Genomic DNA, 72,089 nt, shown 5'->3' with positions numbered 1-72,089 from the left:
TGGCCGCCAAGGTGTGGTGGTTGTTTTTGCAGTCGAGGCATTTGGGTGGAGTGGTGGAGGTGCATGACTTGAAATCGTGGCCTTCTGTGCCACAGGTAGCACAGAGCTTCTTGTCTTTGGTGGGGCAGTTTTTCGTAGAATGCTCGTAAGAGTAGCAGTTGTAACATTGAGGGATGTATTTGAATTTTTCTGCTTCAGTGAATGCTGGATGAATGTGGAAGAAGATGGCCAGGCCCTCCTCGAGAGCTTTGGTTGCCATGCTGACGTCAGTGAAGGTGATCTTCAACATGGAGGAAGCATTGGGAATTTTGGTGATGTGTTCTATCTTGGCCCAGGTGTTTTGGTCTTCAAAAGACGATTTGGTTTCTGAGATGTCTTGGATTGTGATGAGTTTGTCAAGCTTCTTGAGAAACACAGTTCTCTTGGCTTTCAGGGCTGGGGATGTCAAGACTTGAAATTCTCGTTGGTCGAGAGTGGAGATAGCTGTTCTGGTGGTTAGCTTTTCGGCCTCCAAGTCGTCTGTGCAGATGACCACGAAGGCTTTCTTGAGAGAAAGGATTGTGTTGCACTTGACTCGAAAGGGTACCAATGATGGCAGCTGCGAGTGCTAGCTTGGTCAAGTCATTGACAGACCCACTTGCAGGTTTGATTTTCACACAGTTGGAGAGACACACTGTGGAGGATAAGTAGTGCTCCCCTCCCCAACAGGGATAGTAGGGATGTCTGGTATGGACGAAGGCATGTGGCCATGGGGGATTTACAAGGGTAGGCGTTATGGGAGGGGGTTGTGGGCAGGGGGTGTTGCTGGGTGTACAGCGACGGCACGGCCACAGGAAGAGGGGAAGGGGTGAATGAACAGTCAGTATAATAATAATAATAATAATAATAATAATAATGGTAATATCTTTATTTACTACAAGGTATTGGAATGCTATTCTCAGGTTTGTCAGACGCCCATATGCTGCAGTAGTTATCTGGTTGATGTGTGATTCTGGAGATGTGCTCGGTGTTATACTCACCCCTAGATCTTTCTCCTTGAGCAAGGTTTGCAGTCTTTGGCCACCCAGCTTATACTCTGTCTGTGGTCCTCTTTTCCCTTCTCCGATCTTCATGACTTTGCATTTGACGGGGTTAAATTCGAGAAGCCAGTTGCTGGACCAGGTGTCCAACCTGTCCAGGTCTCTTTAAATTCCTACCTGATCCTCATCTGATTTAATTCTCCTCATTAACTTCACATCATCCATGAACAGGGACACTTCTTAGTCTACTGCTTCCATCATGTCATTCACATATTTCAGAAATAGCACTGGTCCTAGGACCGATCCCTGTGGGACCCCGCTCGTCACAGGTGCCCACTGTGATACCTCATCATGTACCATGACTCATTGTTGCCTACCTGTCAGGTATTCTCTGATCCATTGCAGTGCCCTTCCTGTTATACATGCCTGATCCTCTAGCTTCCGCACTAATCTCCTGTGAGGAACTGTGTCGAAGGCCTTCTTGCAGTCCAAGAAGATGCAATCAACCCACCCCTCTCTCTCGTGTCTTACATCTGTTACTGTATCATAAAATTCCAGTATGTCTGACACAGGACTTGCCTTCCATAAATCTGTGCTGGTTGGAGTTTATACTCTTGTTTCATTCCAGGTGCTCTACCACTTTCCTCCTGATAATCTTCTCCATTACTTTGCATACTATACACGTTAGTGACACTAGACTATAGTTTAGTGCCTCTTGTCTGTCTCCTTTTTTAAATATGGGTACTACATTTGTGGTCTTCCATACCTCAGGCAGTTGCCCAGTTTCAAGGAATATTTTGAAGGTTGTGGTTAGTGGCACACAGCATTTCTGCTCCCTCTCTAAGGAACCATGGGGAGATGTTGTCTGGTCCCATTGCCTTTGAGGTATCAAGGTCCCTTAGCAGCTTCTTCACCTCCTCCTCAGTTGTGTGTATGTCATCCAACATTTGTTGACATATTCCTTGTTGGTGTCCCCCCTCTGTTCTGTCCACCCAGAGGCTTTCCTGTCTCCACTGTAAATACTTCCTTAAATCTCATGTTGAGCTCCTCACCTACCTCTTGATCGTTTCTGGTGGGTTCCCTACCTTCTTTCCTCAGCCTGATCACCTGGTCTTTGACTGTTGTCTTCCTCCTAATGTGGCTATACAGCAGTTTTGGGCCAGACTTGACTTTCAATGCCATGTCATTTTCGTACTGATGCTGGGCCTCCCTCCATATTTGTGTATACTTGTTTCTGGCTTTTTGACTAATCTCACTATTTTCCTGGGTCCTTTGCCTCCTGTACCTTTTCCATTTTTTGGTGCACTTAGTTTTTGCCTCCCTACACCTTCGGGTAAACCAAGGGCTCGCTTTGGTCTTCCCATTATTTCTATTGCCCTTGGGAACAAACCTTTCCTCTGCCTCCTTGGATTTTGTTGTTATGTATTCCATCATTTCATTTACTGATTTTCCTGCCAATTCCCTGTCCCACTCAACCTCCTGCAGGAAGTTCCTCATACCTGTGTAGTCCCCCCTTTTATAGTTTGGCTTTTACCATTAAACTCCTGTTACCCTCTCCACTTGTAACTCTACTGTGTATTCAAAACACAGAACCATATGAACACTAGCTCCAAGGGGCCTCTCATATGTTCATCCTCCCTCTCTCTCTCTCTCTGGTAGTGTCCTTAACATGTTGATGCATGAGGTTTTCCAGTACCACATCCATCATCTTGGCTCTCCTTGTTTCAGGACCCCCGTGTGGCTCCAGGTTTTCCCAGTCGATCTCCCTGTGGTAGAAATCTCCTATAACCAGTAACTTTCCTCTGCTCGAGTGAGTTCTTCTTGCCACCTCAGTCAGTGTGTCCACCATTGCTCTGTTGCTCTCTTCATATTCCTCTCTTGACCTCCTGCAGTTCTCTGGTGGATTATACATCACTGCAATGACTACCTTATGTTTCCCAGACTGAAGTGTACCTGCCTTCCATTTCCTCAAATCTCCATTGGTTTTTTACGAGCAGTGCAGCCCCTACTCCCCCTCTGCTCCTTCTATCTTTCCTCAGGATCTGATATCCTGGTGGGAAGATTGCATCTGTTATTGTCTCAGTGAGTTTCATTTCTGTGACTACTATGATGTCTTGGGACTTCTCATTGATTCTTTCATGCCACTCCTCATATTTATTCATTATTCCATCCGTATTCGTGTACCAAACCTTCAACTTCTTTTCTAAAACTGTGATCCTGGGAGAAGGTTAGGGTTGGGAGATTGGGAGCCCTGGTGCGGGCCTATGGGGGGTTGCAGTGGCGGTGGGAGAGTTCCCATAGGCCCTATGGGAACAAACCCCACCCCTACAGCAACCCCCTATGGCATAGGGGATTGCTGTAGGGGTGGGGTTTGTGGTGTGGGGGCTGGGGACAGAGGGATCAGTGTGTGAGTGCCGGTTTAGATTGTTCAATTGCCTTGTGGTTGTCGCAGTTGGAGTCCTTCTGTGGGTGTTTCTGGAAGGGGTATTTGCCCTTTCACCTGTGTCTGGGTTCTTCTGCTCATCTTTGTCATTTTCTCTTGTTCCTCTTTTCGTTTTTGCACTTTCTCTTTCAGTATCACCCTTTCCTCTTGTGTTCTGTCTCGATCGAGGTACACACTCTGGTAATCTTGTCTCTCAATCGTGCTTTCTCCTGCAAAATCATGGTTCAAGTTGATTCTGCCTTGAAAATTACTTCGAGAGGCCATTTCCATCCCCTTGCAAACCAACCAGTTCTCCAAAAATTTGCCACCTAGGTCATGTCGCCCTCACCTATTGCTTTCATGATACCTTCAATCACTTTTTCCTCCTCCTGTTTCCTTTCATCATACGTTTTCCCTTCAACTTCCTGTAGCCCGTAGACAAAAACTGATCTCGCCCTTTCGTCCTCCACTTTGTCTCCCATTGCTTCCTCTGAGGTGTTTTAGTTCCTTCCATTGGAGCATTCCTTTCTTCAGTCCCTTCACTGGCTGAGGCCCCTATGTTCAGTGGACTGTCTTTCCTGCTCAGCTATTCCTGGCCCCTACAGGTGTCTGTTAGAGTCTCTGCATATATGTTATGCAGGGTTCTGCATGACATCGTAATGTACACATAGTGGAGAAGTGTGCCGTAATAGTATGAATATTATAATTGTAAAGAATAATTTTATAATTGATAATGTGCATTTGGGGGTACTGTAAAGTACTCTAACTATAATTATAAAGAAATTCTGTTAATGATTTATTTTCCAAGGATGTTTGGGTATGCGGAGTAAGCGTGGTTTGGGGGAGTCACGTAACGTTAGCATGGTGTAGAGGCTGGCGTCGGAGATGCTGTGTATTTAAGATAAGTTTGTAGTTGTGCACTCATTTTGTTTATCCAACTCAAGCCATAGGCTCTCATATGGCTTACCTGTTCCCCCAGGCTCTGACATGGTCAGGGTGGTGTAGGAGGAGTGAGGAAATAAGAAATGAGGTTGGGAGTGGAGTAGAGTGGGCCTGGCGCTGACGAGGCATAGTGGTTATGGTGGCTGGATCTCAAGCCAGCTGTTGCTTGTGTACCCTCATTTGGGCATGTAGGATTAAGGTGTTTCTGTTATGTTATGTTATGGTGACTAAATAGATATATTTTCCTAATTGGGATTTTTGCCTAACCCTCTGTTACTCAACCCCTTTAAGTACACATACTAGTTTAGCGCTTTCTGTTTTGACTGCGATAGCCCTGGGTGGCCTGATTGGGCTTGAGATGTGAGTAACTTTTACCTTTTACCTTTTACCAGGCTCAAGCCCCCAGCTATCCCACATTTCTGCGTAACATGGGGGCCTGTATATGGGAGAATTATCAAATTTTATGTGGTAATTCAAGTTTGCAACCTGGAAAGTCAATAATCATTCTTTACTGGGTTGGTCAGAGGAAGCATTCACTATAACACTCACACTAAAATAATAATTTACTTTTGTGTGTAATATTGCTAGTTTTTAGGGTGTTATTATTAATTAATACCCTGTGAATAATTTACTTTTGTGTGCAACATTGCTAGTTTTTAGGGTGTTATTATTAATTAATACCCTGTGAATAATTTACCTTTCTGTATAATATTGCTGGTTTTAGGGTGTTATTATTAATTAATACTCTATAAATCATTTACCTTTCTGTGCCATATTGTTGACTTTTAGGGTGTTACTAATACTTGATATTTTGTGCATAATTTACCCTTGCAGGTACAATCTTGCTGATTTTTAGGGGGTTATGCTCACCTAAATTTCTGGAAATAATTTACCTTTGCAGGTGCAGTAGCTCTTATTTTTTTTTCTGCCAGGGTTTTCTTTTTGTGTTCAATCCTGTTTAATTTGAGGGAGTCACATGACAACTCCTTGTGAATATACTACTTCAGTATATGTACCTTGCTGTGTGCTTTATTATTTTATATCAGTAAGTTCTGTGGCTGGTAGTAAGATTTGGTGCTATTATTTCTCAAAATGGCTGACACTGGTGAAAATTCTGAGGATGACATGCATTTGGAAGGTGACATTGAATCAAATCCTCATGATAGGGACCTGGATAAGGAAGTAGTAATTTTACAAATTAATTAGCCCTAGTTGCAGAAGAAAAGGAACGGTTAAGGATTGAGCGCACAAAGATCCAGGAACAGAGAGCCTTAGAGGAGCTTAGGGCTCAAGAAAGAGCTAAAGAGAGGCAGCTTGCTTCTCACCCAGACACAGACACAAGGGTAGATGTTTTTCATTTGGATAAAGCCATAAAATTTGTGCCCAAATTCCTAGAGAAAGACCCAGACCAGTTTTTTCTGTTATTTGAAAGTACGGCCAAATCCCAAGTTTGACCGGAAAAGGAATGGGCGACATTAGCAAGAACCCAATTAGTTGGTAAAGGGTTACAGGCTATTAGTTCTTTAGAAGGATCTGCCTTTTCTGATTATCATAAGCTTTAAGAGGTAGTTTTACTGGCTTATCAAATGTTGCCGGAAATGTACCGGCAGAAATTCAGAGGACTAAAGTTTCAGTCAGGGCAGTCTTTGGTGGAATATGGTAAGGAGAAGATGTCACTTCTAAATAGGTGGTGTCGCTCAAACGGGGTGGTAGGCAATTATGAAGGTGTAATTACCTTAATTTTGTTAGAGGATCTAATGGGAAATGTTCCTTCTGACCTTAAGGCATATCTTGAGGAGAAGGATCTTGATGATTTTAATAATGCTTTAGAGCTGGGTGACAGATTTTTAGCTAACCAAAAATTTGGTAGTAGTTACCACACCCCACATACTAATAATGGTAAGTTTTCTCCACCCACCAATAGGAATAAGAAATTCCAGAAGTTTAAGCCACCCATTTATAAGCCTAATAACCAAAAAAGTTTTAATAACCCTAATTTACCAGTACCCACTCGTGGAGGTTTAAAGTCAGCTGTCACAGGTCCAGGGCTACAAGGAACAGGTGGGACGAGCCCAGTTCCCCAGAACCAAGGGATCCAACCTAGGTCAAAAGGGCAGGGGGCCTTTAAACCATATTACTGTACTTATTGTCATAAACAGGGCCATCTGCAGCCGTATTGCAAGAAGATGCATAGAGATCAGGCGCTTGCTGGAGTTTCTCAGGTAGATACACCAGGTACTCACACGGTAGCTAATATTGAAGCACCACCTCCGGGTATATCAGGTAACTCAGCAGGTTTGGACCCTCGGATGAAGGTCTTTACAAGCAAGTCCACCATGGCCTTAATGAAGGTAGGGTAACAGGTGTTATGTCTTTGAGGTACACTGGTAGCATATACACTTTGCTTCGTAGGGGCATACTGCCAATGTCGGATGACACATACACTGGGTTGGACGTTTTGCTCAAAGGAATTACAGGATGCCCTGTCAAGACTCCAGTGCACAGGTTATGGGTGGAGTCTGCATACCAGTGTGGTTACTTAGCTGTAGGTATCACAGAGGATATACCTTGTGCAGGGGTTGACCTACTCTTAGGCAATAATGTCATGGGTTGACTTGAAAGTGAGGAACCTCTGGTTTGGAGGGACCCAGCCTCACAGAGTTGGGAGGAAAAAGCTAGGGCTACCTTGCCCGAGTTATTTCCGGTGTGTGCAGTAACCAGGAAAATGTCAAAAGATAAGAGGGCAGTCTCTCTCTGTGACTCGTTAGATCCTGGGGATGATTTGGGTTTGGGAAATCTATTCCTCGAGCCTAGCCTGCAGTTGGCTCGGGGTTGTGATGAACCATCCCAGGCAAGACCCTGTTTGAGTGGGGGTCTTGGAGCTGGTATAGGGGGGGTGACTCCTACTCGAGAGCAGCTGATCGAGGCCCAGGGGTGTGACGACACCCTAAAAGCCATTCGGTCATCTGCTGTTACCGAGGAAGAGGCCTCTCAACTAACTAAATGTTTCTTTTTTGCAGACGGTATTTTGATGCAAAAGACCCTATCGGATGCGACATCTAATGATGGAGCACGGCAGGCACTCTACCAAGTGGTGATGCCAGAACCATTTAGGTATCAGGTTTTGTGTTTGGCCCACGATGTTCCCATGGGAGGACATTTAGGTGTTAAAAAGACTATGGACAAGATTTCTAAACATTTTTACTGGCCCCAGGTATGGGAATCAGTGGGTAAGTATGTAGAATCATGCCCAGTTTGCCAAAGGGTAGGAAAACCTAATCAGGGAATTAAACCTGCCCCTCTTAACCCTATTACAGTAGCCGGAGAACCTTTTAGCAGGCTGGTGGTGGATTGTGTGGGGCCGCTACCCAGGACCAAGATGGGAAACCAGTACTTACTTACTATTATTTGTTCCTCTACCAGGTTTCCGGAGGCCATTCCACTACGTAAGATTACAACACGCGTGGTCTTGAGAGCATTGGTGAAATTTTTTACACAGGTCGGGATCCCTAAGGAAATTCAAACAGATCAGGGGTCAAATTTTACATCTAAACATTTTCGCACGGTTTTGGGGGAGTTTAATATTAAAATGACGACCTCCACTGCCTATCACCCAGAGAGTCAAGGGGTTGTGGAGTGGTTTCACCAGTCTCTCAAAACTATGCTGCGGGCTTATTGTGCCCAGTACCAGAAGGACTGGGATGAGGGTATCCCCCTCCTTTTATTTGCTGTGCGAGACAGCACTCAGGACTCATTACGCTATAGTCCCTTCGAACTGATCTATGGTCACCAGGTACGGGGACCACTGACGATTTTGAAGGATTACTGGCTTGGTGAAGATTGTGAGGCTGCCCCCTCGGAGGATTTTCTCGCTTTCAGAGACCGTTTGGCTCACATGAAGCATCTGGCGGCTGCGAACCTGCACATCAGCCAAACCAAGATGAAGAAACAATTTGACCGCAAGGCCGTGCCTTGTACCTTTGAAGTGGGAGAGAAGTTACTAGCATTGGAGCCGGTGCCTGGTAATGCCTTAAAAGCAAAGTTCAGTGGGCCGTACAAGGTAGTGGAAAAGGTCACAGATCAAAATTACAGAATTCACACACCTGGGCGACGGAAGTCTGAATGGGTGGTACATATAAACAGGCTGAAAAGGTACCACCAAAGAGGTGTGGCATGTGTAAATTTAGTAGGTGACCCAGGGGTGGACACTGATGCACAGGGGGCCACAGATGTACACATTAGTAACAGGACATTGTTAAAAGATCCTTCACAATGTATGTTAGGTCTTAGTAAAGAAAGGGTTGCTGAGATGGTTCAGCTTCTCTGGAATTTTGAGGATTTGTTTGGGGATATCCCTCGTGTAAGCAAGCTAAAGCCCCATGATATAAATGTAAGGGAAGCTGAACCAATTCGGCAGGTCCCTTACAGAATGAACCCACAAAAGAGAAAAAGTATGGAGAAGGAGGTGAAATTTTTACTTGACAATGATTTAATAATATCAAGCGAGAGTGAGTGGGCATCCCCCTGTCTGATGGTTCCTGTTACGGCCCCCTGCCAAACTAGCGGTTAAATAGTTAACCTGCCGGCCGGCAGTACCACTGGGTACGTCATCAAACCCATTGTGGGGACTGCTGAGCCGGCCTTAGAGCATTATGTACCTGAACACCTCACGGTACGCATCTAAGCAGTAGGTACCTGAACACCTAATGGTACACATCTACTGGCTTTAGAAGCAGTATGTACCTGAACACCTCACGGTATGCATCTAAGCAGTAGGTACCTGAACACCTAATGGTACACATCTACTGGCTTTAGAAGCAGTAAGTACCTGAACACCTCACGGTACGCATCTACACAGTACTTACCAGAACACCTAATCGTACACATCTACTGGCAGTAGAGAGTATTCTACTGGCTTCTACTGATTTTAGAAGAACCGCTCACCGCAGCTCACTGAGTCTGTTGACCTCAGTTACTTGATGGTCGCATTCAGTGAGCTTGCAGCATGGTGTTCGGCAAGCAGGATTAACCGAACCTACTTGCGGTGTGTCAATTGGTCTTGAAGGCGATAGATAGTACTCACCAGACCATCTTACGGTGTACTTCTACCGGCCTTGGAGAGTATTTACAGGACTACCGGTGATGTCTGCGGACTCACCGCCTACGCTGGTCAACTGTGGGCCGGAGTCAACTGATACTGTTTTAGTGGGACATTACTTGAAGAAAAGGTTGGAGTGTTACACTGAACTGGGCTAGGACCATAGTGTGACACTTAGGGAAGTATGATGGAGTGGAACACTGAGATATGCTACAGGACCATAGTGGAACACTGAGAAGAAAAGGGTGTCGTGTGACACTGAAGATGGCCTGGTTGTAGTGTACATTGAATAGTGTCATGTGACTGGTCTCTGATAAGAAAGACGCTGTGGGTGATAGTGTGCGACGCAGAGACAAGGGTGTCAAGAGTGACACAGTAGAGATATTGTGTATGACGCAGAGAAAAGGGTGTTGTGTGACACAGAGAGTAGGAGTGTCATGTGACACAGAGAAAAGGGTGTCTAATGTACACAGATGAGCAGGAGTGTCATTACACGGAAGAAAGGGTGTCAAGTGACACAGTTGAGAGGGAGCATCACAACACACCATGGATAAGTGTCGTGTGAGACACGGAGCGTCATTAATTAAGGTGTCGTGAGACACAGAGTTGACTAATTTATTATTGTAAATGTTACTTAATTTATTATTTTAGCAAAGATATATATATTATTATTTTAAAATGCTAATTATAATTTATTATTGTAACCTGTATGTATTATCAGATGTTTATGAGTTCAAATACCTCTAGACCAAAGATAGTTGATTTTTATATTATATTAAAGATTAATTTATTTTAATGTTGTATTTATGTATCCCAAACTCTTTATTACAAAATGAGAAAAACTACCATATTAAAATAACTTTTTTTTGTAATAGTTCCCAAAGCAGATGGCACCATGAGGATGTGCACTGACTACCGTAAGGTTAATTTAATAAGTAAGGCTGATTGTTTTCCTCTTCCTAGAATGGATGATGTCATTGATGCAGTGGGGGGAGCTAAATATGTAAGTAAGTTAGACCTGTTGAAGGGTTATTACCAGATACATACATAGCAGCATATGTGTAGAGAACCCCCATCAGTGACTTATTTCCAGATACCTTTAACCCCACGTGCCACATCTCTGCTTTTGTAACGCCAGATGGGCTTTTTCAGTACAAAGTTCTCCCCTTTGGGCTTCGTAATGCACCCTCCTGTTTTCAACGCAGAATGCAGGAGGTTAAACGTGGCCTAAAGGGCGTGAGGTGTTATATTGATGACCTGGTTATTTTTAGCGACTGTTGGTCAGAGCATGTAAGGCAGCTTAGAGAGCTTTTCTCTAGGCTCGCTGGCGCTCAGCTCACAGTTAATTTGGCAAAGAGTGTTTTCGGGCAAGCCCAGGTAACTTTTCTAGGACATGTTATTGGCCAGGGGAAGGTGGCCCCAGTGAATTCCAAGGTGGAGGCTATAGACAATTATCCTGTACCAAAAACCCGGAAGGAGGTTATGCATTTTGTGGGCATGGTAACATTTTATAGAAAGTTCTGTCCAAATTTGTCAAAGGTGATCTCTCCACTCACTGACCTGACTAGCCCCAAGTGTACATTTGTGTGGGATATGAAGTGTCAGAGGGCATTTGAACATGTAAAAGCTTTGCTTACAAGTGCTCCTGTGCTGGCTAGTCCTAATTTCACATTGCCATTTTCTCTACAAGTAGATGCCAGTGATACTGGTGTTGGGGCTGTACTACTGCAAGAAGTAGAGGGACAATTGTTGCCAGTCAGCTACTTTTCGGCAAAACTGAAGAAACACCAGCAGCACTATGCCACCATAGAAAAGGAGGCTCTTGCTTTAGTGTTGGCAGTGCAACATTTTGAGGTGTATATATCATCAGTTCACCCTATAACTGTGTATAGTGACCATAATCCTTTACGTTTCCTTCACTTAATGAGGAACCACAATCAGAGACTTACGAGGTGGGCCTTGTTTCTCCAACCTCTTAATCTTGTGATTCATTATGTGAAGGGAGCAGAGAATGTGGTTGCTGATGCCTTGTCTCGTGTTTAAAGTGCACAATGTAGTGTATAGATCACTTATCTATTCTTATTTTGTAGTGATTTGCAGTAGACAAGTAGATGGAATCCTGGACCACCCAAAGGAGAAGGGCAGGTTGAGCTGGAGCTGAAGATATCAGGATTCCCTAGTGTGTGTGTATTTAGGGGGGTAGTCACATCAAGGGCCATGCCTAGGTAAGGTATGCTACGTTTTTTAGGTGTTGGCTGGAATGCCTCGCCTCTGTTTTATGTTGGTATAGGGACTGTTGGACCTAACGTTTTAGTGAATGTGGGGCTGGCGGTGATGCCCTCCACTGTTTGGGACATGTCTTTTGATCCGAGGTGTTTTGATTCTCCAGGACTCTTTTTCAATTTTTCCTTTTTGGATCACTGCTGGGGTGACTCCAGGGTCCTTGGAATGACATGTAGGTGACGGCCTGGGAGGTCCACCTTTTGGGGGTCTTCAGTGATGACTCCAGGGTTTTACGGCCGCAGTCCCACCAACAAGATTTATGTGCCTATCCACCCGTTGTTTTTGGGGGCCTGATATTTTCCCCTCTCCTATGCTCTCCTGATTCTCGCAGAGGTGTGTCATGGGGAACCAGTTTTGTTTACTAAAGATTGCTGTGAGATGGGAGTGATAATGTGATGTTGTTTTCTCAGTAGAATTTAACATGTAACATCTGTTTTTCTTTTCTTTGAACTCCTGGAAAATTTACTTACTGTTTAAAAGTTTTTTTTTGGTGGCACCTACAGTTTGGTCTGCCTTGCAACATACTGAACTTTGGTGTTACTTCATAAAACAGCATTCCTCAGGGGCACTTTTGTACAAAGTTTACTTGCTCGTTTATAAGTTTCCTCTCATTTGTTCCTAGTGTGCTCCACATCTTTGCCTTTGCCCCATATGGGTCTGATAGGCCCCTTGTTTGTGCCTGATGCAGAAGTTTTGGATGTTATGTCTGTACTGTCATTTTTCTCTTTAAGCTGTTTCAGGTTTCTCAGTTCCTCTTCTAAGCACTGTATCTTAGTTTCTGTCACTATGCCTTGTTGATCCTACCTCCTGCTCTCTGCAGCTATCCTCTCCTCCATTTTCCAGTCTTCCTCCCTTTTTTGAACTCTGCCTCCCAGTCTTCCATCCCAGGTTCGTCCACCAGAGACCCCTGGTTCTCGGCCTTCTTGAATAACTCATTGTACCTCAGAACAAGCCTGTGAACTTTCGAGTGGGCATTTGTGTTAAATGGGTGTTGTAGGGAGGGGAAGGGGGAAGGCAGGGCAGGGAAGATAAGGATATGAGGTGGGAGGGAGGGACAGTGGCAGGGAGAGATTATGGGGTAGAAGGGAATATAGGGAGAGGGGAGAAAGGAATATGCGAAAGGCTAGGGGGAGAGGGGTGAAGAGATAAAGAGAAGCAGGAAGATGGATGGAAGGTGAGGGTGAAGAGAGAGGGAGGGGGGAGAGGGAGAAAGATAGTGGGAATGAGAGGGAGTGTGTGTGTGTGGGGGGGGGAGAGAGAGTGGGGAAGAGAGGGAGTAGGAGAGAGCGAGAGAGGAAGAAAGAGAAAGAGGGAGCAAGAGATGGGGGAAGAGAGGGAGGGAGAGAGGGAAAGTGATAGAAGTGCGTGACTGTGTTCATGGAGACAGTGGCAGAGAGAGATAGAGAGAGAGAGAGAGAGAGGGTAGAGCAGAGATGACAAGAGAGGGGGGGAAAACTGGGTCACGGTCACTTTACAAGTGACCATTCATGTATGTGTGTGCGTACACACTCATTCACAAGCCTTGTGTGTTTGTACTGTTATTGTGTCTTATTAAACTCTGCACTATAGACTCAAGTGTGTGAGGAAGTGTTAGTGTGAGAGAGCGTGAGAGTGTAAGAGTGTGAGAGAGTGTGAGATTGTGGGAGATAGTGGAATAGGAGAGAGAAGAGGGATAGAAATAGAGATAGCAATAGAGAGAGAGAGAGAGAGAGAGAGAGAGAGAGAGAGAGAGAGAGAGTATGGGTGAGAGTGTGGGAGAGGGAAAGGGGGAGGGAGGAATAGGGTAGGAACTACAAGTTTGTGTGTATGAATTTATGGCCGTCTTGTACACACGTGTGTGCGTAAAGGCTATCTGATGTTCCCTCACCTGCCACCCGAGCCTTCTTTCCTGGATTCTACCTTAATTTAGCAGCAAAATAGATCACAGTCTGGCTTTTTCAGCTCTCCCCAGTCTGTATGTGTGTGTGTGTGTGTGTGTGTGTGTGTGTGTGTGTGTGTGTGTGTGTGTACACACATATTTGTACTCAAATATTTGTGGTTGCAGGGGTCGAGTCCTAACTCCAGGCCCCGCCTCTTCACCGGTTGCTACTGGGTCCTCTCTCTCCCCGCTCCATGAGCTTTATCATACCTCGTCTTAAAACTATGTATGGTTCCTGCCACCACTACATCACTTTCTAGGCTATTCCACTGCCTGACAACTCTATGACTGAAGAAATACTTCCTAATATCTCTCTGACTCATCTGTGTCTTCAACTTCCAATTGTGACCTCTTGTTTCTGTGTCCCCTCCCTGGAACATCCTGTCTTTGTCCACCTTGTCCATTCTGCGCAGTATTTTATATGTCGTTATCATGTCTCCCCTGTGTGTGTGTGTGTGTGTGTACTCACCTAATTGTGGTTGCAGGGGTCGAGACTCAGCTCCTGGCCCCGCCTCTTCACTGATCGCTACTAGGTCCTCTCTCTCTCTGCTTCCTGAGCTGTATCATACCTCTTCTTAAAACTATGTATGGTTCCTGCCTCCCCTACTTCACTTACTAGGCTATTCCACTTCCTGACAACTCTATGACTGAAGAAATACTTCCTAACGTCCCTGTGACTCGTCTGAGTCTTCAGCTTCCAGTTGTGACCCCTTGTCCCTGTGTCCCCTCTCTGGAACATCCTATCTCTGTCCAACTTGTCTATTCCCCGCAGTATCTTGTATGTCGTTATCATGTCTCCCCTGACCCTTCTGTCCTCCAGTGTCGTCAGTCCGATTTCCCTCAACCTTTCCTCGTACGACATTCCCCTGAGCTCTGGGACTAGCCTTGTTGCAAACCTTTGTACTTTCTCTAACTTCTTGACGTGCTTGACCAGGTGTATGTGTGTGTGTGTGTGTGTGTGTGTGCATAGTTGTTTGTATGTTTGTGTTTATGTGAGTGTGGGTGAGAATGTGGGTGAGAGGGTGTGGGAGAAGGGGGTGGAGGGAGGAACTAGAGGTATCCGCTATGGTAGGGTGTGAATTTATGGTTGTTTGTATGTTTGTGTTTATGTGAGTGTGGGTGAGAATGTGGGTGAGAGGGTGTGTGGTGTGTGTGTGTGTTTATGTGTGTGTGTGTATGAATTTGTATGGGGTGGAGAGAGAGAGAACTCAGCAATCAACATTTGGTTGTGACCGGGTGTGGAAGTGTGAATTGCTCATTACTCTAAAATTTGTTCATGATTGCAGCCATGTATAAACGGTAACCATTCTTACAGTATTCATTACCTTTGAAACTTGTGAGTTCATTACCTTTGTAACTTGGAGTTCATTACCTTGTACCTAGTTCAGCCATCAAAACTTTGGAGCCCGGTCCCTGGACCCATTGTGTACCTCTGTAATCTGTAAATACCTTTGTAACTTGTAATGATTGTGACTAGACCTACCTGGAGTTCATTACCTTTGTAAATTGTGAGTTCATTACCTTTGTAAATTGTGAATTCATTGCCTCTGTAACTTGCTCAGCTATCAAAACTTTGAGGCCCAGTCCCTGGACCCATTATGTACCTCTGTAATCTTTTGACTACCGCCCACAGGATGGGTATGGGGTGCATAATAAACATATTAAACTAACTTATGTTCACATGTGTGCGCATATGCGTGTCTGTGCGCTTTACTGTCCTTTCTCCCAAGCCTTCTTTCCTGAATTCTACCTTAATTTAGTAGTAAAATAGATCACTGTCTGACTTCTTGGACTCTCCCCAGTTTCTCTACACTATGCTGCTATGTATGGCAATCCATGCACAGTACCTGTGTGTGCCTGAGCAAGCTAGCTTGCAGTATGGGTGTATTTGTCCTGGCTATGTGCCTGCGTGCTTCGCTGATGTGTGCGACACCGCTAAAGACCCTTTCCAGTTACTCCCCTTTACTAAGTGTTGAGTGCTCTAACATGACATTCAGCTCCCTGAGCAGGGTTTTAAAACACCCAGCAATCAGTGATTGCAGGGTCAGACCCCATCCCAGTGATACAACCGCAAAAATGCTAAGTACGTTACGTTCGCTCCTGGGTCCTGCGTAGTTGCAGCTGCGCGATGCTTGTCCTCAAACACGGTACTTGTTTCCCCTACCTTCCTGTAGGCACTCTAGTCACTAGTTCATTCAACTTTCTCACTGCACTCACTGTATTTACCGACACATCTATGCTTATTTCTTATCTCCCTGATCTTGGGTCGCACTTATTCTTCATACGTCACTACGTACTGTGTGGTAACACTTATATCCCTAGTTCCCAACCGCTTCCCTTCCTTGTTCCTGGCCGACACTGTAACTTAAGAACTTAAGAACATAAGAAAGAAGGAACACTGCAACAGGCCTACTGACCCATGTGGAGCAGGTCCATGCCCCCCCCCCCCCCGGATTAGACCAATGACCCACCCAGTCTGGTCATCTCCACTCAAGGATGGAGCACTGTACCAGACCTAACAGCACAAGCTAGTCAGGTCCAACTCGCACCCACCCACACCCACTCATGCATTTACCTAACCTATTTTTAAAACAACACAACGTTTTAGCCTCAATAACTGTACTCGGGAGTTTGTTCCACTCATCCACAACTCTATTACCAAACCAGTGCTTTCCTATATCCTTCCTGAATCTGAATTTTTCCAACTTGAAACCATTGCTGCGAGTCCTGTCTTGGCTGGAAATTTTCAGCACACTATTTACATCCCCTTTATTTATTCCTGTTTTCCATTTATACACCTCGATCATATTCCCCCTAATTCTACGCCTTTCGAGAGAGTGCAGATTCAGGGCCCTCAGTCTATCCTCATAGGGAAGATTTCTGATACATGGGATCATCTTTGTCATCCTCCTCTGTACGTTTTCCAGAGCATTTATATCCATTCTGTAATACGGTGACCAGAACTGAGCACTGTTATCTATGTTTACTCTTATGTGATCACTTATATTTCCTTTTCTCGGGGTTTAAATGATTATATGCACTCTTATGTTTGCGCACGCCTAAATCCCACGCTCTCTTCCCTGTGGTACAGTCACAAAAAACCGTGAATTCACGTGTGATTTCTTCACTCCATTGTGTGTGTGTGTGTGTGTGTGTGTGTGTGGACTCGCCTAACTGTACTCACCTAATTGTAGTTGCAAGGGTAGATTCATAGCTCCTGACCCCACCTCTTTACTGGTCGCTACTAGGTCACTCTCTGTTCCCTGAGCTTTGTCATACCTCTTCTTAAAACTGTGTATGGATTCTGACCCACTTCATCACTTTCCAAACTATTCCACTTCCTGACAACTCTATAACTGAAGAAATACTTTCTAACATCCCTTTGACTCATCTGAGTCTTTAATTTCCAACTGTGACACTTTGTTTCTGTGTCTGGTCTCTGAAACATCCTGTCTCTGTCCGCCTTGTCGATTCCTCTCAGTGTTTTATATGTCTTTATCATGTCTCCAGTGTTGCCAGGTCGATCTCCTTTAACCCCTCCTCGTATGACTCGCCCCTCTTAGCTCTGGGACTAGTATTGTTGCAAACCTTTGTACAAAGAGTAATAGTAAACAAAGTAAGGTCCCAGGCAGCCAGGGTGAAAAGCTCTGTTCCACAAGGCACAGTACTCGCTCCCATTCTATTCCTCATCCTCATTTTTTATATAGACAGAGATGTAAGCCATAGCTCCGTGTCTTCCTTTGCGCATGACACCAGGATTACCATGGCAGTGACCTCCATCGAAGACACTGCGAGACTCCAAGCGGACATCAACCAAATCTTCGAATGGGCCACTCAAAACAATATGAAGTTCAAGGAAGAGAAATTTCAGCTACTCAGATATGGGAAACTTGAAGAATGTATCTACCTCATTAGCTAGGACAATGATAGGGTGGATAATGAAAGCCTTCAAAACTAGGGACGCCAAGCCCATGATGATTCTCTTCAAATCGCTTGTGCTCTCTGGGATGGAATACTGCTGTACACTAACGGCCCCCTTCAAGGCTGGCGACATTGCAGACCTGGAGAGTGTACAAAAAACTTTCATGGTACACATAAGGACGATAAGGCCCTTAAACTACTGGAAACGGTTGAAGGTCCTTGATCTGTATTCCCTCGAACGCAGGCGAGATACATGATAATATACACTTGGAAAGTCCTGGAGGGATTGGTACCAAACCTGCACACGAAAATCACTCCATATGAAAGCAAAAAACTCGGCAGGAGATGCAACATTCCCGCGATGAAAAGCAGAGGCGCCACGAGTACACTGAGAGACAACGCAATAAGTGTCTGGGGCCCAAGACAGTTTAATTGCCTCCCAGCATACATAAAGGGGATTACCAATAGACCCCTGGCTGTCTTTAAGAAGGCACTGGACAGGCACCTAAAGTCAGAACCTGACCAGCCGGGCTGTGGTTCGTACGTCAGCTTGCGTGCGGCCAGCAGTAACAGCCTGATTGATCAGACCCTGATCCACCATGAGGCCTGGTCTCAGACCGGGCCGCGGGGGCGTTGAACCCCGAAACCCTCTCCAGGTAAACTCCAGGTAAACTTTCTCTAATTTCCTCATGTGCATGGCCAGGTGTGGATTCCAAATTGGTGCTGTATACTCCAATATGGGTCTGACGAACACGGTATACAGAGTTCTGAATCATTCCTTACTGAGATGTCGGAATGCTATTCATAGGCTTGCCAGGCTTTGGTTTGCAGTCTTTTGCCACCTAGCCTTTATTCTTTGCCGTTCCCCGATTTTCATGACTTTGCATTTGGCAGGTTTAAATTCAAGGAGCCAGTTGCTGGACCAGGCTTCCAGCCTGTCCAAGTCTCTTTGTAGTCCTGCCTGATCCTCATCTGATTTAATTCTCCTCATTAACTTCACATCATCTGCAAACAGGGGACACTTCTCAGTCCTTCCCTTCTGTCATGTCATTCACGTATACCAATAATGGCACTGGGCCTGTGTGTATGTGTATTTGTGTGTGTATGTGTGTGTGTGTGTGTGTGTGTGTGTGTGTGTGTGTGTGTGTGTGTGTGTGTGTGTGTGTGTGTGTGTGTGTGTGTGTGTTAATTTATATGCTAGTTGTTCTTTAAAATTACGAGCATTGACCGAGTGCTGGTTTTGTTATTAGTTAGCAAGATTTGTGAGTGTTAAGTGAATCAGTGTTTATAAGGATGACCATTAGAGGTACAAATTAGTGGGGAAGTTATAATTGCAAATTAGGGAGAGTTCTGTTAGTAACACTAACTGGAGTGCCAAAGACGTATAATAACGTTTATTTTATGTTGTCGTTGAACTAAAAAGATAATTGGCATAATTTCTTTAACAGGATGGGATGAATGTGGTATAGGTCAGAATGCTATTCTACGAAGTAATGAGTAGCCCATAAAAAAATCATGTGAAAATGTGTGAGTGCTTCTTTCCTGAGAGGAACGTTCTTCCAAGGTGTCTTTTTTACCTGATGCACCAAATCTGGAGTAGAGGTTATGAACTTTAGTTGTGGACGAACGAAAACATTTCCGGAGAAGTTACCATTACTCAGAAGAGTCAGGTTATTCTAAGCTCTCAAAAATGTATTTAAGTACAAATTAAAATACTGTACATTAAGAAAGAAATATTTTTCATATCAACCATTTTTGATAATTTTCATATAGTTACCGTCCACCATGGAGCCACTTTGCACTCTACAAAAACGGTAGAGTTTAAAAATATTTTCACTTCTATCACCTTGAAACTGTGTAATTAAGAAATATCTTGCATTTCGAGGCTGGAGATCCAGAAAATTGTATAAGCTATCTGTATCTCATTTTACCTTGATGTAAGAACAAGGTATTACTTTATAATTTTACCTTTGAAAAATATATTTCATTTAACATTTGTAAATTTACGTTACATTGACCTTATGATCCAAGGAGTTAAAAGTTTTTTCTTAAATATAGAAGAAAAAACTTCCGTGAGTGACGGTTCACCTGGTGACTGTATTCTTAACAGATGTTACTTTGAAAATAAATATGATTATCAGGAGTTAATTTTGATCCAAGGTAATTGAACTAAATTTACCTTTTTTTATCAAGAGATTGTTGATATACAATAGGAAACAAGTCGTTTGTATTAATTATTACCTTAATTTAGTAGTTTGTAGCCTCTGAAGGTGAAGTTCTTTAACAGAATATGTTCTTATGGACTAAATTGATTTTCGAAGAAATATCTCACAATATGTTTACATTATTGCAATAGAGATGCAAGTCCCTGATCCACTTCCTTTACTAGTAGCAAGAACTGAGTCTATGCTGTCTGAGGGCCCACAGCCTTTCCGGACCAAGGGAAGGCTGTGGGCCCAAAAATGGTAAGTAGATATGCAGACCAGCAGAAGAGAATAGAAGAGCGGAGATCAGCAACTACAGACCAGTGTCACTCCTGTCAGTCACTAGGAAGACCACCAATCGTTTCTTCGTGACCGTCAATCTGACTTCATAAAAGGTCACTCTGCTGCTGATCTGTTAAACCTCTCCTTTATGTGGCACCACTCACCGGATGAATCCAAAGTGAGCTGTGTAGTAGCCCTGGACATTGTTGTTGTTTTTGACTGAGTATGGCAGCAAGGACTCTTGGCACAACTACAAGCACTAGGAGTCGCCTTCATATGAAACTCCCCAAGCGGAGGTCTGGGTATAAGATGGTGGAAAGCATGTGGCAGTTGGAGAGAAAATACAGAAAGTGAATATTGCTGGTGGTGTTGCTGTGGGTGCGTGGTTGTGTTGGTAGTGGTTGTGATATGGTTGTAGTGGTGCTTTGGATGTGGTGACGTTGTGGTATTGGTGTATGTAGTATAGTTTTGGTGGATGTGATGGTGGTAGTTGGTCGAGGAGATAGAAAGGTAAATGAAATAAACACAAGACAAAAGAAAACACGTGTTGGTTGTAGAGGTCGAGGGGAGATTTGCCTACAATACACCAGTAGAATGTGCGAGTATTTTCTTTTAACACAAATCAGTTTCACTGGCTAAGAGCTGTTATCCTACCTCAGCTTTTTCAAAGCCCTATGTCACGTATACTATCATCCCATGATCCCACCCACAACAGTTAACTGACACGCAGGTATATTCTTACTGTTAGATGAAGAGGAGAGCACCTGTAAGGAAAAATACCTAACGTTCCCACCCATGTCGGGGATCGAACCACAGACACTAAGTATGTGAGATGAGTGCGCTGCCAACCGAATCACGGAACACTTGATTAGGGAGAGAGGATTAGGGTTATGGAGTTGTACTGGGTGATGGTGGTGGTTATGGTGGTAGTAGCTGATGATTGGTGTGGTGGTTATGGTGGTAGTAGCTGATGATTGGTATGGTGATTTTGGTAGTGAAAGCTGGTTGTGGCGACGTAGGTAGTTGTGACGGTGGCTGTGACGGTGGTAGTAATGGGTGATAGTGTTGGTGTTGGTGGTTGTAACGGGTAATAGTGGCGATGATGGTGGTAGCAATGGGTGATAGTGGCGGTGATGGTAGTAGTAATGGGTGATAGTGGCGGTGATGGTGGCAGTAATGGGTGATAGTGGTGGTGTTGGTGATAGAGTAATGGGTAATAGTGGTGGTGTTGGTGATAGTAATGAATGATAGTGGTGGTGTTGGTGATAGTAATGGGTGATAGTGGCGGTGTTGGTGGTATTAATGGATGATAATGGTGGTGATGGTGGTGGTAATGGATGATAGTGGTTGTTACAAATGTAATATCTATAAAGTATAGACATCTCCAGAGAATACTAGAAGTTCAACTTACTAATCCTCCTCTAGCAATTAACTTCTTTCTGGTTTTGTAACAACAGTGTGTCAGAAAGTATTCTGGTTCAGTTATCCTTTAAAATTATGATAAATATTAATAGTGCCTTAGGTCAGTGTACTGTGTCGGAAGGTGTTGCTTTACTGTCTGCCTGACTGCGGTGGAGTGCGGTTGTGCACAGCACCCCTCTGCTGTTTTGTCAGGAGAGCTCTCATAGCAACAATATGGCGCTGAGTATCCGACGTAGGGTGAACACTGTCGGCGTGGAGCTGCTTCGTGGGGCGATTTCCCCCTCTACGGCGCAGGTGTTACTTCCGGCAATCATCAGGGAAACGTACGGAGTGCAGGATGATGAGGTTTATGGTGTGGCCCTGAATGGGGCCTATCGTCTATTCGTCAAGTTAAATTCGACGGCTGTGTACGAGTCGTTAGTGACGAAATTTGAGCATGTGAGTATTGATGTAACTCCAGCTGTCAAAGTGCGACTCATAGACGTTTCTCGCCACTATACGTGGGTGAAGTTGCGCAATGTCCCCTTCGAGGCTGACGAGGAGGACTTACGGAAGGTGTTTGCAGCTTATGGTACCGTGCATCTGGCAACCCAAGGCAAGTGGGCGGCAGGTGCGTACGTGGGACGTCCGGAGGGTACATTCTCCCTCAAAATGACACTGAGGCACCCGATCCCGTCATATGTCGTGATGCCGGAGTTTAGGACCCAAATTCTAGTGGCGTATGCTGGGCAGCGACGGACATGCAGGTTGTGTGGAGAGTATGACCATATGGCGGCGACGTGTGGGAGGCAGTGGAGGGCGCCGGCGCAAACAGGTGGTGCACCAGTTACAGGTGTGGATGTCGTAGAGGAGAATTCCAAAGGAAACCGAGGAGATGGCCGTCTGTGGAGTGAAATTGTAGAAGAGTCTCTTGTGGTGCATGTTGGGCGGGGCACGAGTTGTGTGGAGCCGAAAATGGCCACTTTGCCGGTGACGGGGGAGGAAGTGCTCATTCAGCAGGAGGTGCAAGAGCTGGAGGAGGAGCTCGACGAGGTATTGAAAACTTTACCTTCTTCGGGCGAGGATAATGGCTTGGTCCGTGAAATGGTGCCTGAGTTGAAAGGAGAGTGTGGCGGGACAGGCACGGGAAGGAAGGAGGACAACTGCAGGCACAGAGAGGAGTCACCAAGCCCTGTGCGACAGGTCACAGTAGAGGTTGATGTTCACTGTGAGGAATCTTCGGTAGACAGTATGGCGGTAGAGAGTGTTACGAGGAAGAGGGCGGCTGCGTCAGACTCAGGATGTATATTCTCGTGACAGCCAGGATAAGAGGCATCGAAGAGGGGGGGGGTGGATGGTGACAAACCACATGTTGACCCTGGGGCAAGAGGCCCTGGGAAGGGTGAGAGGAGAAAGGGTTGGAAGCTTTAGAAAGGCCTTAAGTGAATGACTGTGAATGTGAATGGACTGTGTACTGGTGTGAAGAGGGAATGCTTTCGTATGCTCTTACGTCGATACAGAGTGGACGTAGTCTTTCTACAGGAGCATAATTTCAGGGAGGGTAGAGTGCTCGAGGTGGACGGGTATACGGTGTTGACTCTGCCATCGGCACGTTTGAAAGGTGGTGTGGGTTTATTGATAAAGGAGGCGAGCCCGTTTGTGTTGCAAAGACGTGAAGGGGGTGGGGGGGGAGGGTGTTGCGTGTGGATGGGTGGTGGATGGGGCAGAGGGTAACCTTTGTAAGTGTGTATGCACCAGCTGAAAATGATATGAAAGTCAAGAGGGATTTTGTGTGTGATGATCTAGTTTTTGCTTTCCGTGGTTTACCTGAAGTGGCCATCGTAGGTGGGGACTGGAATTGTGTGATCAGGAGAGCGGATGTGGAACCACGAGGGGCGGGGCATATGTTGACAGCATTACGCAATCTTTTGGTGGACGTTCAGTTGAGGGATGTGGTAGGTGGGGGAGCGTGGGAGGTGGAGCATACTTTCGTGAGGCGAGGTTATGCAGCTAGGTTAGACAGGTTGTATATATCTCGTAAGGTATTGTCAACGTCTGTCCGCACTATTGAACTAGCTTTTTCAGATCATAGGGCGGTTGTCGCAGAAGTAGAGTGGGATTCTCTAGCTTGTATCTCTAGGGGATATTGGAAATTAAATACGAGTCTGTTGGAAGATGAGGAGGGGTTGGGGGGTTTTAAGGAGCTGTGGGAGAGATTAACTGAGGAGGTACAAGGTGTGGAGGACGTGGTGACGTGGTGGGATGGTGTGGCTAAGGACCGGATTCGGCATTATTATGTGAGGGAGGGGAAAAGGATTAATTCTTTAAAATTTGGGTTGATTAATTATTTGGAGGACAGGTTACGGGTTGTTATGTAAAAGGGACAGTAGAGGGTGTCTATCCGATGGACGACATTATGATACTTAAAGAGCGGTTGCGGGAAATTCAGGACGAACGGTTCCAAGCGGTGAGAGTAATGGCGGGGGTGGAGGAGGTGTTATGGGGAGATAGGCCGTCTTCGTGTGTGTTGCGCAGACAAAAACAACGTCAGCAGGCAACAGCTATTCCATGTTTGGAGGTTCTTGAGTCGGTGGGAGGGTATAGGGCGGGTCAGGTTATCCACACTACGGATGGGATGGGGTTGTTTGCGGATACGTGGTACGAAAAGTATTGGCGGGAGGAAGGGGTAGGATTAGGGGATTTAGAGAGGGTGTGTGGAAGTGTGCCATGTAGGTTAGGACACAGTGATAGGGAAGCTTTGGGGGGGGGACATAACTGAGGGGGAAATATGGAGAGCTTTGAGTGCCATGCAAAAGGGCAAAGCACCGGGAATCAATGGACTGCCGGCGGAGTTTTATCAACAGCATTGGGAATTAATAAAAGGTTTTTTGGTGAGGTTACTGAACTTGATGAAGGTAAGGGGAAGGTTGGGTGAAAGACAGGCAACAGCTGTAGTAGTTTTGGTACCGAAGGGTAAGGAACAGCGTTCGCTCAGGGACTATAGAACAATATCGTTGTTATGCGCGGATTATAAGTTATTTGCAAAAATTTTAGGAAATAGGCTCAAGTGTGTTGTAGGGAGGGTTGTATCGGAAACCCAGTTTGGGTTGCCAGGTAGGTCTATGGGGGTGGGACATGGTCTTTTAAGGGATTTCGTGGAAGAAAAAGGGGGGGAAGGGGGGGATTTGGTTGCACTAGACTGGCAAGGCGCTTATGATAGGGTGGAGCGAGAGGCGTTGAGAGCTATCCTTAGGAAACAGGGCTATGGGGAAGAAATAGTGGGATGGGTAGAGGCGTTATATAGAGGGGCAATGGTGAGAGTACAGATTAATGGAAGATTAGGGGGGAGGATTGTAATGGGCAGAGGTCTTAGACAGGGGTGTCCTATGTCACAGCTTTTATTTGCATGCATACAGGACCCCTTTTATAGAATGGTGGAGCGCCATATGGGCGTTAGTGAAGGGGTTGGGTGGGGTACTGGGGGCGTTTGGCCTGTTCTCATAGGGTATGTAGATGATACCACGGTATTGGTTAGAGAGGGGATGTCCATAAACGCCTTAGATGGAGTGGTCGACACGTTTGCATGTGCAACTGGTATGAGGGTAAATTCGGAGAAGTCCATGGTTATGAGGTTAGGAACTTGGGGGGAGCGGGTCGAGTGGGGTAGTGCAGTCGTAAAGAAGCGGGTGATGTCATTAAAAATTTGTGGTCTAATCTATGCAGATGATCTTGAGGTTGCACGTGTTGATAATTCGGTCAGGTTGGTAGAAAGGATACTGGGTCGATTGGGAGCATTGCGGCCTTATCATTTGACCCTTGTGCAGCGTGCCATTGTAATTAACGTTTTATTGCATAGCAAGGTTTGGCATGTGGCTGCCGTGTTCCCTTTAACGGGGACGGCAATTGCAACTATACTTAGAGGGGTTTTTAAATTTTTGTGGGGTTCAGGTTGTGATTGGCTTAGAAGGGATGTAGTAATGTTACCTGTGCGTCAGGGGGGGTTGGGTTTAATGAACTTAAAGAGGAGGGTCAAATGTATCTTTATTAAAAGGGAGGTGATGAGGGAGGGTGTGAGTGGGGGGGGGTTGGTTAAGGTACACAATAAATTGAAACGCATGTTTTCTGGGACGGAGTTGAGGGAGTGTGAAACTATTTTGAGGGCAGTGGTGATGGTTAGGGATCTGGGTAAGGTAAAAATAAGCAGGCTGTGTAGGATGTCGGCGGAAAGGGTTGTGGCTCCGGTGGAGGGGATTTTCCCCATGTATGACTGGGGATGTATATGGAGAAGGTTTGGTAGGTTAAGGTTACAACCCCATGGACGTGAGGTGATGTATCGGTTTTTGCATGGGATTTTACCATCGGGAGTGGTCTTACGAGCTAGACGGGTGGTTGAGGGGGGGGGGGTATGTGGAATATGTGGCGGGGAGGATTCTGCATTCCATGTAGTGTATTTTTGTGAGGGGTTGGGGAGCGTCAGGGGTTGGTTGAGCAGGGTGTTGCATAAGATAAGTGGTCAATACTTCTCTGTTCTGCGGGCATTGAGTCTTGATGTGGGGGGTATGGATGAAAGTATTATTAGGGCTGTGGGGTACATTATGGTAGATTATGTCTACATTATGTGGGGAATGAGGGGGAAAGGGGTAAGTGAGGTGAAGAGGAGGGTATTGGCTGTTACGTTTTCTAAAACGTTGTGCCGTAATAGAGAACTTTATGGGAGGAGGTGGGAGCGGGATTTCTCTGAGGGATATAGAGACCTTACATTAGAGGTTTTATTAAATTTGTAAATTAGGTGGGTGGGGCAGGGTAGGGATGGTACAATGTGTTATGTTGATGGGCTGTCAGGGGTGAAAACGGGGTCGCCTCCTGGTATGTAGCGGGTGAATGTGTATGAACTTGGGCGTAGGATGTGTATTCATGGTCTGTGACGAGTATACTCAATATATGTGTTTGATTTTGCAGTAGGACATTGTTCTATATATGTTACTCATATGCATGTTTTAGATGCTTGTAGAGGTGTCAGTGTGTTGGATCCTTGTTTATTAATATATTCTGTGTTTGATGAACATATTGTTTTTACCTTATTCTCAATACATTACGTTAATTGTATTTAACGTATACGGTGTCCTACTTTATAATTTACAAAGTGACAATATATGCATATTATGGTGTGTTTTGTTAATCATATAACAATGCAATTGGAATTAGTCGTTTATTGGTTATCATAGGTGTAGGGGTTTTCATGTATGGGTGAGGAGGGTTATTTGTGTTATCTCAAGTTCATGTTTGTGTGGTTGTTAATGATTTATTCTGTGTAAGACCTGTTTTTGTCTTTATCTATCTCCTGTATTGTATTGTTCTAAATAAAATATAAAAAAAAAAAATCCTCCTCTAGCAATTAACTTCTTTCTGGTTTTGTAACAACAGTGTGTCAGAAAGTATTCTGGTTCAGTTATCCTTTAAAATTATGATAAATATTAATAGTGCCTTAGGACCGCAGCTGATAGGATACTAACGAAAAAAAAATTGAGAAGTTTATTAACAAAGTTGTCTAGGTGGACAAAATCCAAGTAAATGAATTTGATATAATTTAGGATATAAACTTCTACACTTCTCTTGTAGTGCCAAGTTAAATTGTATATGTAGTAGTACATTGCTGAGGGAACATTTCGTAACAGTACGTCTCGCAAGTACCGTCAGGTACAGTGTTATCAATTACAAAAATATGACTAGCATATACAAGCGTGTGTGTGAGAATGTGTGTATGTGCTCATAGTGGTTCGTTATGCCTCAGTAAGACTGGACTCGTCTTAGACTTAAACAGTGACTGACTCAAATTTATCTTCTTGACCAATAAGGAAATCAAAACAGCTTGCTTTAACAATATAACGAACGATTCTCCGAACAATAATAATGTACAAAGCAACAGCAGCACGAGTAGTCAAAAATGCGGCTGAGCGAGGTATCCGGTTTTAGGGGTGCGGCTAAGCGAGGTATCCGGTTTTAGGGATGCGGCTGAGCGAGGTATCCAGTTTAGGGGTGCGGCTGAGCGAGGTATCCTGTCTAGGGCCAGCAGCTGGAGGATCCCCTTTTCACACCTAGGTGTTAGTTCCGGTTTGACCTTGACCTCGCCCTCGAGTCCACCCCACCCTTGACCCCCCACCCACGACCCCCCTTCGCGACCCCCCTTCGCCACCCCCTGTCGCGCCGCGCGCCCGCTCGCCCGCACGCCCGCCCGCCCGAGCGCCCGCCCGCACCCTTTGCGACCCCCGCCCACGCCCTTCGCGACCCCCGCCCGCGCCTTCTGCTGCACCTTCTGCAGCGTCGTCCGGATCGCCCCCGCGCCTCGAATTTTTTTCCGATTTTTTTCGATTTTTTTTTTGAATTTCATTTTCTTGTGCTCTCCATCTCCTCGGATCAAATTTTTAAGGTTCCCCTCCCACTTTCACCCACTCCCCCATTCCCCTCCGACTTTCACCCCCCAACCCCAAAATTTCTCGATAATACCAAGTCTCCAATTCCTCGGATCAAGTTCTTAAGGTTCCCCCTCCGACTTTCACCCCCCAACCCGAAAAATTTCTCGATAATACAAGTTTTTGGATTCCCCCCTATGGGGTTTTCGAAATTCCCCCCGCCCCACTTTCACCCCCCCAACCCCCAAAAATTTCTCGATATTACCAAGTTTTTGGATTCCCCCCTCAGGGGGGTAAGCACGCTTACTACAGGTCTAATCAAGTCAAATGACCTAAGAAGGGTGTTTACTCGGCGGTCAGTGACGTCACGCGCACACAGGTTGATTCAGGTCGCCCCATATGTCAGTGACGTCACGCGCACACAGGCTGAATCATGTCGACCCTATGTCAGTGACGTCACGCGATAACCCCACACACACAGGCTGAATCTTGTGGAGTCTTTTAGTTCATTAAAGTTAATAAGGGGATATAGTACCTACAACATAGGGAAAACATTTTCACTCTTAACCCCAATTTTTCTCGTTTTAACCCTTTTAGTTCATTAAAGTTAATAAGGGGACACAGTACATCAGAAAGTCACATTTTTTCGTTAATACCCACAATTTCTTTACAACACAAGTCTAGACATTTTTCTCGTTTTAACTATTTCATATCAGGTCACTCCCCACGAAGTATCCTCCTCCCCACCCTCCCGAACCCTCACACTCCAACCAACACCTCACAATTTTCACTCATAACCACACAATTTTTCTCGTTTTAACCCATTTAGTTCATTAAAGTTAATAAGGGGACACAGTACATCAGAAAGTCACCACAACACTTATAACCACTTTTCGATAAATTCACTAGTCACAATTTTACATATTACGAAGTTAATACGCACATACACCTCACTTTGAACACCTTCAAAACACTCTCATAAATCATTTGAATACTCACAAAAATACCTTTGAACATTTCCAAACAACACTGAAACACTTCCAAGACAACATTTTGAATACTCTCAAACAAGATTTGACAGCTCTAATTTATCTACACTTACACATTTCATTAAATTACAACTCATCCCCACAAACTCCTCCCTCAGTCTCCAGACTTCACAACATTATCACAAAAACTAACTCAAACACTTTTCTTTGAACATCACCAAAAAACACCATCAAGTGCTTTTAAATACTCCAAAAACATCATTCGAACACCCCCAAATCACCTCTGAATACTCTCACAACACCTTCATAAGAACACTTGCACATCATTTGAACACCTTCAAAAACACCTTTGAACATTTCCAAACAACACTGAAACACTTCCAAAACACCATTTGAGTACTCCCAAATACACCACTGAATACTACTAAAACACCACTGAATACACTCGAAACACCACCAAAATCACCATAAACTAAGATCAACACCCACATCCCCACATCACCCACAACCCACAACACCCACAATTTTTTCTCGTTTTATCTAATTTCATCAGAAAGTCACAACACCCACACCTCACATTTTTTTTTCTCGTTTTAACTAATTTCATCAGAAAAAGTCACATCAACAACCCACTTATAACGTCTTTTCGGTATATCTAGTTCGACAACAACACCCACACCCACAACACCCACAACACCCACAACCCACATCACCCACACCCACAACACACACAACCCACATCACCCACACCCCACAACACACACAACCCCACCCACATCACCAACAATTTTTCTTTCTCGTTTTAACTAATTTCATCAGAAAGTCACAACAACAACAACCCACAACTTATAATCACACCTTTGAATAACCTCAAAACACCATTTGAGTACTCCCAAACACACCACTGAATACTACTAAAACACCGTTGAATACACTCAAAACACCACCAAAATCACCATAAACTAAGATCAACACCCCACAACCCACAACACCCACATTCCACATCACCCACAACCCACATCACCAACAACCCACAATTTTTTCTCGTTTTAACTAATTTCATCAGAAAAAGTCACAAAAACAACCCACTTATATCATCTTTTCAGCAACTCTAGTTCGACAACAACACCCACAACACCCACATCCCACAACACCCACAACCCACTTCACCCACACCCCACAACACCCACAACCCACAATTTTTTCTCGTTTTAACTAATTTCATCAGAAAGTCACAACAACAACAACCCACAACCCACAACACCCACAACACCCACAACCCACAACACCTACAACCCACAGCACCCACAACACCCACAACCCACAATACCCCACAACCCACAATTTTTTCTCGTTTTAACTAATTTCATCAGAAAAAGTCACAAAAACAACCCACTTATATCATCTTTTTCGGTATCTCTAATTCGACTACATTACCCACAACCCTCATCAATTACCAATTTATTCACTTTTTTTTCCCTTCTTTTTACTGAATCTTAAAAGTAATACACATTTCTACCTACAGTACTAAAATTCTAATAAAATCCTCTCCATACCCATCTCCTTGTATCCACATAAATTAATATTATACTCGCATCAACTACCCAACTATTGCGACATGTTTTCAACACCCCTCCATTCTTTTCCAACATATCATAACTTTTCAGTTCTATAATTTCTTTTTAAAATATTCAGACATTACCTTTATATTCAGTAAAATCTCCCCATATTTCTAATTACAACCCTCCCCATACCCCTCTCCATCTCACCCGCATTTCTTCACATCCACTCACCCATCTCCCAACACACCTCTTCTGAACACACACAAAAAATCACATTTCACATCCACAAATGCATCTCAAATCCACTAAAATCACTGTAACCAAGATATTCACAAAACTCTATGACCACCTAACACACACACACACACACACACACACACACACACACACACACACACACACACACACACACACACACACACACACACACACACACACACACACACACACACACACACACACATAAAATAACTAGCTAACCTATCCTAACCTAACCTAACCTAACCTAACCTAACCTAACCGAACCTATCCTAACCTAACCTTACCTAACTTAACCTAACCTAACCTAACCTAACCTAACCTAACCTAACCTAACCTAACCTAACCTAACCTAACCTTACCTAACTTAACCTAACCTAACCTAACCTAACCTAACCTAACCTAACCTAACCTAACCTAACCTAACCTAACCTAACCTAACCTACCCTAACCTAACTTATCCTAACCTAACCTAACCTAGCCTAACCTAACCTAGCCTAACCTAACCTAACCTAACCCAACCGAACCTACCCTAACCTAACCTAACCTAACCTAACCTAACCTAACCTACCCTAACCTAACTTATCCTAACCTAACCTAACCTAGCCTAACCTAACCTAGCCTAACCTAACCTAACCCAACCGAACCTAACCTAACCTAACCTAACTTAACCTATCCTAACCTAACCTTACCTAACCTAACCTAACCTAACCTAACCTAACCTAACCTTACCTAACCTAACCTAACCTATCTTAAAACCTAACCTAACCTAGCCGAACCTATCCTAACCATTCCTAACCTATCCTAACCTCACCTTACCTAACCCAACCTAACCTAACCTACCCTACCCTACCCAAAGCTACTATCCTAACCTAACCTAAAATATATTGGAACACTTCCAAAATACATTAGAGTACTCCAGAATTACTTTGAACGACTCCATTTTTGGATATTTCCAAATTAGTTTTGAAAACTTTATCGTAAAATCGAACATTATTTTCTTGTTGGTAAACACACTCAATGGTAGAAATATTTACTAGATTTCCGAATAGAAACACTTTCCTAGCTCTGAGAGACTCATTGAGCTATGCCTTACCCCAAAAGTATTGCGTCATGAATTTTATACACCCCTTCCCCCTCCGATGCCACCATGTAATGAGGTTCACACCCAAGGTAGAAAATCACACGGCCATCTCCTTACCCTACACCTGCGTCGACTCAGGACAGACAGACGCCATGAAATGCGATTCACATCCAAGGTAGATTTAAGATAATCATCGCCTTACTGAACACCTGAATCAACTCACCTAACTGAACCTAACCTAACCTATCCTAGCCTAACCTAACCTAGCCTAACCTAACTTAACCTAACCTAACCTAACCTAACCTAACCTAACCTAACTTAACCTAACCTAACCTAACCTAACCTAACCTAACTTAACCTAACCTAACCTAACCTATCTTAACCTAACCTAACCTAACCTAACCTAGCCTAACCTAACCTAACACCATCAAACACCTCCGAATACTCCCCAAAGCACTACTGATTACTACCAAATCACCACTGAATACTACCAAATCACCATCAAAATCACCAGAAACTAAGTTTAACATCACCATCCAACTTCCTTTTTATAGAAATCCCCTCAAATCACTATAACCAAGAACCCAACCTAACCTAACCTTTTCCTAACCTAACCGAACCTAACCTAACCGAACCTAACCTAACCTAACCCAACCTAACCTAACCTTACCTAACCTAGCCTAACATAACCTATCCTATCCTAACCTAACCTAACCTAACACCATCAAACACCTCCGAATAATCCCCAAAACACTTCTGATTACTAACAATCATTTCCACCTAATCCCAACAACCTAACCCAACTTAACACCAACCCCACCTAACTTATCCTAACTCCAACTAACCTAATCTCAACCTAACCTTAACTCTTAACCCAACTCCAACTGAACCCAATCTCAATACCTAACCTTAACCTAACTTGATCTCTAATCCTTAATTCTAACCTAACTCTAACTCTAATCCCAATTTATTCTAACTTCATCCTAATTTAACTTGATTTATTTATTCTGGTTCTGTCTAATTTAATTTAACTTGTTTATTGACGACTTAATTTAACCTGACGGTCTTATTCTACTTATCTCCAATTTAACTCTAATCTGTTCAATTTAACTTAATTTAACCTGACACCTTCAAACACCTCCGAATACTCCCAAAACACTACTAATTACTACCAAATCACCGTCAAAATCACCAGAAACTAAGTTTATCATCACCATCCAACATCCTTTTTATAGAATGAATTTTCTTACCGCATTTTATGTTGCATATCGCATTTCCTCTTCCACATCATCCCTAAACATCCTTCCTTATTCACCTGGATTCCCAAAATCTGCACAATCCAGGGCAACATGGGTCCAGGGCAGGTCGCTCCTGCCTCTCACAACTACTGGATCACTATGACATGGCCTTGGATGCACTGGAAGAAAATCAGAATGCAGATGTAATATACACAGACTTTGCAAAAGCATTTGGCAAATGCGATCATGGCGTAATAGCCCATAAAATACGTGCTAAAGGAATAACTGGGAAAGTGGGGAGATGGATCTTCAACTTCCTAACAAATTGAACACAAAGCGTAGTGGTCAACAGAGTTAAATCGGAGGCTGCCATAGTGAAGAGCTCTGTTCCACAAGGCACAGTACTCGCCCCCATCTTATTCCTTATCCTCATATCAGACATAAACAGAGATATACACCACAGCACCGTATCATCCTTTGCGGATGATACTAGGATCTGCATGAGGCTGTCATCTGCTGAGGACACGGTTAACCTCCAAGAAGATATAAACAAAGTTTTCCAGTGGGCAACGTTAAACAATATGATGTTCAATGAGGACAAATTCCAACTACTCCGTTATGGAAAACTGGAGGAGATAATAACTAGAACAGAGTATACTACTGACTCCGGCCATACAATAGAGCGGAAAAATAATGTAAGGGACCTGGGAGTAGTAATGTCTGAATATCTCACTTTCAAGGATCACAACAGTGCCAAGATCGCACGTGCGAAGAAAATGATAGGATGGATAATGAGAACTTTCAAAACGAGAGATGCCAAGCCCATGATGATCCTATTCAAATCACTTGTTCTCTCTAGGCTGGAATACTGCTGTACATTAACATCTCCATACAAAGCAGGTGAAATCGCAGATCTAGAGAGTGTACAGAGATCCTTTACTGCACGTATAAGTTCTGTCAAGCACCTTAACTACTGGGAACGCTTGGAAGCACTTGACTTGTACTCGTTGGAACGCAGGAGGGAGAGATATATCATAATCTACACTTGGAAAATAATGGAAGGAATGGTCCCAAATCTGCACACAGAAATCACTCCCTACGAAAGTAAAAGACTGGGCAGGCGATGCAAAATGCCGCCAATAAAAAGTAGGGGCGCCATTGGTACACTAAGAGAAAACACCATAAGTGTCCGGGGCCCAAAACTGTTCAACAGCCTCCCATCAAGCATTAGGGGAATTGCCAATAAACCCCTGGCTGCCTTCAAGAGAGAGCTGGACAGATACCTAAAGTCAGTGCCGGATCAGCCGGGCTGTGGCTCGTACGTCGGACTGCGTGCGGCCAGCAGTAACAGCCTAGTTGATCAGGCCCTGATCCATCGGGAGGCCTGGTCATGGACCGGGGCGCGGGGGCTTTGATCCCCGGAATAACCTCCAGGTAACCTCCAGGTAACCTCCTAGAGTTGTTTTAACCCCCGACGGGGCCCATCATGACATTAGGAGCCAGAGTGTAGAAGGTGGTGTTGGAGTGGTGTTGGTTGCTCTGGCTCCTACATCGTCATGGGCCCGTCGGGGGTTAAAACAACTCTAGGAGATATACGGAATGAATAAGGAAGGATGTTTAGGGATGATGTGGAAGAGGAAATGCGATATGCAACAATAAAATGCGGTAAGAATATTCATTCAATAAAAAGGATGTTGGATGGTGGTGATAAACTTAGTTTCTGGTGATTTTGACGGTGATTTGGTACTATTCAGTGGTGATTTGGTAGTAATCAGTAATGTTTTGGGAGTATTCGGAGGTGTTTGAAGGTGTCAGGTTAGGTTAGGTTAGGTTAGGATAAGTTAGGTTAGGTTAGGTTAGGTTAGGATAAGTTAGGTCAGGTTAGGTTAGGTTAGGTTAGGCTAGGTTAGGTTAGGTTAGGTTGGGTTAGGTTAGGATAAGTTAGGTCAGGTTAGGTTAGGTTAGGTTAGGATAAGTTAGGTTAGGTTTGGTTAGGTTAGGTTAGGTTATGTTAGGTTAGGTTAGGTTAGGTTAGGTGATTTGGTAGTAATCAGTAGTGTTTTGGGGAGTATTTGGAGGTGTTTGATGGTGTTAGGTTAGGTTAGGTTAGGTTAGGATAGGTTATGTTAGGCTAGGTTAGGTAAGGTTAGGTTAGGTTGGGTTAGGTTAGGTTAGGTTCGGTTAGGTTAGGTTCGGTTAGGTTAGGAAAAGGTTAGGTTAGGTTGGGTTCTTGGTTATAGTGATTTGAGGGGATTTCTATAAAAAGGAAGTTGGATGGTGATGTTAAACTTAGTTTCTGGTGATTTTGACGGTGATTTGGTAGTATTCAGTGGTGATTTGGTAGTAATCAGTAGTGTTTTGGGGAGTATTCGGAGGTGTTAGATGGTGTTAGGTTAGGTTAGGTTAGGTTAGGTTAGGTTAGGTTAGGTTAGGTTAGGTTAGGTTAGGTTAGGTTAAGTTAGGTTAGGCTAGGTTAGGTTAGGCTAGGATAGGTTAGGTTAGGTTCGGTTAGGTGAGTTGATTCAGGTGTTCGGTAAGGCGATGATTATCTTAAATCTACCTTGGATGTGAACCGCATTTCATGGCGTCTGTCTGTCCTGAGTCGACGCAGGTGTAGGGTAAGGAGATGGCCGTGTGCTTTTCTACCTTGGGTGTGAACCTCATTACATGGTGGCGTCGGAGGGGGAAGGGGTGTACAAAAATCATGACGCAATACTTTTGGGGTAAGGCATAGCTCAATGAGTCTCTCAGAGCGAGGAAAGTGATTCTATTCGGAAATCGAGTAAATATTTCTACCATTGAGTGTGTTTACCAACAAGAAAATAATGTTCGATTTTACGATAAAGTTTTCAAAACTAATTTGGAAATATCCAAAAATGGAGTCGTTCAAAGTAATTCTGGAGTACTCTAATGTATTTTGGAAGTGTTCCAATATATTTTAGGTTAGGTTAGGATAGTAGCTTTGGGTAGGGTAGGGTAGGTTAGGTTAGGTTGGGTTAGGTAAGGTTAGGTTAGGATAGGTTAGGAATGGTTAGGATAGGTTCGGCTAGGTTAGGTTAGGTTAGGTTAAGATAGGTTAGGTTAGGTTAGGTAAGGTTAGGTTAGGTTAGGTTAGGTTAGGTTAGGTTAGGTTAGGTTAGGATAGGTTAGGTTAGGTTAGGTTAGGTAAGGTTAGGTTACGATAGGTTAAGTTAGGTTAGGTTAGGTTAGGTTTGGTTAGGTTAGGTTAGGTTAGGCTAGGTTAGGTTAGGCTAGGTTAGGTTAGGTTAGGATAAGTTAGGGTAGGTTAGGTTAGGTTAGGTTAGGTTAGGTTAGGTTAGGTTAAGTTAGGTTAGGTTAGGTTAGGTTAGGTTAGGTTAGGTTAGGGTAGGTTCGGTTAGGTTAGGTTAGGTTAGGTTAGGTTAGGTTAGGTTAGGTTAGGTTAGGTTAGGTTAGGTTAGGTGAGGTTAGGTTAGGACAGGTTAGATTAGGACAGGTTAGGTTAGGTTAGGTTAGGTTAGGTTAGGTTAGGTTAGGTTAGGTTAGGTTAGGTTAGGTTAGGCTAAGTTAGGTTAGGTTAGGATAGGTTAGGTTAGGTTAGGTTAGGTTAGGTTAGGTTAGGTTAGGTTAGGTTAGGTTAGGTTCGATTATGCTAGGTTAGGTTAGGTTAGGTTAGGCTAAGTTAGGTTAGGTTAGGATAGGTTAGGTTAGGTTAGGTGTGTGTGTGTGTGTGTGTGTGTGTGTGTGTGTGTGTGTGTGTGTTAGGTGGTCATAGAGTTTTGTGAATATCTTGGTTACAGTGATTTTAGTGGATTTGAGATGCATTTGTGGATGTGAAATGTGATTTTTTGTGTCTGTTCAGAAGAGGTGTGTTGGGAGATGGGTGAGTGGATGTGAAGAAATGCGGGTGAGATGGAGAGGGGTATGGGGAGGGTTGTAATTAGAAATATGGGGGGATTTTACTGAATATAAAGGTAATGTCTGAATATTTTAAAAAGAAATTATAGAACTGAAAAGTTATGATATGTTGGAAAAGAATGGAGGGGTGTTGAAAACATGTCGCAATAGTTGGGTAGTTGATGCGAGTATAATATTAATTTATGTGGATACAAGGAGATGGGTATGGAGAGGATTTTATTAGAATTTTAGTACTGTAGGTAGAAATGTGTATTACTTTTAAGATTCAGTAAAAAGAAGGGGAAAAAAAAAGTGAATAAATTGGTAATTGATGAGGGTTGTGGGTAATGTAGTCGAATTAGAGATACCGAAAAAGATGATATAAGTGGGTTGTTTTTGTGGCTTTTTCTGATGAAATTAGTTAAAACGAGAAAAAACATTGTGGGATGTGGGTTATGTGGGGTGTTGTGGGGTGTGGGTGAAGTGGGTTGTGGGTGTTGTGCCTTTTTCTGATGAAATTAGTTAAAACGAGAAAAAATTGTGGGTTGTGGGGTGTTGTGGGTTGTGGGTGTTGTGGGTGCTGTGGGTTGTGGGTGTTGTGGGTGTTGTGGGTTGTGGGTGTTGTGGGTGTTGTGGGTTGTGGGTTGTTGTTGTTGTGACTTTCTGATGAAATTAGTTAAAACGAGAAAAAATTGTGGGTTATGGGTGTTGTGGGTGTTGTGGGGTGTGGGTGAAGTAGGTTGTGGGTGTTGTGGGATGTGGGTGTTGTGGGATGTGGGTGTTGTGGGTGTTGTTGTCGAACTAGAGTTTCTGAAAAGATGATATAAGTGGGTTGTTTTTGAGACTTTTTCTGATGAAATTAGTTAAAACGAGAAAAAATTGTGGGTTGTTAGTGATGTGGGTTGTGGGTGATGTGGGATGTGGGTGTTGTGGGTTGTGGGGTGTTGATCCTAGTTTATGGTGATTTTGGTGGTGTTTTGAGGGTATTCAACGGTGTTTTAGTAATATTCAGTGGTGTGTTTGGGAGTACTCAAATGGTGTTTTGAGGTTATTCAAAGGTGTGATTATAAGTTGTGGGTTGTTGTTGTTGTGACTTTCTGATGAAATTAGTTAAAACGAGAAAAAAAAATTGTGGGTGATGTGGGTGGAGTTGTGTGTGTTGTGGGGTGTGGGTGATGTGGGTTGTGTGTGTTGTGGGTGTGGGTGATGTGGGTTGTGGGTGTTGTGGGTGTTGTGGGTGTGGGTGTTGTTGTCGAACTAGATATACCGAAAAGACGTTATAAGTGGGTTGTTGATGTGACTTTTTCTGATGAAATTAGTTAAAACGAGAAAAAAAAATGTGAGGTGTGGGTGTTGTGACTTTCTGATGAAATTAGATAAAACGAGAAAAAATTGTGGGTGTTGTGGGTTGTGGGTGATGTGGGGATGTGGGTGTTGATCTTAGTTTATGGTGATTTTGGTGGTGTTTCGAGTGTATTCAGTGGTGTTTTAGTAGTATTCAGTGGTGTATTTGGGAGTACTCAAATGGTGTTTTGGAAGTGTTTCAGTGTTGTTTGGAAATGTTCAAAGGTGTTTTTGAAGGTGTTCAAATGATGTGCAAGTGTTCTTATGAAGGTGTTGTGAGAGTATTCAGAGGTGATTTGGGGGTGTTCGAATGATGTTTTTGGAGTATTTAAAGGCACTTGATGGTGTTTTTTGGTGATGTTCAAAGAAAAGTGTTTGAGTTAGTTTTTGTGATAATGTTGTGAAGTCTGGAGACTGAGGGAGGAGTTTGTGGGGATGAGTTGTAATTTAATGAAATGTGTAAGTGTAGATAAATTAGAGCTGTCAAATCTTGTTTGAGAGTATTCAAAATGTTGTCTTGGAAGTGTTTCAGTGTTGTTTGGAAATGTTCAAAGGTATTTTTGTGAGTATTCAAATGATTTATGAGAGTGTTTTGAAGGTGTTCAAAGTGAGGTGTATGTGCGTATTAACTTCGTAATATGTAAAATTGTGACTAGTGAATTTATCGAAAAGTGGTTATAAGGGTTGTGGTGACTTTCTGATGTACTGTGTCCCCTTATTAACTTTAATGAACTAAAAGGGTTAAAACGAGAAAAAAAATGTGAGGTGTGGGTGATGTGGGTGATGAGGGTTCGGGAGGGTGGGGAGGAGGTTACTTCGTGGGGGGAGTGACCTGAGATGAAATAGTTAAAACGAGAAAAATGTCTAGACTTGTGTTGTAAAGAAATTGTGGGTATTAACGAAAAAAAATGTGACTTTCTGATGTACTGTGTCCCCTTATTAACTTTAATGAACTAAAAGGGTTAAAACGAGAAAAATTGGGGTTAAGAGTGAAAATGTTTTCCCTATGTTGTAGGTACTATATCCCCTTATTAACTTTAATGAACTAAAAGACTCCACAAGATTCAGCCTGTGTGTGTGGGGTTATCGCGTGACGTCACTGACATAGGGTCGACATGATTCAGCCTGTGTGCGCGTGACGTCACTGACATAGGGGGCGACCTGATTCAACCTGTGTGCGCGTGACGTCACTGACATAGGGGGCGACCTGATTCAACCTGTGTGCGCGTGACGTCACTACTATGTCTCCTTATTAACTTTAATGAACTAAAAGGGTCGACAAGATTGAGCGTGTATGTGTGAGGTCATCACGTGACGTCACTGACCGTCGAGTAAACACCCTTCTTAGGCCATTTGACTTGTTTAGACCTGTAGTAAGAGAGAGCACCATAGGAGGAGTTCATTTGAATACTTACCCCAGAGGGGGGAATCCTAAATTTGATCCGAGGAGATAGAGGAGAAATACTTGGACATAGAGGGTAGAAGTGGATGGTGGGGGACATCTTTGTAATATTGATATCGAGAAAACTTGATCCGAGGAATTGGAGAATTTCGAAACCCCCATAGGGAGGAATCCAAAAAATTTGATCCGAGGAGATCGAGTCTTGGTAATATTGAGAAATTTTGGGATTGGGGGGTGGGGGGTGAAAGTGGGGGGGAGGGTGAACCTCAAAAATCTTGATCCGAGGAATTGGAGTCTTGGTATTATCGAGAAATTTTTGGGGGTTGGGGGGTGAAAGTGGGGAGGGGGGAATTTCAAAACCCCCATAGGGGGGGAATCCAAAAACTTGCATTATCGAGAAATTTTTGGGATGTGGGTGAAAGTGGGAGGGGCAATCCAAAAACTTGATTCGAGGAGATGGAGAATATCGAAACCCCCATAGGGGGGAATCCAAAAAATTTGATCCGAGGAGATCGAGTCTTGGTAATATTGAGAAATTTTGGGATTGGGGGGTGGGGGTGAAAGTGGGGGGGAGGGTGAACCTCAAAAATTTGATCCGAGGAATTGGAGTCTTGGTATTATCCTGAATTTTTTGGGGGTTGGGGGTGAAAGTGGGGAGGGGGGAATTTCGAAACCCCCATAGGGGGGAATCCAAAAACTTGCATTATCGAGAAAAGCTTGATCCAAGGAGATCGAGTCTTGGTAATATTGAGAAATTTTGGGAAATGGGGGTGTGGGTGGAAGGAGGGACAATCCAAAAAACTTGATCCAAGGAGATGGGGACTTGGTATTATCGAGAAAACCTTAATCTAAGGAGATCATAAGAAAAATTAAAAAAAGTCGAAAAAATTTTGGGGTGGGGGGTGAAAGTGGGAGGGGTAATCCAAAAAATTTGATCCGAGGTGATGGAGACTTTGATTTCGAAAAAAATTTGGGATGCAAGTGGGAGTCCATTTTGAATGTTTATACCCAGAGGGGGGAATCCAAAAAACCTTGATCCAAGGAGATCATAAGAATTTCGAAAACCCCCATAGGGGGGAATCCAAAACTTGCATTATCGAGAAATTTTTGGGATGGGGGTGAAAGTGGGAGGGGCAATCCAAAAACTTGATTCGAGGAGATGGAGAATTTCGAAACCCCCATAGGGGGGAATCCAAAACTTGTATTATCGAGAAAAATTTGAGGTGAAAGTGGGAGGGGGGAATTTCGAAAACCCCATAGGGGGGAATCCAAAAACTTGTATTATCGAGAAATTTTTGGGGTTGGGGGGTGAAAGTCGGAGGGGGAACCTTAAAAACTTGATCCGAGGAAGTGGAGACTTTGATATCGAGAAATTTTGGGATGGGGGTGAAAGTGAGAGGGGGAACCTCAAAAATTTGATCCGAGGAGATGGAAAGCACAAGAAAATGAAATTCAAAAAAAATTCGAAAAAAATCGGAAAAAATTCGAGGCGCGGGGGCGACCCGGACGACGCTGCAGAAGGCGCAGCAGAAGGCGCGGGCAGGGGTCGCGAAGGGCGCGGTGGGGGTCGCGAAGGGCGCCGGCGGGCGCGCGGGCGGGCGCGCGGCGCGACGGGGGGGTCGCGAAGGGGGGGGTCGTGGGCGGGGGTAATGGTTGGGGGGTCAAGGGTGAGGTAGTCTCGAGGGCGAGGTCAAGGTCAAAACCGGAAGTAACACCTAGGTGTGAAAAGGTGACCCTCCAGCCGCTGGTCCTAGACCGGATACCTCGCTCAGCCGCACCCCTAAACCGGATACCTCGCTCAGCCGCACCCCTAAAACCGGATACCTCGCTCAGCCGCACCCCTAAAAACCGGATACCTCGCTCAGCCGCACCCCTAAAAACCGGATACCTCGCTCAGCCGCATTTTTGACTACTAGCACGTAGTCAGGAACAAGGAAATAAAATAACGACCCTAACTGGGGACCATCAGCAAATCCTCTATGAAAGTCATAACACTTCCTTAATACTGAAGCCACACAAAATAGGTCAGAAGCTTTAGCTTGGGACCTGGGTTGACTAGAGTGCCAGTACGACACACAACCTCAGCAGAACGTCAAAAATCACCAAGTCTGAACAACACTCTGTAAACAGAGTTACACAGAGTTACAAGATGAAATCATACTCTACCAGAAACAGAGTCTAAATAACGAACAAACGGACAGAGACGAGACGGGTGCTTCCAGGAGTAGAAACAGAGGGAGAGAGACATGCTCCCAGGTCCAGGAGCAGATGGAGAGAGCCATGCTCCCAGGCCCAGGAGCAGATAGAGAGAGCCATGCTCCCAGGTCCAGGAGCAGATGGAGAGAGCCATGCTCCCAGGTCCAGGAGCAGATGGAGAGAGCCATGCTCCCAGGCCCAGGAGCAGATAGAGAGAGCCATGCTCCCAGGTCCAGGAGCAGATAGAGAGAGCCGTGCTTGTCGAGCGATGACCGGCTATGGAAAGAAAGCGATTCCTCGTATACAGACCTCACATCAGGTGATATCACATAAATCACCTCTGTTACTGCAGAGACAAAGGCAGGTAAACCAGCAAGCTGATACTTAGCTAAACATTTTACCACTGCAGACAGCCAACCACAACTCTCGAACAGTGAGCACAGTGAACTGTAAATATTACATCCTACCTAATGACATAGCTAAGTCAAATAATTGTATAAAGCAAGAAATTTTATTTTATCTATTAATGAAAATATCAGTGTTACGCAGTGACGTGCAGAAAAAATATTTTATATAAATAGTTCTGGGATTGAACTGAAAGCAAACGCTTTTTATTCCTGTCAGTCAGGCAGTGGCCAGGACAGGAGCAGATGAGAGGTGTGTTTAGTTCAGTACGTGTAGGAAGGCGGCTGGTGAAGTCGTCTTGAGTTGGCGGTAGTTTGAGTAGGTAATTTTGGTAAGTTTTTTTTATTGTATACTATAGGTGTTTGTGTTTAAGTGCTCTCATGTTTATTTGTAATGCTCTAGTATGCAGAGGCCTGATTATGCAAGAATACTGTATGGTGTTTGGCTGCTGGTAGTCTACCAGACAGAAGTGAAGACGGGGGCGTGTACATCACGGAGCCTCCCAGATGATTTATTTTAACTCAGTAGCAGTGTGAGCTAATGTGAACTGGACTGTGGTGGTTTTCTGGATTAGATTGTAAGTTGTATATAAGTTACTATTAATACAGAAACATTTTTATATAGGTGAGTTTTTGACCTTCCTTTCAAATAATAATTAATATTGGTTAATTTTATAACTCCTAGACAGCAGTATGAGCAGCCTTTAGGAGCCAGGACCATTTTATTTAAGTTACATCAAAGTCGTAACAGTCAGCAATATAAAATGATATGAAAGCTAGTATGTATCACAGTAGAGGTGGTGGTGGTAGTAATGGGTGATAGTGGTGGTGTTGGTGGTAGTAATGGGTGATAGTGGTGGTGTTGGTGGTAGTAATGGGTGATAGTGGTGGTGTTGGTGGTAGTAATGGGTGATAGTGGTGGTGTTGGTGGTAGTAATGGGTGATAGTGGTGGTGTTGGTGGTAGTAATGGGTGATAGTGGTGGTGTTGGTGGTAGTAATGGATGAGAGTGGTGGTGTTGGTGGTAGTAATGGGTGATAGTGGTGGTGTTGGTGGTAGTAATGGGTGATAGTGGTGGTGTTGGTGGTAGTAATGGGTGATAGTGGTGGTGTTGGTGGTAGTAATGGGTGATAGTGGTGGTGTTGGTGGTAGTAATGGGTGATAGTGGTGGTGTTGGTGGTAGTAATGGGTGATAGTGGTGGTGTTGGTGGTAGTAATGGATGAGAGTGGTGGTGTTGGTGGTAGTAATGGGTGATAGTGGTGGTGGTGGTAGTAATGGGTGATAGTGGTGGTGTTGGTGGTAGTAATGGGTGATAGTGGTGGTGTTGGTGGTAGTAATGGGTGATAGTGGTGGTGTTGGTGGTAGTAATGGGTGAGTAGTGGTGGTGTTGGTGGTAGTAATGGGTGATAGTGGTGGTGTTGGTGGTAGTAATGGGTGATGGTTGTGGTGTTGGTGGTAGTAATGGGTGATAGTGGTGGTGTTGGTGGTAGTAATGGGTGATAGTGGTGGTGTTGGTGGTAGTAATGGGTGATAGTGGTGGTGTTGGTGGTAGTAATGGGTGATAGTGGTGGTGTTGGTGGTAGTAATGGGTGATAGTGGTGGTGTTGGTGGTAGTAATGGGTGATAGTGGTGGTGTTGGTGGTAGTAATGGGTGATAGTGGTGGTGTTGGTGGTAGTAATGGGTGATAGTGGTGGTGTTGGTGGTAGTAATGGGTGATAGTGGTGGTGTTGGTGGTAGTAATGGGTGATAGTGGTGGTGTTGGTGGTAGTAATGGGTGATAGTGGTGGTGTTGGTGGTAGTAATGGGTGAGAGTGGTGGTGTTGGTGGTAGTAATGGGTGATAGTGGTGGTGTTGGTGGTAGTAATGGGTGATAGTGGTGGTGTTGGTGGTAGTAATGGGTGATAGTGGTGGTGTTGGTGGTAGTAATGGGTGATAGTGGTGGTGTTGGTGGTAGTAATGGGTGATAGTGGTGGTGTTGGTGGTAGTAATGGGTGATAGTGGTGGTGTTGGTGGTAGTAATGGGTGATAGTGGTGGTGTTGGTGGTAGTAATGGGTGATAGTGGTGGTGTTGGTGGTAGTAATGGGTGATAGTGGTGGTGTTGGTGGTAGTAATGGGTGATAGTGGTGGTGTTGGTGGTAGTAATGGGTGATAGTGGTGGTGTTGGTGGTAGTAATGGGTGATAGTGGTGGTGTTGGTGGTAGTAATGGGTGATAGTGGTGGTGTTGGTGGTAGTAATGGGTGATAGTGGTGGTGTTGGTGGTAGTAATGGGTGATAGTGGTGGTGTTGGTGGTAGTAATGGGTGATAGTGGTGGTGTTGGTGGTAGTAATGGGTGATAGTGGTGGTGTTGGTGGTAGTAATGGGTGATAGTGGTGGTGTTGGTGGTAGTAATGGATGAGAGTGGTGGTGTTGGTGGTAGTAATGGGTGATAGTGGTGGTGTTGGTGGTAGTAATGGGTGATAGTGGTGGTGGTGGTGGTAGTAATGGGTGATAGTGGTGGTGTTGGTGGTAGTAATGGGTGATAGTGGTGGTGTTGGTGGTAGTAATGGGTGATAGTGGTGGTGTTGGTGGTAGTAATGGGTGATAGTGGTGGTGTTGGTGGTAGTAATGGGTGATAGTGGTGGTGTTGGTGGTAGTAATGGGTGATAGTGGTGGTGTTGGTGGTAGTAATGGGTGATAGTGGTGGTGTTGGTGGTAGTAATGGGTGACAGTGGTGGTGTTGGTGGTAGTAATGGGTGATAGTGGTGGTGTTGGTGGTAGTAATGGGTGATAGTGGTGGTGTTGGTGGTAGTAATGGGTGATAGTGGTGGTGTTGGTGGTAGTAATGGGTGACAGTGGTGGTGTTGGTGGTAGTAATGGGTGATAGTGGTGGTGTTGGTGGTAGTAATGGGTGATAGTGGTGGTGTTGGTGGTAGTAATGGGTGACAGTGGTGGTGTTGGTGGTAGTAATGGGTGATAGTGGTGGTGTTGGTGGTAGTAATGGGTGATAGTGGTGGTGTTGGTGGTAGTAATGGGTGATAGTGGTGGTGTTGGTGGTAGTAATGGGTGAGAGTGGTGGTGTTGGTGGTAGTAATGGGTGAGAGTGGTGGTGTTGGTGGTAGTAATGGGTGATAGTGGTGGTGTTGGTGGTAGTAATGGGTGATAGTGGTGGTGTTGGTGGTAGTAATGGGTGATAGTGGTGGTGTTGGTGGTAGTAATGGGTGATAGTGGTGGTGTTGGTGGTAGTAATGGGTGATAGTGGTGGTGAGTAATGGGTGATAGTGGTGGTGTTGGTGGTAGTAATGGGTGATAGTGGTGGTGTTGGTGGTAGTAATGGATGAGAGTGAGTAATGGGTGATAGTGGTGGTGTGGTGGTAGTAATGATAGTGGTGGTGTTGGTGGTATAATGTGATAGTGGTGGTTTGGTGGTAGTAATGGGTGATAGTGGTGGTGTTGGTGGTAGTAATGGGTGATAGTGGTGGTGTTGGTGGTAGTAATGGGTGATAGTGGTGGTGTTGGTGGTAGTAATGGGTGATAGTGGTGGTGTTGGTGGTAGTAATGGGTGATAGTGGTGGTGTTGGTGGTAGTAATGGGTGATAGTGGTGGTGTTGGTGGTAGTAATGGGTGATAGTGGTGGTGTTGGTGGTAGTAATGGGTGATAGTGGTGGTGTTGGTGGTAGTAATGGGTGATAGTGGTGGTGTTGGTGGTAGTAATGGGTGATGGTGGTGTTGGTGGTACTAATGGATGAGAGTGGTGGTGTTGGTGGTAGTAATGGGTGATAGTGGTGGTGTTCTTGGTAGTAATGGGTGATAGTGGTGGTGGTGGTGGTACTAATGGATGAGAGTGGTGGTGTTGGTGGTAGTAATGGGTGATAGTGGTGGTGTTGGTGGTAGTAATGGGTGATAGTGGAGGTGTTGGTGGTAGTAATGGATGAGAGTAATGGGTGATAGTGGTGGTGTTGGTGGTAGTAATGGGTGATAGTGGTGGTGTTGGTAGTAATGGGTGATAGTAGTAATGGGTGATAGTGGTGGTGTTGGTGGTAGTAATGGGTGATAGTGGTGGTGTTGGTGGTAGTAATGGGTGATAGTGGTGGTGTTGGTGGTAGTAATGGGTGATAGTGGTGGTGTTGGTGGTAGTAATGGGTGATAGTGGTGGTGTTGGTGGTAGTAATGGGTGATAGTGGTGGTGTTGGTGGTAGTAATGGGTGATAGTGGTGGTGTTGGTGGTAGTAATGGGTGATAGTGGTGGTGTTGGTGGTAGTAATGGGTGATAGTGGTGGTGTTGGTGGTAGTAATGGGTGATAGTGGTGGTGTTGGTGGTAGTAATGGGTGATAGTGGTGGTGTTGGTGGTAGTAATGGGTGATAGTGGTGGTGTTGGTGGTAGTAATGGATGAGAGTGGTGGTGTTGGTGGTAGTAATGGATGAGAGTGGTGGTGTAGGTGGTAGTAATGGGTGATAGATGTGGTGATGGTGGTAGTAATGGATGATAGTGGTAGTGATGCGGGTAGTAATGGATGATAGTGGTGGTGATGAGGGTAGTAATGGATTATAGTGGTGGTGATGATGGTAAACATGGTTGATAGTGGTGGTGATGGTCGTAGTAATGGGTGATATTGGTGTTGGTGGTAATAATGGGTGATATTGGTGGTGTTGGTGGTAGTATTGGGTGATATTGTTGGTGTTGGTGATAGTAGTGGGTGATATTGTTGGTGGTGGTGGTAGTAATACTGGATGATTTAGTCCCATTGTTGATAATAATGGGTTATACTGGTGGCGTTGGTGGCAGTATTGGGTGATAGTAGTAGTGTTGGTGGTAGTAATGGGTGTGAGGGGTGGTGTTGGTGGTAGTAATGGGTGTGAGGGATGGTGTTGGTGGTAGTAATGGGTGATGGTTGTAGTGCTGGTGGTAGTAATGGGTGATAGTGGTAGTGTTGGTGGTAGTAATGGGTGTGAGGGGTGGTGTTGGTGGTAGTAATGGGTGTGAGGGGTGGTGTTGGTGGTAGTAATGGGTGTGAGGGGTGGTGTTGGTGGTAGTAATGGGTATGAGGGGTGGTGTTGGTGGTAGTAATGGGTGATGGTTGTAGTGCTGGTGGTAGTAATGGGTGATGGTGGTAGTGTTGGTGGTAGTAATGGGTGATAGTGGTAGTGTTGGTGGTAGTAATGGGTGATGGTTGTAGTGCTGGTGGTAGTAATGGGTGATAGTGGTAGTGTTGGTGGTAGTAATGGGTGTGAGGGGTGGTGTTGGTGGTAGTAATGGGTGTGAGGGGTGGTGTTGGTTGTAGTAATTGGTGATGGTTGTAGTGCTGGTGGTAGTAATGGGTGATAGTGGTAGTGTTGGTGGTAGTAATGGGTGTGAGGGGTGGTGTTGATGGTAGTAATGGGTGTGAGAGGTGGTGTTGATGGTAGTAATGGGTATGAGGGGTGGTGTTGGTGGTAGTAATGGGTGATGGTTGTAGTGCTGGTGGTAGTAATGGGTGATGGTGGTAGTGTTGGTGGTAGTAATGGGTGATAGTGGTAGTGTTGGTGGTAGTAATGGGTGATGGTTGTAGTGCTGGTGGTAGTAATGGGTGATAGTGGTAGTGTTGGTGGTAGTAATGGGTGATAGTGGTAGTGTTGGTGGTAGTAATGGGTGATAGTGGTAGTGTTGGTAATAGTAACGGGTGATAGTAAGTAAGTTTATTCAGGTATACACAAATACAGTTACATAGAATTATCATACATAGCAGCATATGTGTAGAGAACCTGGGTTAACCCAAAAAAAAAGTCAGACAGACAGAGTGACTTATTTCCATTGGAGTCCTTTTACCTTATTATTATTATCATACTAAAAAGACTATCTACTACACGAGGGTCATTAAGACTACAATACGAGGGTCATTACTAGGAATAAGGTAAAATTTACACGTATGTTAGCTAAAAAATAGAAAATCATTCCCCTCCCTTTCTGTAGCTACATTCATCAGACACCTTTTGGCACTCTTCTTGAACTGGTTCATGCTATGACTGGCTTTGACATGTGCGGGCAGTCAGTTCCATTCCTTTATTGCTGTACAATAAAAGGTGTTTGAAACCTGACCAATGACTGTGGGTACTACAAAGTTGTGCTCTCTCCCCCTAGTACTACGATTGCTTGGGTTCCCAACCTTGACAAAATTGACAGTAAGATATTCTGGTCACTGTTTGTGAGCAATTTTATAAACATGATTTAGCTTCAGTTGTTTTACTCTGTCTTCAACATTCAGCATATCCAACTGCTGTAATTCATTCTGGCCTACATGTTCTCTTGGTCCCAGCCCCAGGATGAATCTTACGATTTTGTTCTGCGTGATTTGCAGTCTATCTTTCAGTTTTTTTTTTTTGTCAAGGCAGAGTACCATGAAGAGCAAGTGTAATCCTTATGGCACTGTATAAGGGCTAGACATAGGGTCCTGCGAGCCTCAGTAGGTAGACACTGTGCTTGTCTGAAGATTGAGACACTTATGCAGCATATGGGAATCTTTATTCAGGAAACGTTTCGCCACACAGTGGCTTCATCAGTCCAATACAAAGAGGAAGGCGTAAGGAGAGGAGGAGAATGAGGTAATCAGTCCCTCAACCTGGAGTCGATGTGTTCAGTCCATCAATCTTGTAGAATGTACAGCATAGGGCCGTAGACGTGGCTTATATACTGTAGTGAGGTGACGTGAAGCAGATGGAGGCGGGATCATAGTGGTACCATCCACTAGTCGAAGTAGGTCTTCGTCCAAAGGTTGAACAAGTGTTGAAGAATTCTTTGTAACAAGATCCCATGATGCTGCAGTGCCTCCATCTGCTTCACGTCACCTCACTACAGTATATAAGCCACGTCTACGGCCCTATGCTGTACATTCTACAAGATTGATGGACTGAACACATCGACTCCAGGTTGAGGGACTGATTACCTCATTCTCCTCCTCTCCTTACGCCTTCCTCTTTGTATTGGACTGATGAAGCCACTGTGTGGCGAAACGTTTCCTGAATAAAGATTCCCTTCCCATATGCTGCATAAGTGTCTCAATCTTCAACTTGTCGGTTTTTCAAACCATTCATCACAACTGTGCTTGTCTATACAGGAACTTCAGTCTGGCATTCGCTTTCTTTACTACACTGTTCCCTATCAATTCTCCTGACATGCATAGATCAAAGGGGATTCCCAGATATTTTACTGATGAAACCAAAGTGATGGGCTCCCCATTACAATGGACATTAAAATTATTTACCCTTCTCAGTTTATGTTTCGTGTCAAAGAGAATGGCTTCAGTTTTCCCGAGGTGTAATGATAGTTTGTTGTCTACTGACCATTTGCTGCAGGACTCCAGTTCCAGTGTTAAAACATTAGCTAAATCTTGTGGGTCTTAACCTGACACTAACAGAGCACTGTCATCTGCATACAGTAGGAGTTTGCACTTGACACTGATAGGCATGTCATTGAGATAACATAAGAATAATAAGGAACCCAGAATACTACCTTGGGGAACTCCAAATGCTATCGGCAGGGGTTCTGATTCCGTTTTGTTGACTTTGATAATTTGTGTCCTGTTGCTAAGGTAGGACTTAAACCAGTCTACAGAACCTATACCGATAGCTTGAAGTTTCTTACATAATATATTGTGGTTGACAGTATCGAAGGCCTTTTGCAGGTCTAAGGTTGCCCTACCTATGAGGTTCCCCTTTGACATTTCAGTTCTCAGGTAATCCATTAGATTAATTAGGGAGGTGTCGGTTGAGTAAGATCTTCTCAAGCCCGATTGATAGCTATGAAGAATGTTGTTGTCATTAAGGTACTTATCTACTTGAGAGTACACCGCCCTCTCTAGAATTTTGGATATTATGCAGAGTATACTAACAGGCCTATAGTTGCTTACATCAGACCTACTATTTTTCCTGAAGATAGGAGTAACTCTGGCCTCCCTGAACCCATCCGGTACGGTATTAGTGGTGATTGATATTTTTTTTTTTTTATTTATTCACCGGTATTCTCCCGGCCCGGGTCTTTTCCAAGTAGTGGTGACCCAGCCTTGGCTCCCTATCTGGGGAGTGTCTCGAGACTTAAGTCTCCCATGGGAGGAGGTACAAGTACCTCCTCATCTTTGGGACCAAGTGTCCCCAGGCCTAGCCACATTCCCCGCCCTCACGGGGCTCGTAGGGAGTAGCTAGGCCTCTGGTCTGCCATCTACCCCGCCTCAAAGGGGCTCGTGGGGATGGCAGTCTTATGAGCTGCAGATGGTAGCAAGCTCAGACCTTGGTGATTGATAGATTTATTATGTATGCAATAGGGATTGACAGTTCAGAAGCACCATCTTTTAGGAACTTAGACGGGATGTTATCCGGGCCAGTGCTCTTAGTTGGGTTTAACCTGCTTAGTTCTTTTTGAATAAAGTCAAGAGATACACTTACTAGTTGACAACTGTTTGGGGTTACCCCTTTATTGGTATAGTATGTTTGAAACTTATCAGAGTCTATGTTAAAGGTATTTGGTGCAGCTGGTAGTTTACTTACTAATGTTGATGCAACAGATGTGTAGTAGGAATCAAAGCAATTTGCCACCTTAGGTGTTTCGTGGCATACCTCGTTATCGATAGTGAGTACTATGTTAGACCTATCTACTGGCTTATGGCTATACCCCAACTGTTTTAGTTGTTGCCGGAGCTTTCTGGGGTTATGCTTATACTCTTCAATTTTTGAGCAATAGTGCTTTGCCTTTGCTCCTTTTATAAGTCTCTGCACTCTGTTCCTCACCCTTTGGAATTCATTTAGTGCAGCAACATCCTTGTCTATTTGCTTTAAATCTTTTTAGCAGCTGGTCTTTGAATTTCATATTATCTAATATCTCAGTAGTCATCCAGGGTTCAGTTCTTCGTTTAATCCTAACCTCTTTAACTGGAACAATATTATCAAGGATGGTAGTGAACATTGTTTGGAATTTTCCCAGGCATCGTTTACGTCCATGCAACTTGTTATCTCTGTCCTGTCACAACTGTGTAGCCTATTTACCAGTGTTTTTTTACTGTAGTTTCTAGTTGACCTCATTTTTACTGTCCTGTGTAGGCCTATCCTATCCCTAGTGATTTTCCTGGTGCAGTAAATGATGAAATGATCACTAAGGCCTGTGGTAATGACTCCTGACTGACTAATGTTCTCAGAGCGGTTACAAAGTATGTGGTCAGTTAGGGTGGCTGAGAACTGTGTGATCCGGGTTGGTGTATTAATTAGTTGAGTGTAACTATTTAAACCTAGAATTTGCTTATACCTTTTGCATAGCCTGTTATTTTGCTGCTGAAAACAGATATTGAAGTCGCCCAGTATTATTATGTAGTGTTTGGTGATAGTAATGGGTGATGGTGGGGGAAGTGGTGGTAGTAGTAATGATGGAAATGAGGGGTGGAGAAAAATTAGGAGAAGGAAAGCGAAGAAAGGAATAGGACGGCGAGGCAGAGAGGAGAATGAGAAAAGAAGCAGAAATTGAGGACTGGAGGAAGCAGGGAAGCAGGTTGTGTGAGTGGATTAGCTGGTACAGCAGTGTGTGAGAGCCCTACAAAACGCACTACAGCGACCACACAACCATCCTCGGGTTCATCATATAGCTAAGATCCCCGTCAGGAAACACTTGTCCTGTTTCCTGACAAACCTTACCTAACCTCAACCCATGGGTTACCTGGCGAGATAAGCCGGTGTATTGGGAACCGCACATGCATGAAGGGGGGCTGTAACCTCCCAAACAAAAAGCTTTGTACATAAATCGGTCTGCATATTAGAGCAGTACTTCTCACTTTAAAAATGACTGTAGTTGTTAACAGAGTGTGCCGGGGCCTGTGTGTCGGGGCCTGTGCGTCGGGACCTGTGTGTCGGGGCGTGTGTGTCGGGGCCTGTGTGTCGGGGCCTGTGCGTCGGGACCTGTGTGTCTGGGCGTGTGTGTCAGGGCAGGTGTGTCGGGGCCTGTGTGTCGGGGCCTGTGTGTCGGGGCCTGTGTGCGGGAGCCTTTGTGCCGGAGCCTGTGTGTCGGGGCCTGTGTGTCGGGGCCTGTGTGTCGGGGCCTGTGTGTCGGGGCCTGTGTGCCGGAGCCTGTGTGTCGGAGCCTGTGTGTCGGGGCCTGTGTGTCGGAGCCTGTGTGTCGGAGCCTGTGTGTCGGGGCCTGTGTGTCGGGGCCTGTGTGTCAGGGCCTGTGTGTCGGGGCCTGTGTGTCGGGGCCTGTATGTCGGAGCCTGTGCGTTGGGAACTGTGTGTCGGGGCCTGTGTGTCGGGGCGTGTGCGTCGGGACCTGTGTGTCGGGGCCTGTGTGTCGGGGCCTGTGTGTCGGGGCCTGTGCGTCGGGACCTGTGTGTCGGGGCCTGTGCGTCGGGACCTGTGTGTCGGGACCTGTGTGTCGGAGCCTGTGTGTCGGGACCTGTATCGGAGCCTGTGTGTCTGGGCCTGTGTGTCGGGACCTGTACTCACCTAGTTGTACTCACCTAGTTGAGATTGCAGGGGTCGATTCCAAGCTCCTGGCCCCGCCTCTTTACTGGTCGCCACTAGGTCACTCTCCCTGAACCATGAGCTTTATCGTGCCTCTGCTTAAAGCTATGTATGGATCCTGCCTCCACTACATCTCTTCCCAAACTATTTCACTTCCTGACTACTCTGTGGCTGAAGAAATACTTCCTAACATCCCTGTGTTTCATCTGTGTTTTCAGCTTCCAACTGTGTCCCCTTGTTCCTGTGTCCGGTCTCTGGAACATCCTGTCTTTGTCCACCTTGTCAATTCCTCTCAGTATTTTGTAAGTTGTTATCATGTCTCCCCTATCTCTACTGTCCTCCAGTGTCGTCAGGTTGATTTCCCTTAACCTCTCCTCGTAGGACATACCTCTTAGCTCTGGGACTAGTCTTGTTGCAAACTTTTGCACTTTCTCCAGTTTCTTTACGTGCTTGGCTAGGTGTGGGTTCCAAACTGGTGCCGCATAATCCAATATGGGCCTAACATACATGGTGTACAGGGTCCTGAACGATTCCTTATTAAGATGTCGGAATGCTGTTCTGAGGTTTGCTAGACGCCCATATGCCGCAGCAGTTATTTGGTTGATGTGCGCTTCAGGAGATGTGCCTGGTGTTATACTCACCCCAAGATCTTTTTCCTTGAGTGAGGTTTGCAGTCTCTGGCCCCCTAGACTGTACTCCGTCTGCGGTCTTCTTGTTATTGCTGTTCTTGCTGCTGAACAGCGGTTTAGTGCCGATGAAGGTAGCGTAGGTAGCAATGATACGGCCGTGGACTAGGTTGGCTTTAATTGGATAGGAGTGAGTACACAACGGGCAGTGTGAGGGAGTGACCGCAAGCCAGTCCGTGGAGGGGGAGCACTTGTGCCTATCAAGAGGGTCGGCCTAGGAGTGAGGGCAACTGGGCTCAGCCTCCCACTGACCTGGGTGAGCCTACAGAGGGCAGCACCTAAATGCCGCGAAATATGAACTAGTCAGAGCAGACGGCTAGGCTGTGTGTTCTGACAGTACAGGCTGTCTACATTTGCTCGGCCATGCACCTCGCATTGTCCCGACGTGACAATACTGGTGGGCCCGTAGGTATAAAGGAATTTCTTACACTGGCTACCCCAGAAAGGTACTGGCTTTTGTGCCTAGTAAATCAAAAATGGACATAAAAATGCAACAGGCAAAAAAAAACCTCTCCCATCCAGGGGAAGAAAAAACTGGTTTGCCCGCGCGGTTTCATCGAGGAGAGAGTCCGGAGACGTCAGCACTGGAACTAAAATCTTCTATATACAGGTTGTCCGCAGGGCTGAACATCAGTTGACCACTCGTCTACGAACGATGTTGCACCCTCACATCTGCAAACAATGACTGACAGTAGCATTTCCTAAGGTGTGACATGTGACTCAGAGGGCAGCACTGCCCTGACCGTAATACAGGCTCTTTTTTATATATATATAAAAACACTGGGTGCACATATCTACAATAATACTATATCCATGGAATTCATTACACTCTGGGTACCCTTTTAAAAGTATTTACATAATTACATGATGTTGTCCACCCTGACTCCATTATCGACTAGCTATACAATGTGTGCGCATTTATACCCATTTCTGCAAGCAAACAATTAGCATAACTAGCGTAGGAGTCAGACAAGTCAGTAGGTACGTCAATGTCACAGAAATGTACTGTTGTCCTGGGTCGCAGGCCATAAGTATGGAGCCTTACTGGGCCGTCTTCCGTAAGGGTAGTAGTGGGAGAAGGGATAGACGGGTTGTCCCTAGCATTGGTCTGATTGTGGCGTTGCAACGCACACGACTCCAGCTCTGCTTCGGCCTGCACATGGTCCACATACTTCATGTGATTAAGGTGGGCTTCCTTGATAGTTCCCGTAGCAATCTCCCTCACCTCGAACTTATTGCCACGGAGCTGTCGTAGGACACGGTAAGGACCCACAAATTTTGGGACCAGTTTGTGCATACCTGGGGTCTGCACTGGTTTGAGCAACATAACTTTGCAACCTGGTTCCACTTTGCTTTCCTTGGCGCGGGCATTGCGCTCAGACGTGAACCTACCAGTAGCTTTCATAAGGTTCTCTCGTACCCGCTGGAAGACAAGCTGCGTTGTCCGCATCTTTACTACACTGGGGTCTGGGGAATTTCTGCACGATTGAACTCCAGGAGCCAATTGCTGGACCAGGTCTGCAGCCTGTCCAGATCCCTTTGTAGTTCTGCCTGGTCTTCGATCGAGTGAATTCTTCTCATCAACTTCACGTCATCTGCAAACAGGGACACCTCGGAGTGTGTGTGTGTGTGTGTGTGTGTGTGTGTGTGTGTACTCACCTAATTGTACTCACCTAATTGTGGTTGCAGGGGTCGAGACTCAGCTCCTGGCCCCGCCTCTTCACTGATCGCTACTGGATCCTCTCTCTCTCTGCTTCCTGAGCTTTGTCATACCTCTTCTTAAAACTATGTATGGTTCCTGCCTCCACTACTTCACTTGCTAGGCTATTCCACTTGCTGACAACTCTATGACTGAAGAAATACTTCCTAACGTCCCTGTGACTCGTCTGAGTCTTCAGCTTCCAGTTGTGACCCCTTGTCCCTGTGTCCCCTCTCTGGAACATCCTATCTCTGTCCACCTTGTCTATTCCCCGCAGTATCTTGTATGTCGTTATCATGTCTCCCCTGACCCTTCTGTCCTCCAGTGTCGTCAGTCCGATTTCCCTTAACCTTTCCTCGTACGACATTCCCTTGAGCTCTGGGACTAGCCTTGTTGCAAACCTTTGTACTTTCTCTAACTTCTTGACGAGCTTGACCAGGTGTGGGTTCCAGACTGGTGCTGCATACTCCAGTATGGGCCTAACATACACAGTGTACAGTGTCTTGAACGATTCCTTATTAAGGTATCGGAACGCTATTCTCAGGTTTGCCAGGCGCCCGTATGCTGCAGCGGTTATTTGGTTGATATGTGCCTCCGGTGATGTGCTCGGTGTTATGGTCACCCCAAGGTCTTTCTCCCTGAGTGAGGTCTGTAGTCTTTGTCCACCTAGCCTATACTCTGTCTGCGGTCTTCTTTGCCCCTCCCCAATCTTCATGACTTTGCATTTGGCTGGATTGAATTCGAGAAGCCAGTTACTGGACCACATGTCCAGCCTCTCCAGGTCTCTTTGCAGTCCTGCCTCATCCTCGTCCGATTTAATTCTTCTCATCAACTTCACGTCATCTGCGAACAGGGACACTTCAGAGTCTATTCCTTCCATCATGTCGTTCACATATATCAAAAATAGCACTGGTCCTAGAACTGACCCCTGTGGGACCCCGCTCGTAACAGGCGCCCACTGTGATACCTCTTCACGTACCATGACTCGTTGCTGCCTCCCTGTCAGGTATTCCCTTATCCATTGCAGTGCCCTTCCTTTTACGTGTGCCTGATCCTCCAGCTTCTGCACTAATCTCTTGTGGGGAACTGTGTCAAAGGCCTTCCTGCAGTCTAGGAAAACGCAATCTACCCAACCCTCTCTCTCGTGTCTTACTTCTGTTACCTTGTCATAAAACTCCAGGAGGTTTGTGATACAAGATTTGCCTTCCATGAACCCATGCTGGTTTTCATTTATAATCTTGTTCCTTTCCAGGTGTTCGACCACTCTCCTCCTGATAATCTTCTCCATGACTTTGCACACAATACATGTCAGAGACACAGGTCTGTAGTTTAGTGCCTCGTTTCTGTTTCCTTTCTTAAATATGGGGACTACATTAGCTGTCTTCCATTTCTCAGGTAGTTGCCCAGTTTCAAGGGATGTGTTGAAGATTGTGGTTAGAGGCACACACAGCATCTCTGCTCCTTCTCTAAGGACCCATGGGGAGATGTTGTCCGGTCCCATCGCCTTTGAGGTGTCAAGGTCACTTAAGAGCTTCTTCACCTCCTCCTCAGTTGTTCGTATGTCATCCAACACTTGTTGGTATATTCCCTCTTGATGTTCCCTTCTGTGCTGTCTTCCCACAGCCCTTCCTGTCTCTACTGTAAAAACTTCCTTAAATCTCCTGTTCAGCTCCTCACATACCTCCTGATCATTTCTTGTGAGTTCTCCACCTTCTGTCCTTAATCTGATCACCTGGTCTTTGACTGTTGTCTTCCTCCTGATGTGGCTATACAACAGTTTCGGGACAGTCTTGATTCTCGATGCTATGTCATTTTCATACTGTCGCTGGGCCTCCCTCCTTACCTGTGCGTACTCATTCCTGGCTCTGCGACTGATCTCCCTATTTTCGTGTGTTCTCTGCCTTCTGTACTTTTTCCATTCTCTGTTGCACTTTGTTTTTGCCTCCTTATACCGTCGGGTAAACCAGGGGCTTGTTCTGGTCTTCCCGTTGTTACTGTTGCCCTTGGGAATGAACCTTTCCACTGCCTCCTTGCATTTTGTTGCTACATATTCCATCATTTCATTTACTGGCTTTCCTGCCAGTTCTCTGTCCCACTGGACCTCCCGCAGGAAGTTCTTCAACCCTATGTAGTCCCCTCTTTTATAGTCAGGCTTTTCCCATTCTACTCCTGTTATTCTCTCCACTTGCAGCTCTACTATGTATTCAAAGCACAGAACCACGTGGTCGCTAGCTCCTAGGGGACTCTCATACTTGATGTCCTCAATGTCTGAGCTGCCCAGGGTTAACACAAGGTCCAATCTTGCTGGTTCATCCTCCCCTCTCACTCTGGTAGTGTCCTTAACATGTTGGTGCATGAGGTTTTCCAGCACCACGTCCAACATCCTGGCTCTCCATGTTTCGGGACCCCCATGTGGCTCCAGGTTTTCCCAGTCAATCTCCCTGTGGTTGAAATCCCCCATAACCAGCAACTTTGCTCTGCTGGAGTGAGCTCTTCTTGCCACCTCAGCAAGTGTGTCCACCATTGCTCTGTTGCTCTCTTCATATTCCTCTCTTGGCCTCCTGCAGTTCTGTGTGTGTGTGTGTGTGTGTGAACATTTGCAGACGGGCGATCTTAACAATGCAAGACAATCCATGGGGGGTGAAAATCTTTAGCCCAACTACTTTCACGCATCTCAGTGCGTCATCAGGAGCTATGCAATGTTGCAAGAGAACAACTAAACCGGGGAGAGAATTCTCAGAGTAGCATAGAGCAGATGTTTCACCAGCCACGGTTACCGTAAAGGTAATAGGCATTCGCTGCCTGACCACGGTCGAGTGAGGTTGTGCGCTGCACCCCTCTGCTGTTCAGGAGAGCTACCTTGTATCAACATGGCGCTGAGTGTGAGGAGGCGCGTAAATACCATTGGTATTGAGCTGCTTCGTGGGGCGATTTCACCCTCTTCAGTGCAAGTCTTACTCCCGACAATCATTAGGGAGACCTATGGAATCCAGGACGATGAGGTGTATGGTGTAGCCCTGAATGGGGCTTATAGAATCTTCGTCAAACTGAATTCCACGTCCGTGTATGAGTCTTTGGTGACGAGGTTCCAAGACGTGAGTCTTGACGCTACTCCAGCTGTGAAGGTGCGTTTGATCGACGTATCTCGCCACTTTATGTGGGTTAAGATACGTAATGTCCCATTTGAGGCAGATGAGGCTGACATAAGGAGTGTTTTTGAGACATATGGAACCGTACATCTGGCACAAAAGGGCAAGTGGACGGCAGGTGCTTACATGGGACGTCCGGAGGGTACCTTTTCCCTGAAGATGACTCTGAGACATCCCATACCGTCTTACGTCGTGTTGGAGGACTTCAGGACGCAAGTTATGGTATCGTATGCCGGACAGAGACGTACGTGCAGAATATGTGGGGCATACGACCATATGGCGGCAGAGTGCACGAAGCTGAGGAGGGCGCCAGCGCAAACTGGTGAAGCACCAGTTACCAGCGTGATAGCTGTTGAGAGCCCGGTGCGCAAGCAAGGGCCTGGGCGCTTGTGGAGTGAAGAGGTGGAGGATTCCAAAGAGGAGAATGGCATGTGTGAGGTAAGCTGTGATGTAAAAGGATCTGTTACTACACAAAGGACAAGTACAGAAGTGCAAGTGCAGGAGGAGGTGCAGGCTATAGAGGAAGAGCTTCAGGAGGTGTTAAGGACATTGACACCGCCTGCAGAGGATGTTGTTCCTGAGCTGGTGAGAGACACGGCGGTGCCTGTAGAGGAATGTAAGGATAAAAAACATAGCAGGGTTGACGGGCCAACTAGTAAGAGAGAGTTGTCGCCGTGTGCTGTGGAACGGGGAGTGGTGGAGGTTGAGGTTCATCGTGAGGGAACCTCAGAAGATAACATGGATGTAGAGGGCATCACGAGGAAGAGAGCGGCGGCGTCGGACTCAGATGACGTCCTGACGCCGGCGCAGAGGTCTGGGAGAAAGGAAGAGCAATGTCGAAGCAGTCACGATAAGAGGCATCGCAAAAAAGGGGGAGGGGTTGATGGTGTGAAGCCTTGTGCTGGCTCTGGGGCAGGAGGCCCTGGGATGAATGAAGAGAGGAGGAAGGGTTGGAAACTATAAAGAGGCCTTAGGTGTATGACTGTGAACGTAAATGGACTGTGTAATAGTGTGAAGAAGGAATGGTTTCGAATGTTTCTGTATAAATATAGGGTGGATGTAGTGTTCCTGCAAGAACACAATTTCAAGGAGGGAAGAGTGCTCGAGGTGGAGGGGTTTCAGGTCATGACTCTGCCATCTGCACGTCTGAAAGGTGGTGTGGGTATATTGATCAGGGAGGCAAGCCCGTTTGTGTTGCTAAGAAGTGAGGGGGGAGGAGGGGGAAGAGTATTGCGCGTGGATGGGTGGTGGATGGGACAGCGGGTATCTTTTGTATGTGTGTATGCACCAGCGGAAAATGATGTGAGGGTAAAAAGGGATTTTGTATGTGAAGAACTAGTTTTCTTCTTACGTGGTTTACCTGCAGTGGCCATCGTTGGTGGCGACTGGAACTGCGTTATTAGGAGGGCTGACGTGGAACCAAAAGGGGCGGGGCACGTGTCGGCGGCCTTGCGAGATCTTTTGAGGGATATTCAGTTGCGGGATGCGGTTGGAGGAGGGGCGTGGGAGGTAGAGCACACTTTTGTAAGACGGGGTTACGCTGCTAGGTTGGATAGGCTGTATATATCTCAAGGGGTTGGGTTGACATTTTTCCGTACAATAGAAGTAGCTTATTCGGATCATCGGGCGGTAGTAGCAGAGGTGGCGTGGGAGTCACTAGCAGGTATATCTAGGGGATATTGGAAATTAAATACAAGTGTGTTAGGTGATGAGGAGGGGATAGAGGGATTTGCAACGCTGTGGGAGGGGTTACGTGCAGAGATAAAAGGGGTAGAGGATGTGGTGATGTGGTGGGATGGTGTGGCTAAAGAACGGATTAAGCAATATTACGTAAAGGAAGGGAAACGTATCAATTCTTTAAAATATGGGCTTGCTAACTATTTGGAGGATAGATTACGGGGTTGTTATGCGAGGGGGGCGGTGGCGGGCACTTATCCAATGGATGAAATTATGGCAATTAAAGGGAGGCTGCGTGAGGTACAGGATGAGAGGTTCCAAGCGGTGCGGGTACAGGCGGGGGTGGAAGAGGTGTTATGGGGCGATAGACCTTCATCGTGCGTATTGCGTAGGCAGAAACAAAGACAGCAGGCAATGACTATTCCATGGTTGGAGGTTCATGAATCGATAGGAGGGTACAGGGAGGGGCAGGTCATACAAGCTACGGAAGGAATGGGGGCGTTTGCTGACAAGTGGTATGAGAAGTACTGGCAACGAGAAGGGGTAGAGGATGGGGTTTTAGAACAGGTGTGTGGGAGTGTGGTATGTCAGTTGCGTAACAGTGATAGGGAAGCACTGGGTGGCGAAATAACTGAGGGGGAAATATGGAGGGCTTTAAGTGGAATGCGAAAGGGCAAAGCACCGGGAATTGATGGACTCCCGGTAGAGTTTTATCAGCAGCATTGGGAATTATTGAGGCATTTTCTGGTTAGGTTATTAAATTGCATGAAGGAGAGAGGTGAGCTGGGTGAGAAGCAGGCAACGGCTGTCGTTGTATTGGTACCGAAGGGTAAGGGGCAGCATACGCTTCGGGATTACCGGGCGATCTCGTTGTTATGCGCAGATTATAAATTGTTTGCGAAGATTTTGGGAAATCGGGTCAAGTGTGTGGTAGGGCGGGTAGTATCAAAAACTCAGTTTGGTTTGCCAGTAAGGTCTATGGTGGAGGGGCATGGGTTACTTAGGGATTTCGTGGAGGCAAAAGGGGGGGGGAGGGAGGGAGGTTTGGTGGCGCTCGATTGGCAAGGGGCATACGATAGAGTGGATCGGAAAGCATTGAAAGCCATCCTCAGGGGTCAGGGGTTTGGGGAAGAAATAGTGGGCTGGGTTGGGGTGTTGTATGGAGGTGCAATGGCGAGGGTACAGATTAATGGTCGATTGGGTGGGAAGATTGTAATGGGTAGGGGACTTAGGCAGGGGTGTCCTATGTCACAATTATTGTTTGCATGCGTACAGGACCCCTTTTATAGATTGATGGAGCAGCGTATGTGTCACGTAGAGGGACCAGGGTGTGAGGTTGCGAGGGTTTGGCCAGTTTTAATTGGGTATGTGGATGATACAACTGTTCTGATCAGGGAGGGGATGTCAATGGACACATTAGACGGGGTAGTACAAATGTTCGCAGGGGCAACTGGTATGAGGGTAAATTCGGATAAATCCATGGTCATGGGGTTAGGAGCTTGGGCGGGTAGGGTTGATTGGGGTAGTGCAGTTGTGAGGAAGCAGGTGAATTCGTTAACAATCTGTGGTCTTATTTATGCAGACGATCTACCTGTGGCACGCATGGAAAACTCGCTTAGGATGGTAGAAAGGATTCAGGGACGCTTGGGTGCATTGCGACCTTATCATTTGACCCTTGTGCAGCGTGCCATTGTTGTTAATATCTTACTGTATAGCAAAGTATGGCACGTGGCAGCCGTGTTCCCATTAACTGGGCCAGCAATAACGAACATACTTAGGAAGGTTTTTAAATTCTTATGGGGTTCGAGCTGTGATTGGATTAAGAGAGATGTGGTAATGTTACCTGTAAGTAAGGGGGGGCTGGGATTGCTGGACTTAAAGCGGAGGGTCAAATGTGTCTTCATTAAAAGGGAGGTGATGAGGGAAAGTGTGGGTGGGGGGGGGTTGGCCAGGATCCATAACAGATTGCAACGGATGTATACAGGAGTTGAGTTGCATGAGTGTGAAACTGTGTTGAGGGCTCTGGCGTGGGATCGAGAGCCAGCAAAGGTTAAAATAGGTAGGTTGTGTAGATTGTTAGCCGGGAGGGTTGTAGCGCCTGTAGAGGGAATTTTCCCCATGTATGCATGGGGAAGTATATGGAATAGGTTGAGTAGGATGAGGTTGCAACCTCGTGTTCGGGATGTAATGTATCGTTTTCTGCACGGCATTTTACCGTCGGGTGTGGTTCTACGGGATAGACGAGTCGTTGACGGGGGGGAGTGTGGGATATGTGGTGGGGAGGAGTCGGCTTTTCATGTAGTATATTTTTGTGATGGACTGAGGAGTGTCAAGGGGTGGTTAAATAGGGTGATAAATAGGATAGGAGGTAAAGGAATTTCTGTATTGAGAGCATTAAGTCTCGACGTGGGGGGTTGGGAGGAAAGTGTAATCAGAGCTGTGGGATACATTATGGCAGATTATATCTATATAGTGTGGGGATTGCGGGGCAAACAGGTTACTGAGGTGAAGAGGAGGGTGTTAGCGTTAACGTTCTATAAAACGGTATGTAGAAATAAGGAAATTTATGGGAGGAGGTGGGTGAAGGATTTTTCAGAGGGATATAGGCAACTTACGTTACAGGTTTTATTAGACTTGTAATATACGAGGGAGGGGAGGGTATGATTGGAAAGTGTTGCTGGGGTAGGGAAGTCAGGGGTGAAAACAGGGTTGCCTCCCTGGTAATGGATAACAAAAGTTTTGCGAGAGTGTTGGATGAGTGATGCATGAGTGAATAATATGTGGACCACGGGTGCTAGCACCTGTGGAGCTGGCCAGTTTTTGTGTGACAGGACTTTATACTTATTATACATATTGTGTGTGGTAATATTGATTTACGGTAATGACATTGTAATTTGGAGATTTGCTATAATAATTGCATGTGTTTGCTCCAACTTGTTTTCTAGGTGCCTTGCACTGCATAGTGTTGATGCTGTGATCATGCATGGTGTCCAGAGATATGATGTGATACGTTTGTATTAATGTCTGTGCATTATTGTTCGTCACTGGTGTTCTGCAATTTTCAGTTTGTTTTGAGAGTAAAGAGGTTAATGCACGTCAGATAGTGTAAATAAAGTTGGGCAACAGTGGTGTTATAGGTTTTTGTGGTTAGGTGCGTGCTAGGCACAGTCTTTATGTGTTACTTGTGTCATGGTTATATTTTATGTTGTATTGTACTGTTGTCAATAGCACTATGTAATGTCCATATAAGCTGTATAGAGCTTGAATGTCATATTTGAAGCTGTGTGATTGTTTTAACACTGGAATTGCATGTTTAAATGTGTAAAGGCTTACATGTGTTGGATTTTGAGACTAAGTTTATTCTTATGGTTTTGTAGTAATTTTGTATGTCCTTGTGACTTTTCTATATCACCATTGTTGTGTAATACATATTGTTATGTAACTGAACCATTAGGACAATTACATAAATTAATGTTGGGTCATTGCTGTGTGACTTTAGATTAGGCAACATTCATTGTTTATAGTATGTTAGGTTGTAAATAGTGGGGTGGTTGGATAACCACTAGGGGGGGGGGGGGTAATATGTCTGTATAATATGTTCAGTGCAATGCATTGTATGGTCTGTAGTCGATCATTAAGTACCATTTCGAGGGATGTGTATATACAAGTGTTGTTCATATCATGTAATTCTGTTGAGTAGCTCCAACAGGTTTGGGTTAAGTGATAGGATGAGGGAGCAGGGAGGGGGGGGGGTGTACCCACACGGAGTTGTAAGTGTGGTGTGTAACATTAGCTGTAGGGAGGATTGTGTTAATTTATAGACTTAAATGAGTTTTACATATTATATTTTGTAATGTCATGTTTAAAATAAAATATAAAAAAAAAAAAAAAAAAAAGGTAATAGTATACTAAATGTAAAAAGCTTAAATAAAACTAAGAAAACCTTGAACAACAGAGAAAACTAACATTGCATCAGTGGATCGACACCATGCCTAACCCTTCTAGGGTAGGGTAGGTGCCTGAGCCCGAGCCTTTAGCTCATAAGACTGTCATTCCCATTTGCCCCCTTGGGGTGGGGATGGCAGACCAGAGAGGCCTAGCTTGTGGCTAGGCCTGGGGACAGTTGGTCCCAAAGATGAGGAGGTACTTGTGCCTCCTCCCATGGGAGACTTAGGTCTCAGACACTCCCTAAAGAGGGAGCCAAGGCCGGGCCACCACTTGGAAAAGGCCCGGGCCGGGAGAATACCGGCTAATCTTTAACTAACTAACTAACTAAATTGCATCAGTCCTAAGAGTTTTAAGGGGCGTCAAATGGTTGAGCAGTGAACTCTGTTATTTATCATCCGAATTTTTTGAAACAAGGCTGCTTAACACAATCCTCCCTAATAGAGCTAAATGGTTCAGATATGTTGATGATATTTTGTGTCTTATGCCCAAAAATGTAGATATACACCATTTCCTTGGAAAATTAAATAGCTTAGCCCATTCTATAAACTTTACTGTTGAGTTTGAAAAAAATAACTCATTGCCTTTTCTAGATGTTTTAATTATTAAGGGTAATAATGAATTCAAATTTAAAATTTACGGAAAACCTACAAATAACTGTTCCTATGTCCACTATTATTCTTCGCATCAAGATAGAGTCAAACTGTCTGTTTTCTCATCATTGTTTTTGAGAGCTTTACGAATTTGTAGTCCTGAGTTCATAGATGAGGAAATATCCAAAATTTATGAAATAGGTAATGATTTAAAATACCTAAGAAATGTATTTGATAAATCTTTTAAAGTTGCTAGAAATACTTTTTACAATCCAAAAAGGGACAATCAGCCTTATTCAACTAAAAATATGTTGGTTCTCCCTTACCATGAAAACTTGGTTGATATGCCTTCTCTTCTTAAGACTTTTAATATTAAAGTTGTATTTAAAAATCTTGATACAGTAAAAAAAACTTTTGATAAAGAATTCCCCCCAAAATGCTGACGGATGAGTATATAAGATTCCTTGTAAAATTTGCGATAAAGTTTATTATGGTCAAACTGGTAAAAATCTCGAACTAAGATTAAAACAACATAAATATAGCATTAGAACTGGACAAGATTCCAATGCTCTTTTTATTCATGTAAGAGATTTTAACCATCCAATTGATTTTCAAGAAGTTGAGAAAGTAGTATCAAGCAAGTCCATGGTCGACAGGAATATAATTGAATCTTGTTTCATAAAAAACAGTTTTGACAATAATATGAATATTTCCTTTGGTTTATATAAATTAGATCCATTTATAATTAATAGAATTTGGGAAGAATTTAATAATACACTGGACAAATAATAATTTAAAAAATTTTCTTGGGTAGAATAGTTTGTTGGTGGGTTGTGCAAAGGACCTGTCCCGTTGGGCCGGCGCGCATCAGGTGTTTAACCGTTGTGGGATCTGATAGTGAGGTGTTGGCCAGACCCCTTATATACCTTCCTTGGATGCTTTACTTTCATAGTTCCTTGATAATGTGAGTAGTCACGAAATCTCTTGGAATTTCTCTATTCTTTCAGAGTGGTTGTTTTGCATATTCTGAAATCACCTGTTTACCGTGATCTTATTGAATATATAAATATATATATATATATATATATATATATATATATATATATATATATATATATATATATATATATATATATATATATATATATATATATTTAGTTATTATTATTAACACACTGGCCGATTCCCACCAAGGCAGGGTGGCCCGAAAAAGAAAAACTTTCACCATCATTCACTCCATCACTGTCTTGCCAGAAGGGTGCTTTACACTACAGTTTTTAAACTGCAACATTAACACCCCCTCCTTCAGAGTGCAGGCACTGTACTTCCCATCTCCAGGACTCAAGTCCGGCCTGCCGGTTTCCCTGAACCCCTTCATAAATGTTACTTTGCTCACACTCCAACAGCACGTCAAGTATTAAAAGCCATTTGTCTCCATTCACTCCTATCAAACACGCTCACGCATGCCTGCTGGAAGTCCAAGCCCCTCGCACACAAAACCTCCTTTACCCCCTCCCTCCAACCTTTCCTAGGCCGACCCCTACCCCGCCTTCCTTCCACTACAGACTGATACACTCTTGAAGTCACTCTGTTTCGCTCCATTCTCTCTACATGTCCGAACCACCTCAACAACCCTTCCTCAGCCCTCTGGACAACAGTTTTGGTAATCCCGCACCTCCTCCTAACTTCCAAACTACGAATTCTCTGCATTATATTCACACCACACATTGCCCTCAGACATGACATCTCCACTGCCTCCAGCCTTCTCCTCGCTGCAACATTCATCACCCATGCTTCACACCCATATAAGAGCGCTGGTAAAACTATACTCTCATACATTCCCCTCTTTGCCTCCAAGGACAAAGTTCTTTGTCTCCACAGACTCCTAAGTGCACCACTCACCCTTTTCCCCTCATCAATTCTATGATTCACCTCATCTTTCATAGACCCATCCACTGACACGTCCACTCCCAAATATCTGAATACATTCACCTCCTCCATACTCTCTCCCTCCAATCTGATATCCAATCTTTCATCACCTAATCTTTTTGTTATCCTCATAACCTTACTCTTTCCTGTATTCACTTTTAATTTTCTTCTTTTGCACATCCTACCAAATTCATCCACCAATCTCTGCAACTTCTCTTCAGAATCTCCCAAGAGCACAGTGTCATCAGCAAAGAGCAACTGTGACAACTCCCACTTTATGTGTGATTCTTTATCTTTTAACTCCACGCCTCTTGCCAAGACCCTCGCATTTACTTCTCTTACAACCCCATCTATAAATATATTAAACAACCACGGTGACATCACACATCCTTGTCTAAGGCCTACTTTTACTGGGAAATAATTTCCCTCTTTCCTACATTTGCATATATATATATATATATATATATATATATATATATATATATATATATATATATATATATATATATATATATATATATATATATATATATATTATATATATATATATGCAAACAATCGCAGACGGGCAATCTTAACTATGCAGGACAAGCCACGGGGGAGTGGAAATCTTTAGCTCAAGTATTTTCACACTTCTCAGTGCGTCATCAGAAGCTGTGCAATGTTGCAAGGGAGGAACGAAAGCAGGGAGAGAGGTCTCAGAGTAGCGTAGGTGTCACCGTCCACGGTTACCCTTAGACTGGGATAGTGGTCGGTGCCAACCCCACCCTACCATCATCCCCCCACTACCCATATGGGGTAGGAGAGTTTCTGAGATGTGAAGTAGAAAATTATAAGATATAAAAAGCCAGCCCTAAGATTTTTCTAGTCGTTTATAACAAGTCATGTGGTTTGAGAAAATAAGTTTCTCGTTAGATACTGTAGACATAGATAGCTATTATTCTGTGTGACCTTTTCAAATAATGAAAGGAAAGAATACAATGTGCTCTTTGTCCGTTTAAATGTCCTGCTCTGAGGTACTTGAATGTTCTACCCATGTACTCAGAAGTATCTCTTCCTAAATATTGTCAACTATTTTCTCAGTGGCTGTTAATATGCTTATCTATGCTTATCCGATAATATTTCTATGAGATAAATTCTACTAATACCCTTTAATCTTTCCTTACGTATTGTAAACGTATTTAAAATATATTTAGTTGGGTTAGGCTAAAATAAATTGCTCTTGTTATAATAAGGTTAGGTAAGTTTTCTAAGATTCTTTTGGTGTAAAATTAAAAAATTTTACATTAACATTAATGAAAAAAATATATCTTTAAACCTATAAAAGAAAATTTTAGAAAGGACTTAATTTTAAATGAGTTCTTGCTAATTGACCAGTTTTACATATTCGGCACGACACACACACACACACACACACACACACACACACACACACACACACACACACACACACACACACACACACACACACACATATATATATATATATATATATATATATATATATATATATATATATATATATATATATATATATTTATATATATATATATATATATATATATATATATATATATATATATATATATATATATATATATATATATATATATATATATATATATATTCACAAATGTATATTTGCATGCATACACACAAAAGTGTTCATACAAATATACATATAAAAACACATTCACAATCACATCTATTTATTTGATAAATATACGTACGTATACGCATACATACGCCCATTAATACATTCATTCCTATTTCAATACATATCTTTATACTTTGCTGCATTATAATTTTATTACCACCCAAAACTATTCTTATTGTATTTATCGATGCAGAGGCGACTGGGCTTATTGAATATGGAGATATCTTTCCAGGATCATGCAAACCCTGAAACATATCTAGCTATGAAAGAGCTAATAATAGTTACTATAGAAACAATACTAGTTACTAAATATGTGATTCTGGTTACTATCGATCCAGTGTTAGCAACAACAGACAGAGCTGCAGCAGCATAGGGTCATGGTAACCACTTTACAATTCTGGGCCCAAGTCACATAGCAACCTATCTTGAAAACACTTACTCCGTAATTCCTTTCTGGTTGCTTTATCCCTGTGTTTTCATGCACTGTAGCAACCCTGGGGACACTAATCACTGTACATCAAAACTCTGACATAGGTCTTACCTCCGAGGTGGCTCACTTCTTGCCCAGAAGAGTGCTTCTCCCATCAGGCTTCCATGAGAGTGAGAGGGAGGCAGCCGGTGATGCCCCACACCCACCAAGTGTTAACAATAAGCATCCACATGCACAATTATTTACATCTATTGCATTAATAGCCTTTTTCTCTCCTCTTCTAATTCTGCATCTCTTTTAATGTTAATAATAACTCACTGTCATAGTACTGCTGATACAATACTGTTATTATAACAAATTATGTGTTTTGTTCACTAGTGAACTTATTTCTGTTGAGGTTTAAGTTTAAAACACCAGTTATCTCCCAATTCTTATTCCCAAACCAAGCCAGTTGTGCCCCCAACAGTTAAATATAACTAGGTATTACAAATAATTGTGCCATTTCCTACAACAGAGGTATTTACCCCAGTATAGCTTGGGTTCTCCTAGTGGGTCGTTTAACCCCCACCCCCATAACAACCTACACAATATAAATGATACTACACTCTTACTATCTTACCACCTGAACCTTGTTAATGTTCTAGTCGCCCCTTCAAGGGTCCTGCTGCTAGGGCTCCACTGTCAGGTCCCTGCCATTAGGGCCTCGGGTTGACTATGTAAGGAATTCAGCAGCTGAGGTGGTCACTCAGCCATGTGATGAATGCATTTTCTCTGTTTAAATGAGTGTTTTCACTGCATTACGATGTAGCTACGATACAGGAGCGGGACACTTGACTGAGATGAGGACGACGAATTCTACTTCCTCTATGTTAGTATTGATGTTAATTTATTTATTGTCTGTTACAATAAGCGTCTTCTAAAACAGACGTCTCCAGAGCATGCTAGAGGGACAGCTAATTTAACCCCCTCTAACATCTGGCCTGTTTCTGGTTTTGTAACAAGAAGTTGTAACATAAGAATTCAGGATAACAAACCAAATACATAAAATTTAAGATATTTGCTAATAAAATTGTCTACCAGAATATAAACATATGTACAAAGTTAAAATATTGGATATAAATTAGGAGTCAAGCTCCTACAGTTCTCTTGGTATATACATATTTGTATAATTGCATTAAATATAATAATCTATTTCAACTGGTATATTAGTGTAAAGAAATTCAAAATTCACCACTAGAGTAAGAGAGAACTAGAAGGGACACTCAAGAGAGGAAATCAACTGTCAGAGAGAGGGCTTGAAGTGTCTTCTCCTAAGATAGGCCAGGAGGTAACTCAGTGAGTAAAACCCACCAGCCCCAACATCAAACCCACCAGCCCCAACATCAAACCCACCAGCCCCAACATCAGATCCACCAGCCCCAACATCAAACCCACCAGCCCCAACATCAAACCCACCAGCCCCAACATCAAACCCACCAGCCCCAACATCAAACCCACCAGCCCCAACATCAGAACCACCAGCCCCAACATCAAACCCACCAGCCCCAACATCAAACCCACCAGCCCCAACATCAGACCCACCAGCCCCAACATCAGACCCACCAGCCCCAACATCAGACCCACCAGCCCCAACATCAGACCCACCAGCCCCAACATCAGACCCACCAGCCCCAACATCAGACCCACCAGCCCCAACATCAGACCCACCAGCCCCAACATCAGGTTTGATCACATGACTCACAGCTACCCCAGCGATTGATACAAGCAGACAAAGGGTTAACAAGAGCAGACGGCCAGTCTTAATTCCATCACTGAGTATAACTAAGCACATCTTACCTATATATATATATATATATATATATATATATATATATATATATATATATATATATATATATATATATATATATATATATATATATATATATATATATATATATATATATATATATATATAAGCTAGGTCAAATAATAATATAAAACAAGATATTTTCCTTTTAGCTGTTAACGAAAACACCTCCAATATAAAATTATATGATAAAATATAGGCAGAATATTAAATATGCATTACGTCCAGTTCGGGGGCGCAGCATTGACTACATATAATGTGCTGATAAAAAATAGATTATCTGACAAATTTTACTGTGTCTTCTACATTAATGATAACTTTCAGTATGCAGATGCATAGCTATTTAGATGTGCCACAAAAACAAACTCGAATTTTTTACAAATCCTTTGAATAATTTGTTCAAAATCACTGTAGGACCTACAAATCTGTCCTCCAGTGATACGATAAAGTAAATGGAAGAGTAATACACATGTACAACAGTTTTGTATCTTTATTATTGATTGAAATGTTCCGCCTCCACAGTAGGCTTCATTAGTCTAAAACAGAGGCCCGCTGTCTCTGTATTTGTCCCGTAACTCGATCGCAAGCGTACTCAGCTCACACACTGAGGTTCGAAGTTCGAATCCCCTGTGGTGTGGCTGGAAAACATTAGGGACGTGTTTCCATAAGATACCTGCTGCCCCTGTCCCTGTTCACCCATCAGTTTAAAATGGGTACCTGGGTGTTAGTCGACTGGCGTGGGTCGCATCCTCGGACAAAACTGACCTAATTTGCCCGAAATGCCCAGCAGATTGCAAGCAGTTTTCTATACAGTAGTATGTTATTGATGTCGGCTAGGACTGTATACCTTGTACACGTATTTGTAATAAATAAAGACATTAATCCTACAGTGTAAGCAAAATGTATCATTCAACAATAAAATACCCAACTGTTGCACATGTGTCTTACTATTCAACTTGTCGGTATTATAAATTATTTTCAACAAACAATGTCAGAAATAAAACAAATTATCATATTCTGTAAATGATATTTAGAATATAGTAGGCATAGCTAGACATTCCACACCACTTTTACACCTTTTACTCAAGTATTCTGCTACTATATCCATTTATCCAATGACTTATTTGTTATAAAACGTCACAATGATATGATTATAACTGTTTAAAATATTTCAAGAATCGAATCCGTGTCCCCACTGTTAACTATTGTTAATTATTTATCAAATAATTTCAACTTTTATTCAGGTAAACGAAAACCAATCATCACACCTGAAATGTATGAACTTGACAGCCAATTACCTCATAAAAGAGATATAAGATTGTTACAGCTATAGCAAATGTAACAGCTACGAGTAGGTCGTCTTTCAGTGTTTTTTTTTTTTTTTTTATTCGCCGGTATTCTCCCGGCGTGTGTAGTGCACAGAAATATATACACACTTACAAAAATCATTATAATCATGCTTAAGTGATTTTTTTAATATATATAAACATGACTGTTTTATAATGACAAATTATAAAGAAAAACAATCGTTTTAAGAAGATGTATCAGTGATAACGAAATTAACAAGTGCTGTATGAAGATACTTAAAGTATAAAAACGTGATTCGTGAGAATGAACAAGTACTTTACAAAATACATAAGTGTTTTATCAAGATACATAAATACATAATGAGGAAACATAAACGCTTTATAAAGACTCGTCATTGCTTAGGAACAAGACGAAGTGCTGTGTTAAGGTCAGTGCTTAACAGTTTCCACAAGTATTATATAAA

Source organism: Cherax quadricarinatus, chromosome 3 (genome assembly GCF_038502225.1).
Source record: "Cherax quadricarinatus isolate ZL_2023a chromosome 3, ASM3850222v1, whole genome shotgun sequence".
NCBI classification, from domain to species: domain Eukaryota; kingdom Metazoa; phylum Arthropoda; class Malacostraca; order Decapoda; family Parastacidae; genus Cherax; species Cherax quadricarinatus.
This window is presented reverse-complemented; position numbering follows the sequence as displayed.